We start from the raw sequence: 72089 nt of genomic DNA, 5'->3' as shown, positions 1-72089 counted from the left end.
GTGCCCCAGTGAAGATTACCACTGCATTTATGCTTCCTTGCAGACAGCCTAGGCTTGAAATAAAACTCCTGCACTATTGTACTCCATACAGTTCTGTACAGTAAAGTACACAAATGCATATCAACTTTTCTTAGATGTGCCCACGACAACGTGTGTCAGATCTGTGAACTAACTGATGTGATAGCAAATGCAAATGCACTTTTACATGTTTGAAAGTTTTCAACTTGAAGGTTTGTATGTAACAAACTTGCTACACAGGTTTTCAGTGAATGTATGTAGTGAAGGAACAAGAGAGGAAAGTAAGGAGCTGCCTGTTCTTTCCCTTTTTGCCTGTATTATGGCCACTCTGAATAGGAATTTTATTGGGTGAGATTGAGGCCCGGTGTATGGGAACATGACTGCAAGTGACAGAGGACCAGGATCCCAGGACGTAGGACAAGAGCAGTGGTTGGTTGAAAAGAGCCAAGACTGCAAAATAGGAGGAAACAAGTTTTTACTGGTTTGTGTGAAAGTCTCAGCAAATGTCATCCAGCTTTGTGTGTAGTGATTGAGCTGTGGTTTAGAGGAGCAGTCCCTGTTGCCCAGGATGAGCAAGAGAGGGGAAGGGAGAAGAGACTGAACCATGAAAATCAAACATGAATGTCTAGTATTTTCTATGCATGTCAAGTATGTCTAGTATTGAAGAGATGTAAGTCCTGTCAATTTATCTGCTCCCTCCTGAGAAGAATTAAAGTTGTAAACGAGGGCAGGTCCACACTATGCTAGTACCTTCTTATTCTTCTGTCCAGTGAACATTGATTTCTAATGCCATTTCTTTATAAACAGAGGATGTACTTTGTATGATTGAAGTCTTCTAATTTACTGTTCCATATAAACTTTTGGTGTTGTTCTGTGCCCAGGCACATGGGGCCCTGTGGCCTGGCAGGCTCTGTTCGGGTGCATAGTGCAGTGTATGGGGATCTGTTGTCGTCTTGGTCTTGGGTTATATCTTCAGTCTGGGTTCACATCTGTGGGGTTAACCCTAGTTAGGTTTAATTCTATCATCTTGCTCTTTATCTTCAGTATGTCCCATGTTCTTTATTTCCATGTCTCTTTTGTTCCCTGACTTCTTTGTAACTGAGTAGTTTTTCTGATTCCCTTTTATATCCTTTGTCACTTTATTAACTGTGACTGTTTTTTTAAGTAGTTTTGAGATCCATGGTATGCATCTTTAACTTGCTAGTCTATCATTATTAATTATGATAATTGTAAATATTTTATTCATTTATCATTTCTTTGTCTGTACTGGGTTTTAGTGTGGCATGCAGGATCTTCCTTGTGGTAGGGACTCTCTATTTGAGGAGGGAAAGCTCAGTACTTGCAGCGTGTAAACTCTATTTGAGACATGCAGGCCTGGTTGCTCAGTGGCATGTGGGATCTTAGCTCTCTGGCAAAGGAACAAACCTTTGCCATTTGCAAATACTTTGCATTGTAAAGCAGATCCTTAACCACTGGACCACCAAGGAAGTCCCTATATTTACCTTTTAATACACATTACATGTTTATCCTTTTCGGTACTGTTCATTCCCCTGTAGATCCAGATTTTCACTTGGTTTTAAATTCCTTCTGACTTCAGACCTTTTAAAAAACATTTCTTACCTTGGTCTGTTGGTGGTGATGCAGTCTTGTAGTTGTTGTATGTCTGAGAAAGTATTTTATCTTCTTTTTGATATGTATTTTTCTTGGGTATAGAATTCAGTGTCAATTATATTTATCTCAGCATTTAAAACGTGGTTCCAGTGTCCCCTGGCTAACATTGTTTCATTTGCCTAATCTGCTGTCATCCACATTTTTTGTTCTACTGTGTCTGTTTTTCCTTCTGGTTACATTTCTTTAGTTGATTGTCTTAAACCATGAATTATGATGTGTCTTTGTATACTTGTCATATTTCTTGTCCTTGAATTAACTGAGCTTCTGTGTTGATGGGATACAAGCTTTCATCATACCTGGAAATTTTTCAGCCAGTAGTTATGAGCTCCTTTGCTTTATTATCCTGTCTTTCACTTCCTGTGGGATTCTATTTACATATATTTTAGCACTCTTAAAGTTACTTCAAAGGTCTCTGATGCACAATTAATTTTTTCCCAGTGTTTGCATTTCTATTTTACATGTCTCAATTTAACATAATCAATATTCTTCAGCTTCATGAATATAAGGATTATTGTTGTAGTAAGCATTTTAATGCCCTTCCCTGCTAATTATGTAATATATATTTTACTTGTGTTTTTACTAATTGATTTTTCCCTCATTATGGATATTTTCTTGCTTGTTTACACATCTTGATTTTTTTCTTTTTAAATTTATTTATTTATCTTAATCAGAGGATAATTACCTTACAATATTGAGATGAAACTAGGACAAATACTTTCACAATTTATATGGAAATTTTAAATTGGATTGTGGATGTGTTCACTTTAGCTTTGGATGCTGTATATTTTTTAATTTTTATAAATTATTCCTTTCACTGTTTGCAAACACTGTTAATTTTTTGGAAACAATTGCATTTTTTGAAAGCTTGCTATAAAGTTTTTTGAGCTGAGATGAAACCAGCCTTTAGACCAGGTTTACTGTTCCCCACTAGGAAGGCAATATTGTCTTCAGGGCCCTATCGATCTCATGGGAATTATGAGTAATTTTGGGGGCAGTCCTAAGATGGTGGAGGAATAGGACAAGGAGACCACTTTGTCCTAAAAAAATTCATCAAAAGAATATTTGAACATCGAATAAATTCCACAAAACAACTTCTGAATGCCAGCAGAGGATATCAGGCACCTAGAAAAGCTGCCAATTGTCTTCGAAAGGAGGTAGGAAAAAATGTAAAAGATAAAAAGAGAGACAAAAGAGGTAGGGATGGAGATCTTTCCCAGGAAGGGAGTCTTTAAAAAGATAGAGGTTTCCAAACACCAGGGAACACTCTCACTGGTGAGTCTGTGGTGAGCCTTGGAACCTCAGAGGACAACACAACTGGGAGGACAGAGTACATGCCCAATGGTAACTCTCAGCAGAGAAGCAGTGCAGATGCCTGCGTCCACCACTAGCAAGGAGGGGCTGGGCAGGGAGGTGCGGGCTGCATTGCTTAGAGTAAGGACAAGGCCTGAATGCCCAGAGGGCAATCTGAGGGAACCAACTTGAGATAGCAAACTAGACCCCTGGGAAAGCTACCCCAGTGAAAAGCCCTAAACTAAGACACCTCCAGGCCTGCTCACAGAACAAAAGAGTGAGTAGAGGTAGCGGGATGTGGACCGGCCCATCCCCTTCCAGGGACAGGGGAGCGAGGGCAACCAGAGTTGGAAGGGGGCAATCACGGCCCCAGAGAGGCATCATCTACCAAACTGTAAGCAGGCTTCATTGCTAACCAAGACTTCCTGGGATTCTGGATGGTCAACATCTGCCTGAGAAGGTGAGCCAGTTGTACACTCAGAAAACTGAGCAACAGGAACAGGAGAGGTGATAAGCAGGAGTGACTGCTATGACTCACCAAACAGCTGGTCATCTAAGTGTCTCGGACCAGGGAAGGGCGCAAAACGAAGGCCCAAAAGCGTCTGCGCCTGTGAGGTGTACTCAAGTACCTGGACCTGAGTGGCTTAGACCTGGGAAGTGCATGTAACCCAGGGCCTGCCTCAGACAGTTCCTGGCAGAGCAGCCTAGAGCCTGAGCAGTGTAGACTGGGAAAGTACACATGCTGTGAGTGGGGAAAAACCCAGTGTCCCTGCAACACTGGGAGCACTCCCCACAAATGCCAGTGATATTTGTTTGCAGCGTTCCTCCCTCCCTACAGCACGACTGAACAAGTGAGCCTAAAAAATTGCCCAGCATCACCCCCTTGCGTCAGGGCGGAAATTAGACACTGAAGAGACCAGCAGACAGAAGAAGCTAAAACAGAGGGAACCGCCCTGGAAGTGACTGCTGCAATAGATTAAAACCCTGCAGTTAGCACCAACTATATAAGAAGGGCCTATAGATCTTGAGAAGTATAAGCTGGATGAAGGAAATATCTGAAAGTGAACTGACCCCCACACTGTCCACAACAACACCAGAGAAAGTCCTCAATATATTTTTACTATTTTCATTCCTTAAATTTTTTTTATTTATTTTTAAGTCTTCTACTACTCCTTTAAATTTCATTTTTACAACCTATTATTACTTTGAAAAAAAAGCAAATTATATATATATATATATATATATATATATATATATATATTTTGTGGCTTTTTTTCTTTATTATTGTATTTTTGAGAATCCAACCTGTATTCTAGATTTTTAATCTTTGTTTTTTGGTGTTTGTTAGCAATTTTGTACCTTTAAGAACCGAATCTTCAGTAACCATTTTTACTTGGGAGCGAGATCACTGGCCTGATTGCTCTCTCCCCCTTTGGATCTCCTTTTTCTCCACCAGGTCACCTCAATCTCCTCCCTCCCCCTTCTCTTCTCTACCCAACTCTGTGAATCTGTTTGTGTGTTCTGGACAGTGGAGAACACTTAGGGAACTGATTACTGGCTGGATCTATTTCTCTCCTTTTTATTCCCCCCTTAATCCCCCTGGCCACCTCTGTCTCATTTCTCCCTCTTCTGTTATCTGTGTAGCTCTGAGAACATCTCTGAGGGATCCAGACTGTGGAGAGCACATAATGAAGGAAGTGATTACTGGAAGCTTGCTCTCTCCTTTTTTGTTTTCCCCTCTTCTACTCCTGGTAACCTCTATCTCCCTCCTCCCTCTTCTCTTCTCCATGTAACTCTGTGAACCTCTCTGGGTGTCCCTCACTGTGGAGACATTTTGATCTTTAACCTAGATGTTTTATCATACTGCTGCTGCTGCCGCCAAGTCACTTCAGTTGTATTCGACTCTGTGTGACCCCATGGACTGCAGCCTACCAGGCTCCTCCATCCATGGGATTTTCCAGGCAACAATACTGGAGTGGGGTGCCATTGCCTTATCCGTTTTATCATAGGTGCTGTATAGATGGAGAAGTCTTGAGGCTACTGTAAGAATAACACTGAAAACCAGAGGCAGGAGGCTTAAGTCCAAATCCTGAGAACACCAGAGAACTCCTGATTCCAGGGAACATTAATCGATAGGAGCTCATCAAATGCCTCCACACCTACACTAAAACCAAACATCACCCAAGGGCCAACAAGTTCCAGAGCAAGACATACCACGCAAATTCTCCAGCAACATAGGAACATAGCCCTGAGCTTCAATAGACAGGCTGCCCAAAGTCACTCCAAACCCACTGACATCTCATAACACATTACTGGACACTTCATTGCACTTCAGAGAGAAGAATCCAGCTCCATCCCCCAGAACACCGACACAAGCTTCCCTAACCAGGAAACCTTGACAATCTACCTGTCCAACCCACCCACAGAGAGGAAACACCACAATAAAGGGAACTCCACAAACTGCCAGAATACAAAAAGGGGACCCCAAACACAGCAATATAAACAACAAGAAGAGGCAGAGAAATACCCAGCAGGTAAAGGAACAGAATAAATGTCCACCAAACCAAACAAAAGAGGAAGAGACAGGGAATGTACCTGATAAAGAATTCTGAATAATGATAGTGAAAATTATCCAAAATCTTGAAAACAATAAGGACTTACAGATAAATAGCCTGGAGACAAGGATTGAGAAGATGCAAGAAAGGTTTAACAAGGACCTAGAAGAAGTAAAAAAGAGTCAATATATAATGAATAATGCAATAAATGAGATCAAGAACATTCTGGAGGGAACCAACAGTAGAATAACGGACACAGAAGGTAGGATAAGTGAGGTAGAAGATAGAATGGTAGAAATCAATGAAAGAGAGGAAAAAGAAGAACGAATTAAAAGAAATGAGGACAATCGCAGAGTGATGAAAGAAAAAAAAAAAAATGACAGCTCAGATTACCATACCCAGCAAGGATTTCATTCAAATATTAAGGTGAAATAAAAAGCTTCACAGACAAGCAAAAGCTGAGAGAATTCAGCACCACCAAACCAACTCTCCAACAAATGTTAAAGGATCTTTCTAGACAGGAAGCACAGAAAGTATGTATAAACTGGAACCCAAAACAATAAAGTAAATGGCAATGGGATCATATTTATCAATAATTACCTCAAATGTAAATGGGTTGAATGTCTCAAACAAAAGACAAGGACTGGCTGAATTGATACAAAAACAAGACATATATATATGTTATCTACAAGAGCCCCACCTCGAAACAAGGGACACATACAGACTGAAAATGAAGGGCTGGAAAAAGATATTCCCTGCAAATAGAGACCAAAAGAAAGCAGGAATAGCAATCCTCATTTCAGATAAAACAGACTTTAAAACAAAGTCTGTGAAGAGAGACAAAGAAGAAAACTACATAATGATCAAAATATCAATCCAAGAAGATATAAGAATTATAAAGGCACCCAAAATAGGAGCACCACAATATGTAAGACAAATGCTAACAAGTATGAAAGGGGAAATTAACAATAACACAATAATAGTGGAAGACTTTAATATCCCACTCATACCTGTGGCTAGTTCAACAAAACACTAAATTAACAAGGAAACACAAACTTTAAATGATACAATAGAACTGTTATACCTAATTGATATTTATAGGACATTTCACCCCCAAACAATACCTTTCACCTTTTTCTCAAGTGCACATGGAAGCTTCTCCAAGATAGATCACATCCTGGGCCATAAATCTCGCCTTGGTAAATTAAAAAAAAAAAATGAAATCATTCCAGACATCTTTTCTGACCACAATTCAGTAAGATTTGATCTCAATTACAGGAGGAAAACTATTAAAAATTCCAACATATGGAGGCTGAACAACACGCTGATGAATAACCAACAAATCACAGAAGAAATCAAAAAAGAAATCAAAATATTCATAGAAAAGAATGAAAATGAAAACAAAACAAGCCAAACCCTGTGGGACACTGTAAAAGCAGTGCTAAGGGAAAGGTGCATAGCAATACAGGCATACCTCAATAAACAAGAAAAAAGTCAAATAAATAACCTAACTCTACATCTAAAGCAACTAGAAAAGGAAGAAATGAAGAACCCCAGTGTTAGTAGAAGGAAAGAAATCTTCAAATTTCAGGCAAAAATAATTGCAAAAGAAACGAAAGAGACCATAGCAAAAATCAACAAAGCCAAAAGCTGGTTCTTTGAGAGGATCAATAAAATTGACAAACCCTTAGCCAGCTCATCAAAAAACAAAGGGAGAAGAATCAAATCAATAAAATTAGAAATGAAAATGGAGAGATCACAACAGACAACACAGAAATACAAAGAATCATAAGAGACTACTCTCAGCAACTATATGCCAATAAAATGGACAACTTGGAAGAAATGGACAAATTCTTAGAAAAGTACAACTTTCCAAAACTGAACCAGGAAAAAATATAAAAGCTTAACAGACCCATCACAAGCATGGAAATTGAAACTGTAATCAGAAATCTTCCAGCAAATAAAAGCTCAGGACCAGACAGCTTCATATCTGAATTCTACCAAAAATTTAGAAAAGAGCTAACACGTATCCTACTCAAACTCTTCTAGAAAACTGCACAGGAAGGTACACTTACAAACTCATTCTATGAGGCCACCATCACCTTAGTACCAACTCCTGACAAAGATGCCACACAAAAAAGAAAACTACAGGCCAATATCACTGATGAACATAGATTCAACAATCCTTAATAAAATTCTAGCAATCAGAATCAAACAACACATTAAAAAATCATACATCATGACCAAGTGGGCTTTATCCCAGGGATGCTATGATTCTTCAATATCTGCAAATCAATGTAATACACCACATTAAAAAATTGAAAAATAAAAGCCATATGATTTTCTTAATAGATGCAAAGAAAGCCTTTGACAAAATTCAACATTCATTTATGATAAAAACTCTCCAGAAAGCAGGAATAGAAGGAACATACCTCGACATAATCAAAGCTATGTATGACAATCCCACAGCAAACATTATCCTCAATGGTGAAAAATTGAAAGCATTTCTCCTAAAGTCAGGAACAAGACAAGGGTACTAACTCTCACCACAACTATTCAACATAGTTTTGGAAGTATTGGCCACAGCAATCAGAACAGAAAAAGAAAATATTGGAAAAGAAGAAATAAATCTCTCACCATTTGAAGATGACATGATCCTCTACATAGAAAACCCTAAAGACTCCACCGGAAAATTACTAGAGCTAAACAAAGAATATGGTAAATTTGCAGGATATAAAATCAACACACAGAAATACATTGCATTCCTATACACTACTAATGAGAAAATAGAAAGAGAAATTAAGGAAACAATTCCATTCACCATTGCAACGAAAGATTAAAATACTTAGGACTATATCTACCTAAAGAAACAAAAGACCTATCTATAGAAAACTATAAAACACTGGTGAAAGAAATGAAAGTGGACACTAATAGATGGAGAAATATACCATGTTCATGGATCGGAAAAATCAATATAGTGAAAATGAGTATACTACCCAAAACAATCTATAGATTCAATGCAAAGCCTATCAATAAACCAATGGTATTTTTCACAGAGCTAAAACAAATAATTTCACAATTTGTATGGAAATACAAAAAACCTCGAATAGCCAAAGCAATTTTGAGAAAGAAGAATGGAACTGGAGGAATCAACCTGCCCGACTTCAGGCTCTACTACAAAGCCACACTCATCAAGACAGTATGGTACCGGCACAAAGGCAGAAATATAGGCCAATGGAACAAAATAGAAAGCCCAGAGAAATAATCCATGCACCTATAGACATCTTATCTTTGACAAAGGAGGCAAGAATATACAATGGATTAAAGACAATCTCTTTAACAAGTGGTGCTGGGAAAACTGGTCAACCACTTGTAAAACAATGAAACTAGAACACTTTCTAAACCATACACAAAAATATTGTCAAAATGGATTAAAGATCTAAACGTACAACCAGAAACTATAAAACTCCTAGAGGAGAAAGAACATAGGCAAAACACTCTCTGACATAAATCACAGCAGGATCCTCTATGGCCCACCTCACAGAATATTGGAAATAAAAGCAAAAAGAAAACAAATGAGACCTAATTAAAATTGAAAGATTCTGCACAACAAAGGAAACTATAAGCAAGGTGAAAAGAAAGCCTTCAGAATGGGAGAAAATACTAACAAATGAAGCAACCAACAAATAATTAATCTCAAAAATATACACGCAACTCCTGAAGCTCAATTCCAGAAAAATAAATGATACAATCAAAAAATTGGCCAAAGAACTAAACAGGCATTTCTCCAAAGAAGACATACCTATGGCTAACAGACACATGAAAAGATGCTCAACATCACTCATTATCAGAGAAATGCAAATCAAAACCACAATGAGGTACCATTTCATGCCAGTCAGAATGGCTGCTATCCAAAAGTTGACAAGCAGTAAATGCTGGAGAGCGTGTGGAGAAAAGGGAACCAATTAAACAGCTGGTGGGAATGCACACTAGTACAGCCACTGTGGAGAACACTGTGGAGATTCCTTAAAAAAATTGGAGCTAGAACTGCCATATGACCCAGAAATCCCACTGCTGGGCATACACACCAGGGAAAGCAGAACTGAAAGAGACATGTGTACCCAAATATTCATTGCAGCACTGTTTGTAATGCCAGGACATGGAATCAACTACATGTCCATTAGCAGATGAATGGATAAGAAAGCTGTTGTACATATACACGATGGAGTATTTCTCAGTCATTAAAAAGAATACATTTGAATCAGTTCTAATGAGGTGGATGAAACTGGAGCCATTTATACAGAGTGAAGTAAGCCAGAAAGAAAAACACCAATACAGTATACTAACGCATATGCAAGGAATTTAGAAAGATGGTAACAATAACCCTGTATGCGAGACAGCAAAACAGACACAGATATATAGAACAGTATTTTGGACCCTGTGGGAGAGGGCGAAGGTGGGATGATTTGGGAGAATGGCACTGAAACATGTATAATATCATATATGAAATGAATCGCCAGTCCAGGTTCAATGCATGATACTGAATGCTTGAGGCTGGTGCACTGGGATGACCCAGAGGGATGGTATGGGGAGGGAGGAGGGAGGGGGGTTCAGGATGGGGAACACGTGTATACCTGTGGTGGATTCATGTTCATGTATGGCAAAACCAATACAATATTGTAAAGTAATTAACCTCCAATTAAAATAAATTTATATTTAAAAAGTACATTTAAAAAAGAAATATAAACCCGACTACATATGAAAAGAAAATGACTGAAACATAAAAGTCAAGGAATTTAACCTTCTATCCTCAAAAGGTTGTGAGTTAATGTGAAATGCTTAAAAAAAGGTACAGATAACAGTTTGAATAGCTTTAAACAACTTTCTGTGGTAACCTCTAAATCCCCACGGTTCTAGATGATTTTGACAGAGAATTGGACCCAGAATGGGTTTCTCTTGCTTTGGTTTGAATGTGACACTGGTTATTCAGCCATGTTTGGAAACACCAGGGGGTGATTGGCAGTAAAGTTTACTGCTTTTTTAACCTTTCTCTCATCAAAAAGAGTAATGGATACAGCTGGAATAAACTACTCCATCAAAAGATAATGTAAAAGATAAATTTAGTTAGGCTTGTTATAAACTGAATTGTATCCCCCAAGTTCACAAGTTGAAGACCCACTGCCGGAACCTTATAATGTGACTGCATTTGAAGACAGGGCCTTTAAAGTGGTTGAAATGAAGGCATATGGGTAGGACCTAATGTAATATGACTTGTGTTGTTAGGTGAGAAGGACACAGACAACTTAGACAGAGGGAAGAACATCTGAAGACACAGTGAGAAGGCTTCTATCTGTAAACCAAGAAAAAAAGCCTCAGGAGAAACCAACACTGCCAATACTTTGATTTGGAACTTCCAGCCTACAGAAATGTGAGGGAATAAATTTCTGTTGAATCAAAAAAAAAAAAAAAAAAAAAAAAAAGAAAGAAAGGAAGGAAGGAAGAAAGAAAGGCGTGGTACATATACACAATGGAGCATTACTCAGCCATTAAAAATAATGCATTTGAATCAGTTCTAATGAGGTGGATGAAACTGGAACCTATTATACAGAGTGAAGTAAGCCAGAAGAAGAAACACCAATACAGTATACTAATGCATATACATGGAATTTAGAAAGATATTAACAATAAGCCTGTATGCGAGACAACAAAAGAGACACAGATGTATAGAACAGCCTTTTGGACTCTAGGAGAGGGCAAGGGCGGGATGATTTGGGAGAATGGCATTGAAACATGTATAATATATATGTAACGAATCGCCAGTCCAGGTTTGATGCATGATACAAAATGCTTGGGGCTGGTGCACTGGGATGACCCAGAGGGATGGTACAGGGAGGGAGGAGGGAGGGGGGTTCAGGATGGGGAACACGTATACACCAGTGGCGGATTCACATTGATGTATGGCAAAACAAATATAATATTGTAAAGTAATTAGCCTCCAATTAAAATAAATAAATTTATATTTTAAAAAATGAGTAATTTACATGCTGGTGGGTGGGGGCACAAGTAGACTTGGTGCAATTTGAGACTCAAGGATTGTTCCCTATAATTCAGACAAGTACTATCAACTCTCTGCAGAAAACTGGAAGGGTATCACCTGTACCTTCCTACAGTTCTCTGTTTGTAGCTCTCTCCTGTGAACTCTAATTATATAGAGTCATAAATCTCTCTTCTTGGGGAGACTGTTTGTCTTTGCCTAGGTACACCTTCCATGTATGTGTTGGAAACTATTTCTAGAGTTGGGGCAATTGTACTCTCCTTGCTTGCTGCCTGCCTCAGAAATCCATTCTCTGCTGCCAGATGTTTGATGTAAAACAATGTTATTTCATTTGTCTTTTCTACTTTGAGTTATTGAGACAGGAGGATAAATGTGTCCTTTATTCCTTTATGTCGACTAAAATCGAGGTCCCCCTGCAATCAGAACTCACTGAATGCCTTGTGAATGCTAGGCACTGACTTCTGTGCATGGGTGAAAACTTGACTGGGGATATGTGTTGGGGCTTTAGGGAGCCTCAGTCTTGCTGAGAAACATGCCAATTACAAATAGTATTTGTTATGTGCTATGTTAAGTTGAGTTCAGTCACTCAGTCATGTCCGACTCTTTGCAACCCCATGGACTGCAGCACGCCAGGGCTTGCTGTTCCTCACCAACTCTTGGAGCTTGGACAAACTCATGTCCATCGAGTTGATGATTCCATCCAACCATCTCATCCTCTGTCATCCTCTTCTCCTCCTACCTTCAATCTTTGCCAGTAAAAGGGTTTTTACTAATTAGTCAGTTCTTCACATCAGTTGGCCAAAGTATTGCAGGTTCAATTTCAGCATCCGTCCTTCCAGTGAATATTCAATATTGATTTCCTTTAGGATGACTGGGTGGATCTCCTTGCAGTCCAAAGGAATGTCAAGAGTCTTGCCCAATTTCACAGTTCAGAACCATCAATTCTTCATCGCTCACCATTCTTTATGGTGCAACAGTCACATCCATACATGACAACTGGAAAAATCATAGCTTTGATTATACTGAACTTTTTCAGCAAAGTAATGTCTCTACTTTTAAAAAATTTGTACAGGTTTGTCAGTTTTTCTTCAAACGAGCAAGCATCTTTTAATTTCATGGCTGCAGTCATCATCTGCAGTGATTTTGGAGCCCCCAAACATAAAGTCTCTCACTGTTTCCATTGTTTCCCCATCTATTTGCCATGAAGTGATGGGACCAAATGCCATGATCTTCATTTTCTGAACATGAAGTTTAAACCAGATGTTTCACTCTCCTATTTCACTTTCCTGAAGAGCTTTAGTTCCTCTTCAGTTTCTGCCATAAGGGTGATGTCTTCTGCATATCTGAGGCTATTGATATTTCTCCCAGAAATCTTGATTAGAGCTTGAGCTTCATCCAGTTGGGCATTTCACATGCTGTACTCTGCATATAAGTTAAATAAGCAAGGTGACAATATACAGTCTTTATGTACTCCTTTCCCGATTTGGAACCAGTCTACTGTTCCATGTTCAGTTCTAACTATTGCTTCTGGACCTGCATACAGATTTCTCAGAAGGCAGGTAAGATGGTCTGGTATTCCCATCTCTGTAAGTTTTCCACAGTTTGTTGTGATCCACACAGTCAAGGGCTTTTGCATGGTCAATAAAGCAGAATTAGGTGTTTTTCTAGAATTCTCTTGCTTTCTCTATGATCTAAGAATGTTGGCAATTTGATCTCTGGTTCCTCTGCCTTGTCTAAATCCAGCGTGAACATATGGAATTTCACAGTTTATGTACTGTTGTAGACTTGCTTGGAGAAATTACTTTGGTAGCATGTGAGGTGAGTGCAACTGTGTGGTAGTTGAACATTCTTTGAAATCACCTTTTTTGGGGATTGCAAGGAAAACGACCTTTCCAATCCTGTGGCCACTGCTGAGTTTTCCACATTTGCTGGCATATTGGTGCAGCACTTTAACAGCATCATCTTTTAGGATCTGATATAGCTCTAGTGCAATGCCATCACCTCCACTAGCTTTGCTCTTAGTGATACTTCTGAAGACCCATTTGACTTCATATTTCACGATTGTCTAGCTCTAGATGAGTGATCACACCATCGTGGTTATCTGGGTCATTAATACCTTTTTTTGTGCAGTTCTTCTATGTATTCTTTCAATGTCTTCTAATATATTCTGCTTCTGTTAGTTCCATCCCATGTCTTTTTTATTGTGCCCATCTTTGCCTGAAACATTCCCTTCTTATCTCCAATTCTCTTGAAGAGATCTCTGATCTTTGCCATTCTAATGTTTTCCTCTATTTTTGCACTAATCACTTAGGAAGGCTTTTTTTTTTTTTTTTTAAATCTCTTCTTGCTATTCTTTGGAACTCTGCATTGAGACAAACTCAATGGGTATGTCTTTCTTTTCTGTTTTGCCTTTTTCTTTTATTCTTTTCTAAGTTATTTGTAAGGCCTCCTCAGGCAACCATTTTACCTTTTTGCATTTCTTTTTTTTTTTTTTTTGAGATTATCTTGATGAGGTATGTACAGATCAAAAAACGACAATCATGGCTCCTTGGAAGAAAAGCTACGAAAACCCTGACAGCATACTAGAAAGCATAGACATTACTTTACCAGCAAAGGTCTGTATAGTCAAAGCTATAGTTTTACCAGATATCATGAGTTGATGTGAGAGTTGGACCATAAAGAAAGCTGAGTACCAAAGAATTGATACTTTTAAACTGTGGTGTTGGACAAGACTCTTGAGAGTCCCTTGGACTACAAGGAGATCCAACCAGTCCATGCTAAAGGAAATAAGTTCTGAATATTCATTGGAAGGACTCACGCTAAAGCTGAACCTCCAATACTTTGGCCTATTGATCGGAAGAATGGACTCATTAGAAAAGACCCTGATGCAGGGAGAGATTAAAGGCAGAAGGCAATGGTGAAGACAGAAGATGAAATTGTTGGGTCGCATCACCGACCTGATGAAAATGAGTTTGAGCAAGCTCTGGGAGTTGGTGATGGACAGGGAAACCTGGCATGCTACACCCCATGATATAGCAAAGAGTTGGACATGACTGAGAGACTGAACTGAACTGATGTACAGAGGACATCAGGGAGCAAGCAGAAGTCTTTGGGGTCCAGTCAAGCCTGTGGCCCTGGTGGGAGTGGTGAAAGATTTAGGTGGAAGAGGAGGCTTCCCATCCTCTGGCGCAGGTCCTTGAATCCAAGACAAGGAGCACAAGATTTTGAATATGTTACCAAATATTCCTTTCTAAAAAAAACACAAAACACTTTTTTCTGATGGAGTGAGAAGTTTGACTAAGTCTGTTCTCTAGATTTTACCGAGGGATGTGGAAGGGATCTAGAGTGGGCTGAGTTTGCAAAAATTAGGTGACTAGCTGCTGGAGGGCCAGGCTTATGGTAGACACTGTGCACTAGATGGAAAACCAATCCAGAGAAAAAGTGTTCGTCCTGGAGTGTACATGCCAATGTATCACATTGTTTCATCAGATCACTTCAATGGTGTTTTGGGGCAAACAAAAATGCATGATGGGTTGTTTGCTTTTGTCAATTCCTGTGGGTAGTTAGATGACTAAATGTTTGATTACTTAATTGCATGGTTGGAATTATGCTTGGGAAAGAAAACTAGATGAAATCCACACATATTTCATCATTAAACAACAAGCATAGGAAGGTTATCAAGGCAACTATAGGTAATTTAAACATGAGAGGCCAAATGGGGAAAGATTCATTTAATAGGCTGAGATTGAACTGTACGGTTTGCCATAGTTGTTGCTATGACAAGTAGCAACATACTTGTTGCTACTCTGGAGTTGTGGGAAACTAACAAGAGAGCAAGAGCCTTTATGACTTTGCTTGCAGTGTGATTTCAGGGGAGAAGTAGTTGACAAGGAAAGGCTGACTGGTAAGGCTGAGGAAGAGAGTAATCTGAGCCAGTAATCATTAGCTATTGTATGAGCCCAGAGAACAGAAGCATCAGCTCAGTTAGAATTCTGGGTCAGCGTTCAGAAATAGATGTCATTTGGCTTGAATCAATATTTAGCCTTGGCGATGGCAGCCATAACCTCTAAACAGAAGATTTCCTTCTCCCCAGGTGGCAGAATAATTCATATGTGTTCTAGACTTAGGAACCCAGAAAGCCCTCTCAGGGTCACTTGCTCTTTGCAGGTACTCATGCAATCTAGAAGGTGGAACTATCATCATGATACCCATTTTCCAGATGAGACAACTGAGGTTAAGAGACTTGATCAAGCTCACACAGCTAATCATGTGAAAAGCCAAGCACAAACTCAGTGTAACAGTCCTCAAATTGTGTGTTTTTGCTCCACACCCTCTGGGAGTGGTGGGTGGTGATCTGGAAGCAATGCTTAGGCAGAATCAAGCAATATTCAGGCTTCAACTGAAGAAAGTAAGGAAAACCACTAGAACATTCAGCTATGACATAAATCAAATCCCTTATGATTATATAGTGGAGATGAAAAATAGATTCAAGGGATTAGGTCTCAGAGCCCGAAGAACTATGGATGGAGGGAGGTGGTCACCAAAGCCATCCTCAAGAAAAACAAATGTGAGAAAACAAAGTGGCTGCCTGAGGAGGCCTTAAAAATATCTGAGAAAATAAGAGAAGTGAAAGGCAAAGGAGAAAGGGAAAGATATACTCAATGGAATGCAGACTTCCAGAGAATAGCAAGGAGAAATAAGAAAGTCTTCATAAGTGAACAGTGCAAGAATTAGAGGAAAACAATAAAATTGTAAAGGTTATAGATCTCTTCAAGAAAAGTGGAGATACCAGAGAAACACTTCATGCAAAGATGGGCACAATAAAGGACAGAAAAGTCAAAGACCTAACAGAAGCAGATGAGATTAAGAAGAGTTGGCAAGAATGCACAGAAGAACTATACAAAAATGGTCACAATGAGCAGGATAAGGATGATGCTGGTGTTACTTACATAAAGCCAGATATACTGGAGTATGAAGTCAAGTGGGATTAAGGAAGCATCACTACAAGAAAAGCTAGGGAAATTTGTTGAATTCCAGCTGAGCTGTTTAAAATTCCTAAAGAATGAGGCTGTAAAAGTGCTGCATTCAATATGTCAGCAAATTTGGAAAACTCAGCAGTGGCCACAGTGCTGGAAAAGGTCAGTTTTCATTCCAATCCAAACGAAAGACAATTACAAAAAATGTTCAACCTATCATGCCATTGTGCTCATCTCACTTGCTAGTAAGGCAATACTCAAAATCCTTCAAGCTAATTTTCAATAGTACATGAACTGAGAACTTCCAGATATACAATCTGGTTTGAGGAACCAGAGATAAAATTGCCAACATCCATTGGATCATAGAGAAAGCAAGGGAATCCCAGAAAAACATTTCCATCTGCTTCACTGACTATGCTAAAGCCTTTCACTGTGTGGACCACAACAAACTGTGGAAAATTCTAAAGGAAATTGGAGTTCCATATCACCTTACCTGTCTCCTAACAAGTCTCTATGTAGGCCAAAATGGGCAAAGCATGTGGACCAAACTCTCCTTTCTCGGTCAAACTTTTCGGTCTCTTTGACCATTTCAGAACTCCTTGGGAATTAAAAGTACTAACCTAATCTATCAGATCATAGACTTTCAAGGGACTTGTGATCTATATTGTTACTGTATACTGTGGCTTAGGTCCCAAACTTGGACTGGTAGTCAAGAAAGCACCTAGCCTCGCTAGGAATTGAAAGTTCGGAAGCTAGATGGAGCTGTAGCTCCAAGAACATCTTGAGGTTAAAGGTTACTCAGATTGGGACTGCAATTTTTTCCCCCCCTTTGGCAACGCTGGCTCTTAGTGGACCAGGGGACGCTCTTATACTGGTGTGGTGATGCTTGGAAGGAACATATCAGCTTTATGTTCCTATCATTCTTATTGTGGACAGGAATATACTCAGGGTCGTGCATAGGCACTCAGGTGACGAATGTTTCCCCCAGTCCGACCAGGAAGGAAAAGCTTTTGGTGTAAAATCTGTCTACACCCCCATCTAGAGCAGGGACGGACTCCTCCAGTATAAAAATGGTGGTGGTCGCTTTTTTTCTCTCTTATAGATGGGAGCTAACAATTCCAGCCTCATTCCTTTGAACTGTATCCTGAAAAACTGGGATAGATTTGATCCCCAGGGCTTAAAGAAGACACACCTGGTCTTCCTGTGTGATACTGCATGGCCACGGTATCCATTGGAGGGCAGCGAATGATGGCCAGTTGGAGGGTCTCTTAAGTATAATACTGTTTTACAATTAGACCAGTTCTATAAGGAACAAGGGAAAAATGATCTTAAAGGATAGATTTCTCACTGAGTCGGCTCCACATATCTGCTGTAAGCTGTTAAAATGGGTGTATGGACCAAATCAGTCTTTAGATACTCTGTTACAACTGGCTCAGACAGTCTATTATGGTAGGGAATATGAAGAAAAGAAAAAAAGGCAAAAAAAAGATAAAGGAAAAGACGGAAGCCTTCACAATGGCTGTGAAAAACTTTCTTAAACAGCCTGAGAAAAATGCCCAGAAGGACCTAGGTGAAAAAGCATGGGCTTGCTACTACTGTGGAAAGGAGGGCCACCTCAAGCGGGATTGCCCTCAGGCATCTAAACTGCCCCCAGCTCCATGTCCAGTCTGCAAAGGACCACATTAGAAGAGAGACTGCCCCAGAGGTGTAGGTTTCCGGATCGGACTCTCAAGACAATCAGGGCTGAAGGTGCCTGGGGGTACCCACATGAGCTCCCATCCTAATTACATCTGAGAAACCCCAGGTATTAATAATTGTGGGGGGGCAAATCCGTCGATTTCCTTTTAGATACTGGGGCAACTTACTCTGTGCTTACTGAAACCCTGATCCACTTTCTTCCTGATCTGCTTCCATAATGGGACTGTCTGGAAGAGCCAAAAGGTATTATTTCAGTTATTCTTTATGTTGCAACTGGGATTCTGTGCTATTTTCACACGAGTTTCTGATCGTGCCAGAATCTCCCTCATCCCTTTTGGGGAGGGACATACTGAGCAAGGTCCATGCCTCTGTTTTCATGAATATGGAGCCCTCCCTTTTTCTCCCTTTAGTTGAACAAAATGTAAATTCTAGAGTATGGGCTGATGGAAAATCTGTGGGTCAAGCACAAAATGCTATTCCTGTAGTTGTCAAACTCAAAGACCTGCACTTATTTCCACATAAGAAGCGGTATCCACTGAAACCTGAGGTTAAGGAAGGGTTAAAACCCATCATTGAAAGTTTAAAGGAGCAGGGACTATTAATTCCCTGTAACAGTCCTTGCAATACTCCTATTTTGGGTATAAAGAAATCAAATGGTAAATGGAGACTAGTTCAAGATTTATGTATAATAAATGAGGCTATAGTTACTTTACACACCATGGTGCCTAATCCTTATATTCTATTGTCTGAAATTCCTGAACGAGCCAAATATTTCTCAGTAATTGATTTGAAAGATGCCTTCTATTCAGTGCCTTTGGCGGAAGAAAGTAAATTTCTGTTTGCCTTTCAAGACCCTACACAGCAAGCTTCTCAGTTAACCTGGACAGTTTTGCCCCAGGGGTTTCGTGACAGTACTCACTTATTTGGACAGTTTGTCATGGGATCTACAAAAATTTAATAGCTCTGAAGCGGTGGTGTTACAATATGTAGATAATATTTTGCACTGTGCAGAGACAGAGGAAGCTTGTTTGCGAGCCTCAGAATATTTCTCAAACTTTCTGGCAGGCTGTGGTTACAAGGCATCAAGAGAAAAGGCTCAGCTTTGTCAACAATCGGTTAGATATCTGTGCCTAATCATATCAGAAGGGACTAGGACCATAGGCCCTGAGAGAATCAAAAGTATATTAAATCATCCACTACCTATAACTTTAAGAGAGGATTTTTGGGAATCACAGGTTACTGTTGCATTTGGATTCTGGGTTATGGGAAACTTGCCCAGCCTTTATATAAACTTATAGCTGAAACTCAGCAGGCCCAAACTGACAAACTGGTTTGGTCTCCAGAAACTCAAAAGGCTTTTAAGATTCTTCAGACTTCTCTCCTGCAAGCTCCAGCTCTGAGCTTGCCCACAGGGTCAGAATTTAATTTGTTTGTCACTAAAAGAAAAGGTGTGGCCTTGGGAGTTTTGACACAACCTCCAGGGCCTCACCAGCAACCTATTGCTTATCTAAGCAGAGATTTAGATGTAGTTTCACCTGGGTGGCCCCACTGCCTATGAGTAATTGGGGCAGCGGCTTTATTAGCACCTGGAACTTTAAAAACAATTAATGGATGAAACCTTACTGTACTGACTTCTCATGATGCGAGTGGAATCTTAAATTCTAAGGTTAATATTTGGATGACAGACAGTAGGCTTCTTAAATATCAGTCATTGTTGTTAGAAGGACCCATAACTAAGCTTAAAGTTTGTGGACATTTAAATCCTGCCACTTTCCTTCCTGAGAAGGAAAATGAAACACCTGATCACGATTGTTCCCAATTCCTAACTTTAAACTACGCAGCTCCGGAGAATCTAATGGATACCCCATTAGACAATCCTGACATGGAAATATTTATAGATGGCTATTCTTTTGTTTGGGATGGAAAGCATAAAGCAGGTTACACCGTGGTGACTGCTGAACAGGTTTTGGAAGCAAAATCTCTCCCCCAGGGAACCAGTGCTCAGTTAGCAGAGTTTGTGGCTCTGACCCGAGCTCTAGAGTTAAGCAAAGGACAGCAGGTAAATATACAGATTCTAAGTATGCTTATTTGACTTTATATGCTCATGCTGCAATATGGAAAGAAAGACAGCTTAAAACGGCAACAGGAGAACCTATGAAGCATTTCAGAGAGACCGAGAGACTTTTAACTGCTATGCTGCTGCTACTGCTAAGTCGCGTCAGTTGTGTCCGACTCTGTGCGACCCCATAGATGGCAGCCCACCAGGCTTCCCCGTCCCTGGGATTCTCCAAGCAAGAACACTGGAGTGGGTTGCCATTTCCTTCTCCAATGCATGAAAGTGAAAAGTGAAAGTGAAGTCGCTCAGTCGTGTCCAACTCTAGCGACCCCATGGACTACAGCCTACCAGGCTCCTCTGTCCATAGGATTTTCCAGGCAAAAGTACTGGAGTGGGGTGCCATTGCCCTCTCCGTTTAACTGCTATATATTGTCCTAAAGAAGTAGCTGTTATGCATTGCAAAGGGCACAGCAGGGATAGGAGTAAAGTAGCCTAAGGTGACTGTCAAGCCAGAAAAGCAGCACTTTACGAAACCCCTTCACTCCAGACGCCTTTGATCTGGACAGGTCCTGTGGAACAGGAAAAACCACAATATACTGAGGAAGAATTAGAAAGATATGAGAAACGAGGAGCAAAGATTATTGATAAAGGATGGTTACAGTCCGAGGATGGATGATTAATAATTCCTGAAAATGCACAATGGAAAATTCTTAAGGGTTTACATCAGAGTTTTCATTTGGGTGCAGAGAGTACTTACCAAATGGCTTCTCGTTTGTTTGAAGGTAAAAATGTAAAGAAAACTTTAAAGAATATTATCAAAAGGTGTAGATTTGTCAGAAAAATAACCCAAAGACTAAAAAGCTAGCAAAATCTGGATTACAACGAAGTGGGAAGTATCCTGGAGAGCACTGGGAAATTGATTTCACTCATATGCCAAAAGCTAATGGATATTCTTGCTTACAAGTTTGGGTAGATACTTTTACTGGGTGGATTGAGGCTTTTCCCTGTCGTACTGAACAGGCTAAGGAGGTTATAAAGATTCTAATCCATGAAATTATCCCCAGGTTTGGGCTGCCATGGAGCCTTCAGAGTGACAATGGCTCTGCCTTTAAAGCTGCTGTAACTCAGGGGGTATCTAAAGCTCTAGGAATAGAATATCACTTACACTGTTCCTGGAGAACCCAAACCTCCAGAAAGGTTGAAAAAGCTAATGGCATTATCAAAAGACATTTGCACAAATTAACTCAAGAGACGCAGGACAATTGGATTAAAGTCCTACCCATAGCTTTAATGAGGGCTCAAACTGCCCCCAAAAAGGAGAGACTGTCCCCCTTTGAATGTATTTATGGAAGGCCTTTCTTATGCACAGACATTGTTATAGACCCTGAAGCTTTGGAATTAACTAGTTATGTAACTCAGCTCTCAGCTTTTCAACAAGCATTAACAGAACTCCAGGAGAGGACTCCTGACCCCGCCTCTGAGTCAAGCAAGCCTCTATTTGAGCCAGGAACTGAGGTCCTCATAAAAACATTGGGATCTGGGGGCCCATCACTCGAGCCCCTCTGGGGAGGCCCTTACCAGGTTATTCTTTCTTCTCCCACAGCTGTCAAAGTGCCAGGAGTTGATTCGTGGGTACATCACACTTGAGTTAAGAGGTGGCACCCTGACCAAGACTAAGTGACTTCATTTTATGTGTTTACTTTCTATGCTCTGACTTTGTACTTTTCAGATGGGCCTGATAATCTATGTGAGCCTACTTCTGCTGACTCCAAAAATTCTGAGCCTGCCATTTGATCCTCAAGACAATGCCTTCCTGTCCTGGGTTCACTCCTACACTGCATTCCACAATCTGTCTAACTTCTGGGTCTGTGGAGCACTCCCCTCTTCATCAGTGGAAGGCTTCCCATGGTGAACATCTCCACTTCAAGGAAAAGACTTTCTCCAAGTCTGTGCATACCTTCAACAACAATCACATGCGATACCTCTTCTTCATCTGATGACATCTACCAACCCTAAAATGGACTGGTGCAACACTTTGTACTTTAACTATGGACATAATGTGACTTTTAATTAGACATTGTCTCGGTTCAATGACTATTTTGCTACACATAAGGCAAATAGGTCTAGATCTAATGGTTTTTTACCTGTTGTTTATCAAATATGGAATGAGGTTATATGGCTGACACCTGAAAAAGGACGTTTAATATCTACTGCCCTATAATCTGGGAACAAACAGAGCCATACCCAAAAGATAGCCAACAGCTTAATTACAATTATTGGAAACAACTGGGATTTTTGCCTCAGGAAATTTACAATGTAATCATTTTCGTGTTTTCCAACCCCAGTTCAGGTCCTCCCTTTGTCTGGCCAGGCACTAATTGGAACTGGATACCTCAGTCATGCTGGCTTGCTCCAAATAGGACTTATTGGATATGAGGCTCTAACCTATGGGCATGGGTTCCCCGTGGTTAGATAGGGAGATGCACCCTGGGTCTAGCCTTTACTCATGGCTTTGTATTTTCAGAGCTTCCAGAAAACCTGCTAATTTACCCACCTTAAAACTCGGTGGGCAAAGTCTGTATTTCACTGGTATGATTATTTGGCTGCAGTGTTTGTTCCCTTTTTGGGAACTACAGATGTTATACTATGAGTAGATGCTTTGACTAATTTTACTCAATAGGCATTACAAGATTCTCAAAAGGCTATTTCAGCTCTTAATGCTGAACAAGCACAAATTAGTAAAGTGGCTTTACAAAACAGATTGGCTTTAGATATTCTGACAGCTGTGCAAGGAGGAACATGTGCCATTATTCATACCCAATGCTGTACATGTATACCTGATATGAGCATGAATGTTACTAATTTTACTAAACACATGAACAAGATGATTGGGGCCATGGATACTCCTGAAGCCTCAATTGCCTCACTTTGGGAGATGTTAACTAGTTCCCCATGGTGGACAACTATCTTAATTACAATAATTCTGATTGTTTTGTTTTTGCTGTTTGCTCCCTGCATCTGTAACTGTATAACTGGATTTGTTTCTAGCCGCACGAAAGCTTTTAAGTTACAAATGGTTGCTCAAACTCCTGCTACTGCTGAAGCTTCCTCCAACTACTATTTAGGGCCCCTGGATCAGATATCCTCGATATGAGGATTAAGAGAATATGTTGCCTCACCAATTTAGGGACAACGCCCCTTGTCAGCTTGGAAGCAGTTATGGAATGAGAATGACACCCCTTTTCCCTAGGCAACATCATTCTCCTAAAATAAAAGGGGGGAATGAGAGGGTAACAGGCAGGAAGACCAGGGGTCTCCAAACCCAGGAAATAGCCTGCAAGTGTCAGACATTTTTATCTCTCTTAAGTGGCATGAGGAAAAAACTAGCAATATTTTTTGCTTCTCTATACAAATTTAAAAGGAGGTTTCTCTTAAAATACTGTGTTGCCATAATGACACCTGGTTTCACCTGAAGTTAACTATTCTCAAACCTTGAGTTAACCAATGCCTTTTTCTTATGGAAATGTTTGTCTTAAGCTATGCTAATGTACTATGCATTTACCCCAAACTCTGTCTTCAAGTCGGTTCTGCCTCTTGGCTTAGAACCTACTTGGCAAACCAGTATGTTATACTCAGATATTGTTCCCCAAATCTATGTAAATTAAACTATTTGTATGGTGATCTGCCCTTCTTCAAGATTCAAGTTAATCATTTTATGGCCCAGGATGAACCATTTGGTGCCAAGATTATCCCAAAATGCATCTTATGGGTGAGGGGCCTAGTGCCATTCTGAGTTTTAAGACATTCCTTTCTTTCATTAACAGACTGCTATTGCCTATATAACATCCAGCTGAAGACTAGCAGGGGGTACCCTTTCTGCCTCCTTTGGATGCCTATGTCAGAAGCTTTCTCTATCTCCTTTATACTTTAATAAAACTTTATTACACAAAAGCTCTGAGTGATCAAGCCTTGTCTCTGGCCCCAGATTTAATTCTCCTCCGGGAGCCAAGAATTCCAGCGTCTTTGCATGATTCAACAACAACTTTTCAGTGTGGAACAAAAGGGAACCAGCTCTCCATGAAGTACCTCACCTGTACTACCAAACTCCCCTGGAGGAGAAGCCCAGTGATAAGTTCATCTGAGGTGGGATGAAGGGAGGCTATTTCATTACCCCTTATAATTCCTCTGAATGAGGAGGTGGTGGAGTTGGTGGGTCATCACAAACTCTTCCATGGCCTAGACTATCTCCCAGTCACTTTCTTTGGGGTTGTCTCTCCCCAGCTTCAGTCATGTAGTTCTGGAGGAAATTGACAATCATGTGTGCTGCTGGGTCAGGGCCACAAGACCATGTAAAGCCAATCATAGGACCCCATGGCCCTGCCAGGATGGCTGATCTAGGACTGTACATGTGATCTAAGGTGGGTCATTCAGAGAACACCCTTGAACTCTGATGTCTTCAATCTTTTCTTTCCTTATTAAAGATGCCTTCAGTATATAAAACCCTAGGGCAGGTAGCTTGGACTCTGTCACTTGGTGTAGAAGCCTTAAGGAAGAAAGTTATCAAGCCAAGACCATCAAAGAAGAGGGAATAAAAGAATGAGGGTGTGAAATAGAGAACTGATGACTTCTGATTTCTTGGGTCGAGTCACAGAGATCTTTGTATTTGCTCTGATCCTTGAGTCCTGGATTCCCAGAATCATTTCAGTGAGTCTCCCCTTTCCTTGAAGCCAGTTGTGGGTGGGCTCCTCTCAACAGTGATTCAGACTTTGTTCTAGATTCTTCTCAATCATTGTACACCCTCCAGACACAAACAGAGGCACCCATTTGTTTCAGCACCATTACGAATGAAACCTTTTTTTTTTTCAATATATATATTTATTTAGTTTAATTGGAGGTTAATTACTTTACAGTATTGTATTGGTTTTGCCATACATCAACATGAATCTGCTACAGGTGTACACGTGTGAAACCTTTTATTCTTTATTGAAAATAGGGTGTGCAGACCACCAAATACAGTTCACCAGCAGCTTGGGCAGGAGTACCCGAAGTGTGATTTAGTGTTTGCTCAGAGGGCCTTACTGATTCCTGAACCACTCCAAGCATTTATACTGTCTCTGCCAGGCCAAGCCTGTAATTTCCTCAATCAAAGACTGAGAAATACAGCCTCAGGAAGACGTCATCCAGGATCCAGATCTCTCTAGATATCCTCACTGTGTTCTCTTTAAAGGTGGTATAGCAGTGACCTCTAGAATCCTGGGGGGGTCAGAGACACACACCAGTCAGACTGAGCCCTTAAGTGCAACTCCCACAAATATCTAGACCCAGCACAATTCTTGGTTTTATTTCCCTCTTTTGCTAAGTATCATGGGATTTTCCCATTAGCAGGGGTTATGAGAGTTCATCAACAACCAAAAAGGTCCAAGACATGAGGTTGCCATGAGGAAGGGTGTGGGGGAGTGGAAGACTCGGAGTTGGGGACACAGAGGAATGATAAACAACAAAGTCCTACTGAAGAGCATAAGGAAATATATTAACTATCCAGTCATAAACCACATGAAAAAGAATAAGAAAAAGAATATATATTTCTGTATGTGCATAACTGAGTCACATTGCTGTGCAGCAAAACTTAACACAACACTGAAGATTAGCCACACTTCAATAACATTTTTAGAAAAGAAAAAGAGTGTCCATAGTTCTCCTCTCTCCCTGTTTATTTCATTCTGACTACTGCTCCTTGTTTCCTCTGCAGAGAATGCTGGTTCTCCTCCTGTGTCCCCACAGCCCATACTTTATTAAAAACAAACAAAAAAACCACATTATTTTGTATTGGAGTATAGCTGATTAACAATATTCTGAGTTTCAGGTGGACAGTAAATGGACTCAACCATATGTATCCATGTATCCCAGTCCCCCAAATACCCCTCCCATCCAGGTTGTCATATAACAGTGGAGTTCCCCATGCTACATAGTAACTCATTGTTGGTTATCCATCTTAAATAGAGCAGTGCCCACAACACGTTCTTGAAGACTTAACTTAGGAACTCTGGGAAGCCTCCTTTGGCCCGCACTCATCATCTTTAGCCACTCCAGGCTTGGGTGGGTAACATACTCTGGTTCCCCATCCCCACCGGTCAGCCCATAGCCCTCATCACCCCGAGTAAGTCCCCAGTGCCCCAGTGCAGAGCACCTTGGGATGCCATTTGCATGGAATCCGGTGCAGTTTTGCCTAGAACCAAGAAACCCTCCATATGGCTCCATGAGTTTACAGTTTTAGAATTCTTGAAATTCCCTCCCTTCCTCAAAGTCTTCTTTGAGCCCATCAGCCAGCTCTGAACTCCCCTAGGGAGCTGACATGAAGCCTCCACCCTGTGCTGGGGCTGAGCAGTCACTGTGCACCCTTTATTCACATTAGCATCCAGCCTCCCCACAGAGGGGTCGGGTAGCCTGACTCACAAAGGGGGCACCAGGCCAGAGCTAGGGGAAGATGCATCCAAGAATTTGGGTGACCATGTAATTTGTCATCCAAACCAGGAAAACTGTGAGAAGGGAAGGGAGACTGTTAATCCCTATAGTGGGACAGCAAACTGGGACTGTCCCCAGCCATTCTCCTTGTAACATGGCCTATTTCAGGGACTGCTAGAGCTGACTTTCTGTGTTCTTCCATATGAGGGTTCAAATTGAACTGAAACTCTTTGAGGACTGAGGACCTGAGTGTTCCCCTCTCCTTGTGACTCCCATCATGCCAGCATGGCGTGGTGTCTCCACATTTATTTCAGGATGATCAGTGTCCCAGAGGGCCCTTTACTCTCAAGGGGTTCGTGTTGTTGGAGGCTCTGGAGAGCCCCAGGGCTCAGCAGCATCTGCAATAGTGTGAAATGGCCTGCAGAGGGCGCCCTCCTCCCAGCAGCAGCCCAAGGGTTCCTGCAAGTTCCTATTTGAGAATCCCCCCTCAGGGTTCTCCCCTCACCTTGAGGATGTAGGCTTGAGCTGGGACTGGGTAGTTGATACCATTGATGGTGAAGATAATAGAGGACAGGGTATTGACAACAAAACATGAATCGTAGTGCTGTTAGAGACAGAGGGAGAGATGTTGGCCCTGGAGAACCTTCTTGTGTAGAGGTTGGCCCTGGAGAACCTTCTTGTGTGTGAAGACTGGGAGTGACCCTGGGCCATGACCCTTCACCTCGGAACCCTGTGGTGTGGCACTGATGAGCTTCTGGATGTTACTGACCAGTCTTCTTGGGCCAAGGATCAATGATATCCCGGTATCCACAAGGGCCTCGCAGCCGCCAGAACAAGCAATAACCTTCTTTTTCATGGAGATGCTGAAAGACAGTGTGACAAAGCAGGCATCAAGGTCACTCTGAGTCTCCCCAGAGCTGCCCCCTTCCCTACCGTCTCCTAAACAGCCGTTCATCTTTTGTGCTGACTGTTTTCCTTTGCTCTTGACATGGCACCTTCCTTGACATACTTGAATGCAGTACTTGAATACACCAGGCTCTTTTGCACCTTGACACAAGCTGGTCTTCCTTCCTAGAGGAGCCCCCTCCACTTTGACTAGAAAATTTCTTCTCATCTTCCAGATTCCATCTTAATTGTCATGGTTTCAGGGAAGTCTTTCCCCCATTGTTTATCAGTCTCCTTTTTTGACAGTCTCTGTAGACACTTCCTCATGTCTAGCATGTACCAAAGTCACAATTAATTGTGTGTCTGTCTCATTTCCTGTGCATCTGCCTTCTTAGATGTGAGGGCGAGTTTTATTCTCATGGCCTCCCTAAAGTGTCTGGTGCACAGTGGATGCCCAAGGCTTGTCTGTTTAGTGAGTGAAGGAAGACTGTGAAAATAATGAATGAGGAACATCCAGAGAGCTATATCTGTTGGAGAACAAGTAATGGGTCAATCGCAGAGTGATGATGCAGATTCACGAGAGCAGCAGATTCTCATAGTGGTGGGAGAAGGGCTCCTCTGGGAGAGGGAGTCTGCCAGCACTGCTCCTACAACCATCTCAGACCCTGAGACACTAACCAGGAAATACATGACTAGCCCACAGAAACTCCAAAGGACAGGTCAGCTTTTGTCTCAGGTATCACACAGAATCCTATCAATTATGCCTCTTGTCCTCAGGTCACTCCTGGTTCCCACTGTCCTGATTCTCTGTTATAGCCCCTGCCCCACTATGTGCCCATGAATGTGGGGTGTCTTTTTTATTAGTTGCTTTCACATCTTAAGACTTCAGCAGATCTCTCTACACTGCTCAGTAGTTGCTCCCTTAGGAGAACAGTCTCCCCATTTGCTCAGGACTTTCCCTGTTTTTAAACTGACATTTATCTGTACTGAGAACTTCCTAGGTCCCAGGTAGCCCCAGACAGTTGGTTATCTTATACCTCTGTTCAGGCTGGAGAAATTCTCCCTGGTCCTCTGTTCACTACACTGTAGAGTCCTCTAACCATACTCCATGCCTCATAGGGCAGTGGGTGCAATCTTCTCCCAGCTGCCCATACCTGTCTGGACCCTTTTAGGACCCTGGTCAGAGCACTGGTTTCAGAAGGTCTTGGGGATTATGAACACATGGGTTGTTTGCATATCTATCTGCTTGTGTGTTAGTTTGTATATGTGTCTGTATGTGTGTTTGTATGTGTCTCTGTGAGTGCTTGTGTGTCTCTGACTAGCTATGCATGTTTATATGTGTCTCTGTGTACATTTATATGTGTCTGCTTACATGTTTCCATGTGTCTGTCTGTGTCATTGTGGGTGGTGTATATGTCTGTGTGACTGTGTGTCTGAGAATGTATTTGTGTGTGTCTGCCTGTGTCCATGTATGGCGGAGAAGCCTGGTGGGCTGCAGTCCATGGGGTCGCTAGAGTCAGACACAATTGCGTGACTTCACTTTCACTTTTCACTTTCATGCATTGGAGAAAGAAATGGCAACCCACTCCAGTGTTCTTGCCTGGAGAATCCCAGGGATGGAGAAGCCTGGTGGGCTACTGTCTATGGGGTCGCACAGAGTCAGACACGACTGAAGTGACTTAGCAGCAGCAGCAGCAGCAGCAGCAGCAGCCTGTGTCCATGTACAGTAGCAGGAGCATCACTTGGGCTGACCCTCAGAGGGAGAGGTTACCGGTCCATGTGTACACTCCAGTAGCCCACATGGATCAATGGTACCCAGTTGAGCACTCCCTGGTAGTAGCATTTATCCACCCCACCAAACATCACCACACTGCCTTTTTCCCTGCATGTGTCGAGAGAAGAGAGGGGAGGATCCTTGGAGGACAGTAACAACAGCGTTGTCTGAGAGCTGTGCTGGTCCACCCATCAAGGCCCTAATAAGGTCCCCATGTACAGATGCAGAAATCGAGTCTAGGAGCGATTGAGATCCAGACCGAGTTCGGTTACTGGCTAAAGAGTGGGATAGGAGGTTAGAAGCTGAGTCACCTGGCTAGGCTCCACCCACTCTGTCTTCTGAAGATGCCCTACATCCTGCTACCTGAGTGCTCAGACACACTCAGAGGATACCATGCTGAAGCATAATGACTTTCTCCTTGTCCAGCTTCTCATTTTTCAGGAAAATCAAAGCCTGGGAGTTCTAACGGTGTGGGTTCAGGTCACCCAGAGCTGGATTTGCTGGCCTGTGACCTCTATGATTCAAAGGGCCCCACACTCAGAAGTGACCCCACCTCTGCTCTGCTTGTCTTGAAATGCCTAATATTTCTTGAACAAGAGGTCCTACATGTTTGTTTTGTGTCCCACACTTTCATTTTCACTGGCACCTGCAAATGGGTATCTGGTCCTGGGCTCCCAGTGGAATGCTAATGAGGAAGGAAAGATGTCCACCATCCTTCTCCTTGCTTCCTGATAAAATTCATAAGCAAACTGTATTGCCTTTTCCTCCAACTTGTTTCCTGTTGCCTTCCATTAGTCTTCCTCCTCACTCAACCCCCTAGACCAAGTTCCTGGTTTTAAGCCCAGGAACAGGGTTGTGTTGCAATAAAACATTATTTATAAAGGCCAGTGGTGAAGCCAGGTACAGCTCTGGGGCTATATTTATCCTGGGTTAGATTATCTCTCAGGATTCTTCTTTATCAAGTGTTCTATAATTTTCATTCAACTGAAAGCATCTTAAAGCTAATTTGTAGAAAGGGATGGTCCATCTTAGACTTATTGCTCAAGTAGAAGGCAAAAACAGGCTCATAAATGGCACCTTGATCCTTCAGGTTGTCAAAGATGGGAATGGCTCCAAAGACGGATATGTTGGTGTAGTTCAAGCCCAAGATGCCATCAGAAGGTGCACACTCACACCTGTATTCCACAACGCTTAGACCAAACAGCTGGTCAGTACTTACAAGGTCCGCAATTTGTGGGAGAAAAGTGTTCCCACTTGCAGATATGTGAAGTGGGGCTAAGACTGGGCTGGGGTGCATTGCCATCAAATGCTCAGAGAAGAATTGAGGCTGGGCTGTGTCTTTGGTGGACATCAGACGGTTAGACCAAGCTGGGAGGGGAATCTGGGTTCCATTTGTGAGAGGCTGTGAATTTTAAAACCTCTGCCCCTCTGAAAAACACTACCGGAGTCAGAAAAATTGGCCTTGTGGCTTCTGTCCAGGTGGTGCAACCGAGTCAGGCCAGGACCCATTGGTGCCCCCTTGTGGACAATATGAGTCGAGAGTAAGGTAGCCTTCTCTGGCATCAGTTCAGTTCAGTTCAGTCGCTCAGTCGTGTCAGACTTGTGGCGACCCCATGAATGGAAGCACGCCAGGCTTCCGTGTCCATCACCATCTCCCGAAGTTCACTCAAACTCACGTCCATAGACTTGGTGATGCCATTCAGCCATCTCATTCTCTGTCATCCCTTTTTCCTCCTGCCCCCAATGCCTCCCAGCATCAGAGTCTTTTCCAATGAGTCAAATCTTCGCATGAGGTGGCCAAAGTACTGGAGTTTCAGCTATAGCATCATTCCTTCCAAAGAAATCCCAGGACTGATCTCCTTTAGAATGGACTGGTTGGATCTCCTTGCAGTCCAAGGGACTCTCAAGAGTATTCTCCAACACCACAGTTCAAAAGCATCAATTCTTCTGCACTGAGCTTTCTTCACAGTCCAACTCTCGCATCCATACATGACCACTGGAAAAATCAAAGCCTTGACTAGACAGACCTTTGTTGGCAAAGTAATGTCTCTGCTTTTCAATATGCTATCTAGGTTGGTCATAACTTTTATTCCAAGGAGTAAGTGTCTTTAATTTCATGGCTGCAATCACCATCTGCAGTGATTTTGGAGCTCAAAAAAATAAAGTCTGACACTGTTTTCACTGTTCCCCCATCTATTTCCCATGAAGTGATGGGACCAGATGCCATGGTCTTCATTTTCTGAATGTTGTACTTTCAGCCAACTTTTTCACTCTTCTTTCACTTTCACTCTTTTGTTCCTCTTCACTTTCTGGTGTTATCTGCATATCTGAGGTTATTGATATTTCTCCCGGCAATCTTGATTCCAGCTTGTGCTTCTTCCAGCCCAGCATTTCTCATGATGTACTCTGCATATAAGTTAAATAAGAAGGGTGACAATATACAGCCTTGATGTACTCCTTTCCTATTTGGACCCAGTCTGTTGTTCCATGTCCAGTTCTAACTCTTGCTTCCTGACTTGCGTATAGGTTTTTCAAGAGGCAGGTTAGGTGGTCTAGTATTCCCATCTCTTTCAGAAGTTTCCACAGTTTATTGTGATCCACACAGTCAAAGGCTTTGGCATAGTCAATAAACCAGAAATAGATGTTTTTCTGGAACTCTCTTGCTTTTTCCATGATCCAGCAGATGTTGCCAATTTGATCTCTGGTTACTCTGCCTTTTCTAAAATCAGCTTGAACATCTGGAAGTTCACGGTTCACATATTGCTGAAGCCTGGCTTGGAGAAATTTGAGCATTACTTTACTAGTGTGTGAGATAAGTGCAATTGTGCCATAGTTTGAGCATTCTGTGGCATTGGCTTTCTTTGGGTTTGGAATGAAAACTCACCTTTTCCCATCCTGTGGCCACTTCTGAGTTTTCCAAATTGCTGGCATATTGAGTGTACACTTTCACAGCATCATGTTTCAGGATTTGAAATAGCTCAACTGGAATTCCATTACCTCCACTAGCTTTGTTTGTAGTGATGCTGTCTAAGGCCCACTTGACTTCATACTCCAGGATGTCTGGCTCTAGGTGAGTGATCATATATCTACTACTGCTGCCAGGAATCCCTTAGAAGAAATGGAGTAGCCATCATGGTCAACAAAAGAGTCTGAAATTTAGTACTTGGATGCAATCTAAAAAATGACAGAATGATCTCTGTTCATTTCCAAGGCAAACCATTCTATATCACAGTAATCCAAGTCTATGCCCCCAACCAGTAATGCTGAAGAAGCTGAAGATCAACGGTTCTATGAAGACCTACAAGACCTTTTAGACCTAACACCCAAAAAAGATGTCCTTTTCATTATAGGGGATTGGAATGCAAAAGTAGGAAGTCAAGATACACCTGGAGTAACAGGCAAATTTGGCCTTGGAATACAGAATGAAGCAGGGCAAAGGCTAATAGAATTTTGCCAAGAGAACACACTGGTCATAGCAAACACCCTCCTCCAACAACAAAAGAGAAGACTCTACACATGGACATCACCAGATGGTCAACACCAAAATAAGATTGATTATATTCTTTGCAGCCAAAGATGGAGAAGCTCTATACGGTCAGCAAAAACAAGACCAGGATCTGACTGTAGCTCAGATCATGAGCTCCTTATTGCCAAATTCAGACTTAAATTTAAGAAAGTAGGGAAAACCACTAGACCATTCAGGTATGACCTAAATCAAATCCGTTATGATTATACAGTGGAAGTGACAAATAGATTTAAGGGACTAGATCTGATAGAGTGCCAGATGAACTATGGACTGAGGTTCGTGACATTGTACAGGAGACTGGGATCAAGAACATCCCCATGGAAAAGAAATGCAAAAAAAGCAAAATGGCTGTCTTGGGAGGACTTACAAATAACTGTGAAGAGAAGAGAAGCAAAAAGCAAAGGGGAAAATGAAAGATATAAGCATCTGAATGCAGAGTTCCAAAGAATAGCAAGAAGAGATGAGAAAGCCTTCCTCAGTGATCAATGCAAAGAAATAGAGGAAAACAACAGAATGGGAAAGACTAGAGATCTCTTCAAGAAAATTAGAGATACCAAGGGAACATTTCATGCAAAGATGGGCTCGATAAAGGACAGAAATGGTATGGACTTAACAGAAGCAGAAGATATTAAGAAGAAGTGGCAAGAATACACAGAAGAACTGTACAAAAAAGATCTTTGCAACCAAGATAATCAAGATGGTATGATTCTCTGGCATCACTACGACATAATGACAGGAATGGACTGAATTCTCTGTAAGGTACTGTGGATTCTGCATCTGTCCAGGAAGACAGAAACCAAAAACACAATCTTGCTTTCAGGGATCTATGAAACTACTGCCTGGGAAATTCACTTTTGGGGATATGTGTGTATTTGTGTGAGTGTGTATGAGAGAGAGAGAGAGAGCGGAACTACTCAAGTACTCTGGGGAGGCAGGCCATACACTTTATTAGACTCTCAAAAGCACCCTAGAGTAAGAAATCATTTACCAGGCCCCTTGACATCTCTGGCCTCCAGTTTCCCACTATGGATACCTGAAGCCCTTGATGCCCTCATGGTACCCAGATCAGTTTTATCCTGTCACTAAAACCTACAACAACTTCAGTTCTGAAAAGCCAACCCCACTCCACCATTACCACATGTGTGCCCTCAGCAAGGCCCTTACTGTCTGCACCTCAGTTTCCTCATATGTCTCATGAGCTAATCAGACCACCTGCTGTGTGGGGTTGTTGCAGGATTAAACCAATTATTACCTGAAAGTGCATGGAACAGTCTGTGAATATAAAAGTGGATGCGTTTTTCCCCTCTTCTCGCTCCCAACAAAATGAACCTTGAAATGCTCGTTGGCAGAGGAGCTGCAAGTCCACACCTCAAGCCACTCTCTGGGTTAGCTAATCCATTTTCTTGTGTGTCACCACTGGCACTGCCTCCCCAGGGACAGGATCCTTTGGGTAAGATGGCCAATATCTATGGGAGTTAGGCTAGGAAGGGTCCTGCCTGATGGTTCTGCATCTGTTTTGCAAGCAGAGGTCACTCCACAGCCAGTCCTGACTCAGCTTCTCTTTACACGTTACCTGAATGGTGTCATAAGCAAGAAATTCCTTCATGCTCCCAGATCCATAGGCGATCCTGAAGGTTTTGGTGTAGGCCAGAAGGTGGAAGACTTGTAATGTCTGAACCTAACTTGTGTAGCTGCAGACACAAGAGATGAGTGTCATCATGTGCCAAGGTTGGAAACAGGCCGGCAGGGCAAGAAGGATGGTCCAGGTACGGGGTGTCTACTCACAACAAGCTGGACTGGGGCAAAAGAGGGAGGGCACCCACAAGTCAGATGAGCCTGTGTCAAAGACAACCTGGAATTCCTGAGGGGGTGTTCCAATGGTGATGTTACCCACATAGAGCATCTACAGGGAGAAGGAAGGAGTGGGTTAGTGAAGAACTGGCTACCCTCTATTCCCACACTGCTGCCTCCCTCTGGGTGTCACATATCTCTTTAGATCATTTTCCAACCACTGTGAAGCTCACAGCCTTTGATCACAGAGGTGCTTGCATTTGATTTTTTTTTTTCCTATGCTACATTGTATGCAGGATGTTGACTCTATGACCAGGCTTTGAAGTGGTACCTCCTGCATTGGAAGTGCAGAGGCATAACCACTGGACTTCCAGGACCGTTGGACATCCAGGGAAATCCTGGTGCCTTCATTTGAGAAACTCTGTAGTCTCCTCAAACCCAGCCTTAGCACTCCTTTCTCCATGAGGTCCTTCTGGATCAACCCCACCTGCTGCTGAGTCACTTCAGTCGTGTCTGACTCTGTGCGACCCCATAGACAGCAGCCCAGCAGGCTGCCCCGTTTCTGGGATTCTCCAGGGAAGAACACTGGAGTGGGTTGCCATTTTCCCACCTACTCTCTCTAAACTCAGACCACATCCAATCGACACCACACAAGTGACCCTTTCATTTGACATGTATTTACTCTGTGCCTATCTCTCAGGCTGGCATGGGCATTCTTGAAGACAAAATAAGCCCTTTTTCTAACCTAAAAACACTAACCACTGTGTTAGATTCTGATGGTCTTACACAGAATACGGGTTCAGTAACTTTACAGCTGTGGTTCTTGCATCTGTGCAAACTGAATTCCTCTGCCTGGTTTTTCACAATTGCTTTGCAGTTGCTTCTACCTTCTGATCAGAGATGGTTCATTCTTCATCTATAACTAGTTCACTCCCTTAGTTCAGGAAGAACTGCTGTTGCTGCTCCTAAGTCACTTCAGTTGTGACTGATTCTGTGCAACACCATAGACAGCAGCCCACCAGGCTCCACCGTCCATGGGATTCTCCAGGCAAGAACACTGGAGTGGGATGCAATTTCCTTCTCCAATTCAGGAAAGTGAAAAGTGAAAGTGAAGTCGCTCAGTCCTGTCCGACTCTTAGTGACCCCATGGACTGCAGCCTACTAGGCCTCTCCGTCCTTGGGTTTTTCCAGACAAGAGTACTGTAGTGTGTTGTCATTGCCTTCTGCTTAGAAGGAACAATCTCCCTCAAACTAATGACACATCTTTGACACAGAAATGGATGTTTACCTGCCACCTGGTAATTTCTGGGCCCAATCACCAAGACAAGAGTTGAGGATGAGAGTGCCTTCTCCTCTGCGTGGGGCCCCTTTTGCCCACTGTTTCTGCCTCCTGCAGAAGCCCCAGCCCCAACATCCCAAGTGGCATATCCAGATGAGCCCCCATGCTAAGATGGAGCATCAGAGGGTGCTGTGGAGCATCATCCTCCCAAAACACTCACATCCATTATGTTCCTCAGGGGGTGAATAATTATATTTGAGCCACGAGAAGAAATCTGAGACAGTCTGTAAGCATGTTCCTCGAGGAAATTGTTCAGCATTTTTTTTCACTGAAGGTATTTCTCATGGTTTTCACTTTCCTTAGGGGTATTCTTTCACCGAACATTTGACAAAGAAAACAAAGAAGATGCTCCATTTAGCTGTCAGTGTTAAGCTATAACTGTCATTGTAATGGCACTGTGTATTTTCTCATCATTTTTATTAGTCACCTTATTATAAGAATTTTATGCATATTCCATGGCAAAGACATAGGTTTGAATAAAGATTCTATTCTATAATGTTGGGTGACCATGTGGGGTCTCAGTCTCCCTTTTGGTAAAATGGTGGAATGTAACAATTCAAACCCTCCAAATAGAATATCTTGGGGATAAGTGAAGTGATGGATGTAAGGTACCTGATAAATAGGAAGTCTCAACAATGACAGCCATTACATTGCTGTTGCCATCCCACTGTATCCTTCTCATAGAAGCTCAGGGAAGGAGGTAGAAGGGGGATCTTTTTTTTTAATTTTATTTTATTCAACTTTACAATATTGTATTGGTTTTGCCATATATCAAAATGAATCTGCCACAGGTATACATGTGTTCCCCATCCTGAACCCTCCTCCCTCCTCCCTCCCCATACCATCCCTCTGGGCCATCCCAGTGCACCAGCCCCAAGCATCCAGTATCATGCATCGAACCTGGACTGGTGACTCATTTCATATATGATATTATACATATTTCAATGCCATTCTCCCAAATTATCCCACCCTCTCCCTGTCCCACAGATTCTTATCCTCTTTTACAGGGGAGGAATTTAAAATGCAAGAGGCTTGTGAATTGGCAGTGGTCACACTGCTTGTCAGATATACAGCAGTGTATAAGCAGTTCTCCCAAAATATCTCCAAGCTGAAAGACAAGAGAGAGTTGAAAGAAGAATCCAGGAGACAGGGAACAAGTTCAGGAAATGTAGAAAATTAAAAGAAAAGTTAAAAGAAAACACCACAGAGAAAAATACACTCACAGAGACTTCCAAAGGGATGGAGAGATAAATGATAGTGATACAGAGGTGCAGACATAGACATATACACACTGAATTAGAGAGGGAACAAAGAGGACATGCTAAATAAAAGGTAGAAAAGTGCTATTCCACAGGACCACACCTACATCTGCATTGACGGTGCACTGAACAATTGCAAAAAGTTCCAATTTCAATAGGTCATGACATGATTGGACCCCAGAGTTGTGCAACTATGCAAATCTACACCAAGAACCTTGGATCTCACAGTTCCTATAGCAGGGTACTTATCAATAACTAAGGTTTAAACTTTAAGATTGTCAGGGAAATATTCCATTCCACTCTAACCCTGATGAGTAGAAGAATAATCAGGTGAAAAGAAAAATCACAGAAAGGAAGATGATGTGGCTTACAGTGCTCATACTTACATGACTCTGCAATCTGAGAAGGCCGCCAGCCCGAGGAGCACAAGCCACTTCATGCTTCTTTCCTGGCTCTGAGTACTCAGGGAATTTTAGATTCTTAGCATGTAGTGGTGACCGGGAGCCCCTAGTTATACATGGTCTGACATGCCCTAGTTTAGCCCTTTAGGCCAATAATAGGTCTGAAAAAAACACAAAGGTCTCCATAAAATCTTAACCTTCATCAGTGTCCTTGGTGAGTGGACTTTGAAGCTTCTCAGAATACAGAGAATTGAACTGTAATCTCTTCCTTGAAGCTTGGCTGGAAAATCAAACTGATCTGCATGGACATCTAAGAAGATGGAGAACCTTGCCTATTTGGAGAAAAAAACTGCTAAAAACATCAAAAAAATGTATACTAAGGGCCATGCTCAACATTCATGGTTTCATGTCATCTTCCTAGATACTTCATGAGATATGCATTGCTGTCTTCATTGGAGAGGAAATTGCTAGGAGGATAAGTTGTCAAATGACAAAATGGAGAACTCAGGGACAGCCCAGGGACATACAACTGGCTTTAGGTAGGAGGTCTAATGGCAGACATCAGGGGCACTTATGATGCCAGGCTGCATTAAAGATTTAGGGCAGAGCAGTGCCTGGAGAATCCCAGGGATGGGGAAGCCTGGTGGGCTGCCGTCTATGGGGTTGCACAGAGTCGGACATGACTGAGGTGACTTAGCAGTAGCAGTACTTCAATTGCATGGTTTCAGTATTGGAAGAAATGTCATATGCATCCACAAGATATTTTATAGCATCCAACAGATGTACAAGGAAGAATTGTGTTTTAGGTTCTGGGTTAAAGGCTTCAAAGTCAAAGTTGATGAAGACAAAAGTAGTCTTTATCCTAAGAGTGCTAGCAGTCTAGTTCTCACAAATTCATGGCCCCAGAAGGCAAGAGATATGATACCAGGACTAGGTGGCCATGTTTAACCCTAGGCCGCACAGGCCTTACCACTGGGAGCAACCTTTCCTCCACTTCACCCATGCGGGAAAGGAAGGCAGTTGGCCATGTTTTCAAGAGAATCGGAACTTAGGGTATTTATGTACAATCTACTGATTTTAATGTTAGCAACTATTTTTTTTCCAAAAAAAAACAGTGGGAACGAAATCTTTACAGTGATGTGCTGGAATTAGCCTTCAGTCTCTGGAGGTTTTTATTTCTTGCCTAGAGTTGGGAGGGCAGTGGGGACAGAGAGGAATTAAATTTATGTCGGTTGATTTAAAAAAAAGACTGAATGCATACTGAACATGTGTGTTTCCTTTCTATTTATAAAGAAAGATCATCAGGGACATACAACCCAACACAATTTAACTGCTGAAGATAAATGGATATATTTCTTATATAATTTCTGTTAGGGTCTATGTCATGAAAAATTTTGTCTGCCAAACCAAACATACAAGAAAATAATTTTGAAAAGTCTTCCCAATCAAAGAAGACAAAACTACTGTGGCAGCCATAGTAAAGACAATCGTGTTTAATGACTCATCCAAGACTCCCAGGGCCTATTCCTGCTTAAGATCTATCCATGCCTGTCCCTTGAATACAACAGGGGCCTCTCCTGTTGCCAGGTGTGTTTAGATGGGGCACTGTAACTTAATCCTAATTTTTGCAAGTTGTTTAAATTCAGTTCTCCTGGTTAAATCCCAACAGGGGGAATATGACATCACTGACAAAGGACACACATATATGCCTTTTGAACTATGGTGTTGGAGAAGATGTTTGAGAGTCCCTTGGACTGCAAGGAGATCAAAGTCATCCATCCTAAAAAAAATCAGTTCTGAATATTCACTCGGAGGACTGATGCTGAAGCTGAAGCTCCAATTATTTGCTCACCTGATGGGAAGAATGGGCTCATTGGAAAAGACCGTGATGTAGGAAATATTGAAGGCAGGAAGAGAAGGGGAAGACAGGATGAGATGGTTGGATGGCATCAGCAAGTCGATGGGCATAAGCTTGAGTAAGCTCTGGGAGTTGATGATGCTTAGGGAAGCCTGGCATGCTGCAGTCCATGGTGTTGCAGAGAATGACACAACTGAAAGGACTGAACTGAACTGAAAAAATTGAGAACAAAGAGACTGATAAATCTAATTGCATCAAGCTGGTGAATAGCTGCCCATAACAACACATTACTTAAGTGGCTTTAAAATTCAGCATTATGGCTACATTCAGAGTGGAATATCTTCTAAGGAAAAACAAAAATACTGCCCATCCAAAAGAAAATCAAAAGAAAAACAGGATAGAAATCTGAAACTGTATTCAACAACTTATTGTTCCTCATAATTTCTGTTATTGTGACAGAATCATATGCATGTTAACTGGTAAAAGCAAGACAATAATCAATACTGATGTTCTGAAGTAATCCTTTCAGTGGATAGAAAAAGAGGTTCACACATAACATAAAGAAGTTTAATTCAAACCCTGCTGTCTTAAATCTTGAACTGAAAGCATAAGTTTGTACCAACTAATTATATTTATTTTTATTTCATTTTTTAAGGAAAATCTGTACTTCCTACTCTGACCAATGTAAAGCCTACAAGCAATGACAGCTTGATAACAGTGACTATTCTGAGGTCTAATATGTAGCTTCTAAATACATTTCCCAGCAGACAATGCATGGATTCTTAAAGAGATGGCTGATTTCAGGACTGGGTAAAGAAATGCACAAAATAATCTTGGGAATCATGAAGGACCAGAAAGCTAAGGCACTTCAAAGCCCAATGGGGACTGGAAAGAAAGTTTAGGAATCCAAATGAAAATGCCAAACATCTACCAGTGTGTTGGGCAGAATGATGCTTCTGCTTCTCAAAACACTGTTTATGTTTGTCATACCTTTCTTGCCAAGAAGCAAACATCCTATGATTTCATGGCTGCAGGCACCATCCACAGTGGTTTTAGAGGCTAAGATGAAGAAATATGTCACTGCTTCCACCTTTTCTCCTTCTATTTTCCATGAAGGATGGGGCTGGATCCCATGATCTTAGTTTTTTAATATTTAATTTTAAGCTGGCCGAATGTGTCCAAATGTTAATAGGCAACATCTAATTTGTTACTGTGATAGATTGCTAGGGCACCAACTCACCATTCTGAGCACTGAGAAAGGAAAATAATCATGAATATTTATGCTATTTTTGTTTCTATTAAGCATATGTTATGTAACTACAAACAGTTCCAGGAAAACAAGCTAGACTGTCCCTTCTGGGAGTGATGAGAGAGTGATGGAGAGCAGCTATAATAGAGATGAAGCCTCACTCACTGGCCTGCAGCTCACCTACTGCTGTGGAGGTCTGGTTCCTAACAGACCAAGGACTGATATTGGTCCTGACCTACTGTGCTGGTATTGTGGACTCCTGCTCTAAACCCAATAGTGGGACATTCTGTAAGACAAACCACCCTGCTTTCGCCCAGTTTCTGAACAAATAAAAGGCATTAAAAATCGGAGAGGAACGGCTATTTATTCTTAAAGAAGAACAACCAAGTGCAACATATGACTACATTCTTTCAAGAAACTGTGAAAATTGCCTTTTGAGAATCAGGGATATTTGTACATGGACTGGATATAAGATGTTAATTTTATTGGGAACAAACGAGCATTTTTTTCACATCCTATCATTTTACCCCAAATACTCATTATGTATATTTTGTGAAATGTTCATCTTGTCCCTAAAACACTTTAGGAAAAAATGAATAAGGAGTAAAAGAGAGAATGAAATGAGGGTCTGTCTTGATTTAAAAAGAGAACTGCATAGCTGCTATGGATGAATTGTGTCCACCCTTGTCTCCCAGTAGAGCCTTTGAAAGGTACATAAGTTGACATGGGGTTTTGATGGTGGTCCCTAATGATGGGAGAATCCTCTCCCTCTTTTTCTCTCTTATTCTCCCTCTTCGTCCTTCTCTTCCCCACCACAAATGAGAACATAGCAAGAAGAGAAAGACCTGATGCAAGTCAAGAATGTCTTCACTGGGAACTCAATTGGCCACCACCTTGATGTTGCACAGTCTCCGGTTTATGGAAACCTGTGAGAATAAGAAGTTAGTTTTGTAGTTATTGATGCCGAATGATGAAATATAGATTTCATGACCCTCTTCTTTCTTATATTTGTTATGTGAAATCGTTTTGTAGTAAGAAGTTTATAGAATGAAGATTTTGTCTTAGTGATACCCTGAGGGGCCCAAGATAGCAGATTCAGGCAGGTCCCTGATGAGCGAGTGTTTGGAGAACCACATGCTCCTTACTCCGACTCTTCTCTTGTCATCTGAAAACCATCCCCCCATAACCGACAACCTTACCTCCAACCCTATCTGTATCTCCACCCCCCTGCTAAGCTACTGACTCATCTATTTGGAGATCTAGATGATTCAGGACAGGGTCTGGAAGGAGAAGGAATACAGACATTTTTAGAAAGAATGATCTGGGCAGACCCCTCCTTGGTTTTCCCTTCTTTATTGCCATCTGCAGGTGAGGGATAGGACCTGGGTAGAGAGGAAGCCACAAGTGAGACTGCATGGATATTTGCCAGAGAAGGGAGGAGGAATTCACAACCCAATAACCAGGAGGTGGGCAGCTTGCACAGGACCCAGGAGGGAAGGAAGAAGCACTGGGAAAAGAATTGCCTAACTGAGGGCCAGGCATACTTGAGTCTTCCTGTAAAACTTGGAGGTTGCATCCTTCCTGCTTTAATTTTTGCTCCAGATGTGGAGGGGATAGAGCTGTACTCACTGCTAATGAGTCACAGGGAGAGGGACAGCCCCCCCAAGGAGCCCTTTGATTCCACTCTAACTGTGGGTATCATCACAAGCCAGAGAGCAAATGGCAGGTCATCCAAAAGATGACCTACTTTAAATACTATTTAAAATGCTACAAAATTTGTCTAAGAGTTCTGGCATATCTTGTTCCCAGTGTTGCCTAATTTGAGTTCTGCTGAGGATTCTACAAGCTTCCTCATTGGTAACTTCTGACTTATAACTACCTGATCTGATCCCACCGAACCCATATGATGGTAAGTTCCAGTGGGCAAGGCCTCTAAGGTCCTCGGTGTCACAGCAGCTGTGTGCCAAGTGGTTTACCACTCCAAGTCCTGAGCCAAGAACCCATGAATATCACCAGACAGTTACATCCCCCTGCCTACCAGAGGCAGCCTCTGCATCCCCAGTGACACCCACCTCTGAGCCACTTGTCCACTGATTGGCACTAAGCTTCAGTTTGGGACAAGTATTCTGGAGCAAGTCCAGTCTCCCTCATCCAAGAGGTGGGAAACTGAACCCTGGGGTGTTTGATTCACCTTAAGGCTGCAGGTAAGTTAGTGAAGACTTAGGACCCAGGAACTCAGGTTCCCAGGCTAGGAGACTTCCAGGAATGGGAAGATGAGAGAAAGCTCAATTGCATCCACTGATGGGTAGATTTCAGATGTCTGCAAACACCAGAGTGGAATTTCCATTCCATTTGCCCCTAAAGTCTAGTTCCAATTTTATCAGCAGATCTACCTCCATGTAGCAGCACTAAAGCAATATTCAGGGTTGTTTATTTTGGGTTCCAGGCACAGTGGGGGTACCCCAGCTGTAGTGACCCCAAGAGGCAGTCCTGCAGGTGGTTACAACTCACTCTGAACTCAGAATTCAAAGAGCTCTCTATCCTCATTCACACAACACAGACCTTGGGTGATTGGATAACATGCACCTGCATTAAAGCGAGAAGCATTCCTTTCTCAGCCTTCTGGTAACTTAGATAAGTGTCTTATGTTACCTCAGGGAACCCCTGTGTGAGCGAGGATGCGGTTTGAGACTAGCCTGGATGAAATGGATGTGTTCCCACTTTGATTCTCAAAATAGACCTTGGAGCTTCAAAGGCCTTGAGAGGGTTACAATCACACTTATGTTTTTTTCAGGACTTTGCTTTATGAATCTGGTTGGAGAAAAAGGACAGAAACACAGGATAAGGCTGGACATCTCTGGGTCCCAGCTGATTGTGAGTTGAGTTCCATTCACCAGGCTTCAGAGTCAGGTGCTGATGTTATTCACAAGCCACCTTTGAAGAAGGAATAGATTAAAGAGTTTTTGGGCAGAAAGTAGTGTGGTCAAAGGACCGTGGGAATCACATGGGGCAAGATGAAACAAGAGTCATTACTTGTTTCTTTGCTCTATCAGTTCCTTGGTGTTTCTACTCATGAGAACAAGTACATGGAAATAAAGCCATTGGTGGTGCCCTTGGCACCTGATGCTCCTGGTGATAACCAGTTTGTGGACACATCCCTGAGTCCAGAGCATATTCAGCCTCGTGATAGCCCCAGGTTCTCTCGTGATAGCCTTCTTGGGAAGGCTGACATGCCTCATTGCTGCTAACTCACAAGTGAAGCATGGGATGAGGTCATGGTGGTTGACCTGTAGGCTAAGTCCCAAGTATGGAAGGAAGGTTGGCAGTAGAAGCGTAGCTATTTATTAAGCTTTGTTACCTTGGTACTTAGCAGGGTCTACTTCCCACAACTACAATGATTTTCTCCCACCATTTGCATGGCTAGGTCCTTCTCAACATTTACCATCATCTCAAGTGTGTCTCTCTCAGGCTTGCTTTCCCTCACCACTGCACTCTCTCAAGCACAGACCCTGATCCAAAAAGTGCCTATAGACACTTCCCTCCATCAAAACAATAATTATAGTTACTAAAGTGGAAAGGTGGGAGAGGGATAAATTGAGAGTTTGAGATTAATATATGTATATTACTTTATTTAATAGGTAATCAACAAATACTGCCGAGGTCCAGCCCCGGCTGATCCAGGGTATTCGAAGGAGAGATGGCTAGGAGACCTATTCAAATGTTAATTAGAGATAATAAAGAGTAATAGAATGAGGATAGCTCAGTAGGAAAATTCAGTGGAGAAAAGAGGCTGAGTAGCTTGGTTTACGCGGGAGACCAATAAAACTTCAAGACAAGAAGTTTGCACCACTTACGTAGGCCGCAGGCGTCCTTCCGTTCTCCCGAAGGAGAGGAGACACTGAGGCCTCCCCGGTCGGATCTTAGAAGCCCAGGCATAATTAGCAAGCATGGTGGGTTCTGCGCTCCAGATGGAGACTCAGCTAGAATTTGGGAGAGAGAGTGACATGGGGAGACCAAGTTTCAGTGAACAAGGCCCGCACTTTATTTTCCAAAGTAGTTTTTATACCTTAAGGTATGCATAGAGGATAATGGGGGAAGGGGTGGAGTCATGCAAGGACAGCAGTTCCTGGTTCTAATCTAAGCCAGGCTTTCAAACTTATCATATGCAAAAGTTCAGGTGATTGACATCATCTTCTGGCCCGGAGGCCTGTTAACATTTTAAGAAACTTATTTTTCTCTAAAGGTGATTATTCCAAAGTCAGGCACCAGCCTCCAAAAAAGCATTGGACAAAGCTGCATTTTACATTTCTATACACCCATTATATCAATCAATACACTGCCAAGGACACAGTAGGTAAGGAGTGTGGAGACTTAGCAGCAAACATTGGCCCAACAAGTGAAAAACCCTTCACCAATACAATTTCTAATCAATCTTTTAACTACTCAAAGGAATCTGTGTTTAGGCAGTTTAGAACATCTCCTGCCTCTCACAGTTGGGAGGCTCTGAACAATCACATGTGGCCGGAAAAACCTATTCAGGCAGGCTAGAGGATTTCCAAAGGAGTTTGTAGGTTAAACACTGTCACACCCAGGAATTATTAACTGGAGCTGTAAGCTAACTCTTTTTTTCAGAGAGAGGTAGTGGGAGACAGCCCCCCGTAAAGTCAGAGGTGTAGGTGAAAGCACAAAGCAGAAAGTAGGCAGACTCTGGTTTTGGGGGTAGATGCTCGAGAATTTCCAGGGGGACTCCTGAGGCTCAATCCCGCCTTTGCGTATGCCGAGCCTCCTTCCTCATGACCTTTGTCATGGGCGGAGTGCCTCACGCTGGCTCCCGGCAGTGATAGAATTCCAGTTGAGCTATTACAGATCCTCACTCAATATGCAATATGCCGGCTCCCAGCAAAATACCTACTGTACAGCACAGGAATTCTGCTCAATAGTCTTTAATAACCTGTATGGGAAAAGAATCTAAGGAAGAATGGATATATGTGTATGTATAAGGGAATTAATTTCCCATACAACTAATATTAATACAATACTGTAAATTAACTATACTCCTATGTAAATTAAAAGCTGAATTTTGAAAAATGCTGATGTCTAGAGAATCATGGAGATCTTTAAACTCACAGGATTCCAGATATGATGCTGGAGATGGCAGAGTGGGGGCAGAAATTGAGACATTATCTGAGATTTCATTTTCCTGAGCTTTGGTGTCTTTGCTTCTAGTGTCACCTTTGATTTGTCTTTGGAGGATCTAATACAAAGGCTCTGAGACACCAGTTCAGAGTTAGTTGAAGGATGAGAGGGAGGTGCTAGTGGGAGAGTGAAATCCCAGCTCCCTAGTCTTGGGTTGGGGCACGTTTGAGGCATATATTATGTCCAAAGTTCCCTATGAAAACAGGTTGTAGCTTCCCTCTCCACGACTTGCATGATATCAGACACAGACTGTTTCATCCATTTTCATGTCCTGCTTCCCCTGATACCTAATTTATATCTCTTTAAGAATAGTTTTAATATAAATTGATTTGCTTTAATTGGAGGCTAGTTACTTTACAATATGGTAATAGTTTTGCCATACATTGACATGAATCTGCCACAGGTGTACATGTGTTCCTCATCCTTAACCCCCCTCCCTCCCCCCTCCCCATCAAATCCCTCTGGGTCATCCCAATACACCATCCCCAAGCACCCTATCTCATATGTCAAACCTGGACTGACAATGCCATTCCCCGAAATCATCCCACCCTCACCCTCTCCCACAGAGTCCAAAGAACTGTTCTATACATCTGTATCTCTTTTGCTGTCTTGCATATGGGGTTATCGTTACCATCTTTCTAAATTCCATATATATGTGTTAGTATACTATATTGGTGTTTTTCTTTCTCGCTTACTTCATTCTGTATAATAAGCTGCAGTTTCACCCCACCTCATTAGAGCTGATTCAAATGTATTCTTTTTAATGGTTGAGTAATATTCCATTGTGTATATGTACCACTGCTTTCTTATCCATTCGTCTGCTGATGGACAGCTAGGTTACTTCCAGGTCCTGGCTATTATATACAGTGCTGTGATGAACATTGGGATACAGGTGCTCTTTCAATTCTGGTTACCTTGGTGTGTATGCCCAGCAGAGGGATTGCTGGGTCATATGGCAATTCTAGTTCCAGATTTTTAAGGAATCTCCACACTGTTCTCCAGAGTGGTGGTACTAGTTTGCATTCCCACCAACAGTGTAAGAGGATTCCCTTTTCTCCACACCCTCTCCAGTATTTATTGTTTGTAGACTTCTGGATAGCAGCCATTCTGACTGGCGTGACATGGTACCTCATTGTGGTTCTGACAACGCCGAAATCAGATTGATTATATTCGTTGCAGCCAAAGATGGAGAAGCTCTATACAGTCAGCAAAAACAAGACCAGTAGCTGACTGTGGCTCAGACCATGAACTCCTTATTGCCAAATTCAAACTTAAATTGAAGAAAGTAGGGAAAACCACTAGACCATTCAGGTATGACCTAAATCAAATCCTTTATGATTATACAGAGGAAGTGAGAAATAGATTTAAGGGCATAGATCTGATAGATAGGGTGCCTGCTGAGCTATGGAATGAGGTTCGTGACATTGTACAGGAGACAGGGATCAAGACCATCCCCATGGAAAAGAAATGCAAAAAAGCAAAATGGCTGTCTGGGAAGGCCTTACAAATAGCTGTGAAAAGAAGAGAAGTGAAAAGCAAAGGAGAAAAGGAAAGATACAAACATCTGAATGCAGAGTTCCAAAGAATAGCAAGAAGAGATAAGAAAGCCTTCTTCAGCAATCAATGCAAAGAAATAGAGGAAAACAACAGAATGGGAAAGACTAGAGATCTCTTCAAGAAAATCAGAGATACCAAAGGAATATTTCATGCAAAGATGGGCTTGATAAAGGACAGAAATGGTATGGACACAACAGAAGCAGAAGATATTAAGAGATGGCAAGAATACACAGAAGAACTGTACAAAAAGATCTTTATGACCCAGATAATCACGATGGTGTGATCGCTGACCTAGAGCCAGACATCCTGGAATGTGAAATCCAGTGGGCCTTAGAAAGCATCACTATGAAAAAAGCTAGTGGAGGTGATAGAATTCCAGTTGAGCTATTCCAAATCCTGAAAGATGATGCTGTGAAATTGCTGCACTCAGTATGCCAGCAAATTTGGAAAACTCAGCAGTGGCCACAGGACTGGAAAAGGTCAGTTTTCATTCCAATCCCAAAGAAAGGCAATGCCAAAGAATGCTCAAACTACCACACTATTGCACTCATCTCACACGCTAGTAAAGTAATGCTCACAATTCTCCAAGCCAGGCCTCAGCAATATTTGAACTGTGAAATTCCAGATGTTCAAGCTGGTTTTAGAAAAGGCAGAGGAACCAGAGATCAAATTGCAAACATCCGCTGGATCATCAGAAAAACAAGAGAATTCCAGAAAAACATTTATTTCTGCTTTATTGACTATGCCAAAGCCTTTGACTGTGTGGATCACAATAAACTGTGGAAAATTCTTCAAGAGATGGAGTTACCAGACTACCTGATCTGCCTCTTAAGAAATTTGTGTGCAGGTCAGGAAGCAACAGTTAGAACTGGACATGGAATAACAGACTGGTTCCAAATAGGAAAAGGAGTTCGTCAAGGCTGTATATTGTCACCCTGTTTATTTAACTTATATGCAGAGTACATCATGAGAAACGCTGGGCTGGAACAAGCACAAGCTGGAATCAAGATTGCCGGGAGAAATATCAATAACCTCAGATATGCAGATGACACCACCCTTATAGCAGAAAGTGAAGAGGAACTAAAACGCCTCTTAATGAAGGTGAAAGTGGAGAGTGAAAAAACTGCCTTAAAGCTCAACATTCAGAAAACAAAGATCATGGCATCCGGTCCCATCACTTCATGGGAAATAGATGGGGAAACAGTGGAAACAGTGTCAGACTTTACTTTTCTGGGCTCCAAAATCACTGCAGATGGTGATTGCAGCCATGAAATTAGAAGACGCTTACTCCTTGGAAGGAAAGTTATGGCCAACCTAGATAGCATATTCAAAAGCAGAGACATTACTTTGCCAACAAAGGTTTGTCTAGTCAAGGCTATGGTTTTTCCTGTGGTCATGTATGGATGTGAGAGTTGGAATGTGAGGAGGCTGAGCGCCAAAGAATTGATGCTTTTGAACTGGTGTTGGAGAAGACTCTTGAGAGTCCCTTGGACTGCAAGGAGATCCAACCAGTCCATTCTAAAGGAGATCAGTCCTGGGTGTTCTTTGGAAGGAATGATGCTAAAGCTGAAACTCCAGTACTTTGGCCACCTCATGTGAAGAGTTGACTCATTGGAAAAGACTCTGATGCTGGGAGGAACTGGGGGCAGGAGGAGAAGGGGACGACAGAGGATGAGATGGCTGGATGGCATCGCTGACTCGATGGACGTGAGTTTGAGTGAACTCTGGGAGCTGGTGATGGACAGGGAGGCCTGGCGTGCTGCGATTCATGGGGTCGCAAAGAGTCAGACACGACTGAGCGACTGATGATCTGATCTGATAATGAGCGATGTTGAGCAACTTTTCTTGTGTTTGTTAGCCATGTGTATGTCTTCTTCGGAGAAATGTTTGTTTAGTTCTTTGGCCCATTTTTTGATTGGTTCATTTATTTTTCTGAAATTGAGCTGCAGGTGTTGCTTGCTTAGTTTTGAGATTAATTCTTTGTCCGTTGCTTCATTTGTTATTATTTTCTCCCAATCTGAAGGCTGTCTTTTCACGTTGCTTATCATTTCCTTTATTGTGCAAAAGCTTTTGAGTTTAATTAGGTCCCATTTGTTTATTTCTGCTTTTATTTAGAATACTCTGGGAGTTGGGTCATAGAGAAGCCTGCTGTGATTTATGTTGGAGAGTGTTTTCCTCTAGGAGTTTTAGAGTTTCTGGTCTTATGTTTAGATATTTAATCAATTTTGAGTTTATTTTTGTGTATGGTGTTAGAAAGCGTTCTAGTCTCATTCTTTTACAAATGGTTGACCAGTTTTTCCAGCAACACTTGTTAAAGAGATTGTCTTTTCTCCATTGTGTATTTTTGCTTCCTTTGTCAAAGATAAGGTGTCCATAGGTGTGTGGATTTATCTCTGGGCTTTCTATTTTGTTTCACTAATCTACGTTTCTGTCTTTGTGCTAGTACAAGTACAATACTGTTTTGATGAATGCAGCTTTTTATTAGAGCCTGAAGTCAGGCAGGTTGATTCCTCCAGTTCCATTCTTCTTTCTCAAGATTGCTTTGGCTATTCGAGGTATTTTGTATTTCCATACCAATTGTGAAATTATTTTTTCTATTTCTGTGAAAAATACCGTTGGTAGCTTGCTAGGGATTGCATTGAATCTATAGATTGTTTTGGGTAGTATACACATTTTCACTATATTGAATTTTCTGATCCATGAACACGGTATATTTCTCCATCTATTAGTGTCCTCTTTGATTTCTTTCACCTGTGTTTTATAGTTTTCTATAGATAAGTCTTTTGTTTCTTTAGGTAGATATATTCCTACATATTTTATTCTTTTCATTGCAATGGTGAATGGAAGTGTTTCCTTAATTTCTTTTTTTATTTTCTCATTATTAGTGTATAGGAATGAAAGGGATTTCAGTGTGTTGATTTATATCCTGCAATTTTACTATATGCAGTGATTAGCTCTAGTAATTTTCTGGTGGAATCTTTAGGGTTTTCTATGTATAGGATCATGTCATCTGCAAATATCGAGAGTTTTATTTCTTCTTTTCCAGTCTGGATTCCTTTTATTTCTTTTTCTGCTCTTATTGATGTGGCCAAAACTTAAAAAACTATGTTGAATACTAAAGATGGGAGTGGACACCTTTGTCTTATTCCTGACTTTAGGGGAAATGCTTTCAATTTTTCACCTTTGAGGATAATGTTTGCTGTGGGTTTGTCATATATAGCTTTTATTATTTTGGGGTGGGTTCCTTCTATTCCTGCTTTCTGGAGGGTTTTATCATAAATGGATGTTGAATTTTTTAACAGGCTTTCTCTGCATCTATTGTGATAATCATATGGTTCTTATCTTTCAATTTGTTAATGTGGTATATTATGTTGATTGATTTATGGATATTGAAGAATCCTTGCATCTCTCAGATAAAGCCCACTTGGTCATGATGTATGAGCTTTTTAATATGTTGTTGGACTCTGTTTGCTAGAATTTTGTTAAGGATTTTTGCATCTATGTTCATCAGTGATACTGGTCTATATGTGGCATCTTTGTCTGGTTTTGGTATTTGGGTGATGGTGGCCTCATAGAATGAGTTTGGCAGTTTGTCTTCATCTGCAATTTTCTGGAAGAGTTTGAGTAGGATAGGTGTTAGCTCTTCTCTATTTTTTTTTAATTTTAATTTTATTTTATTATTTTATTATTTTTTTAGTTGTCTTTTTTTTCTTTTTTCTTTTTTTTTATTTTTAAACTTTACATAATTGTATTAGTTTTGCCAAATATCAAAATGAATCCACCACAGGTATACATGTGTTCCCCATCCTGAACCCTCCTCCCTCCTTCCTCCCCATTCCATACCTCTGGGTCGTCCCAGTGCACCAGCCCCAAGCATCCAATATCGTGCATCGAACCTGGACTGGCAACTCGTTTCATACATGATATTCTACATGTTTCAATGCCACTCTCCCAAATCTTCCCACCCTCTCCCTCTCCCACAGAGTCCATAAGACTGTTCTATACAGTAGTGTCTCTTTTGCTGTCTCGTACACAGGGTTATCATTACCATCTTTCTAAATTCCATATATATGTGTTAGTATACTGTATTGGTGTTTTTCTTTCTGGCTTACTTCACTCTATATAATAGGCTCCAGTTCCATCCACCTCATTAGAACTGATTCAAATGTATTCTTTTTAATGGCTGAGTAATACTCCATTGTGTATATGTACCACAGCTTTCTTATCCATTCATCTTCTGATGGACATCTAGGTTGCTTCCATGTCCTGGCTATTATAAACTGCTGTGATGAACATTGGGGTACACGTGTCTCTTTCCCTTCTGGTTTCCTCAGTGTGTATGCCCAGCAGTGGGATTGCTGGATCATAAGGCAGTTCTAGTTCCAGTTTTTTAAGGAATCTCCACACTGTTCTCCATAGTGGCTGTACTAGTTTGCATCCCCACCAACAGTGTAAGAGGGTTCCCTTTTCTCCACACCCTCTCCAGCATTTATTGCTTGTAGACTTTTGGATCGCAGCCATTCTGACTGGTGTGAAATTATACCTCATTGTGGTTTTGATTTGCATTTCTCTGATAATGAGTGATGTTGAGCATCTTTTCATGTGTTTGTTAGCCATCTGTATGTCTTTTTTGGAGAACTGTCTATTTAGTTCTTTGGCCCATTTTTTGATTGGGTCATTTATTTTTCTGGAGTTGAGCTGTAGGAGTTGCTTGTATATTTTTGAGATTAGCTGTTTGTCAGTTGCTTCATTTGCTATTATTTTCTCCCATTCTGAAGGCTGTCTTTTTACCTTGCTAATAGTTTCCTTTGATGTGCAGAAGCTTTTAAGGTTAATTAGGTCCCATTTGTTTATTTTTGCTTTTATTTCCAATATTCTGGGAGGTCGGTCATAGAGGATCCTGCTGTGATGTATGTCAGAGAGTGTTTTGCCTATGTTCTCCTCTAGGAGTTTTATAGTTTCTGGTCTTATGTTTAGATCTTTAATTCATTTTGAGTTTATTTTTGTGTATGGTGTTAGAAAGTGTTCTAGTTTCATTCTTTTACAAGTGGTTGACCAGAATTCCCAGCACCACTTGTTAAAGAGATTGTCTTTAATCCATTGTATATTCTTGCCTCCTTTGTCAAAGATAAGGTGTCCATATGTGCATGAATTTATCTCTGGGCTTTCTATTTTGTTCCATTGATCTATGTTTCTGTCTTTGTGCCAGTACCATACTGTCTTGATAACTGTGGCTTTGTAGTAGAGCATGAAGTCAGGTAGGTTGATTCCTCCAGTTCCATTCTTCTCTCTCAAGATCACTTTGGCTATTTGAGGTTTTTTGTATTTCCATACAAATTGTGAAATTATTTGTTCTAGCTCTGTGAAGAATGCTGTTGGTATCTTGATAGGGATTGCATTGAATCTATAAATTGCCTTGGGTAGTATACTCATTTTCACTATATTGATTCTTCCAATCCATGAACATGGTATATTTATCCATCTATTAGTATCCTCTTTGATTTCTTTCACCAGTGTTTTATAGTTTTCTATATATAGGTCTTTAGTTTCTTTAGGTAGATGTATTCCTAAGTATTTTATTCTTTCCGTTGCAATGGTGAATGGAATTGTTTCCTTAATTTCTCATTCTGTTTTCTCATTATTAGTGTATAGGAATGCAAGGGATTTCTGGGTGTTGATTTTATATCCTGCAACTTTACTATAGTCATTGATTAGTTCTAGTAATTTTCTGGTGGAGTCTTTAGGGTTTTCTATGTAGAGGATCATGTCATCTGCAAATAGTGAGAGTTTTACTTCTTCTTTTCCAATTTGGATTCCTTTTACTTCTTTTTCTGCTCTGATTGCTGTGGCCAAAACTTCCAAAACTATGTTGAATAGTAATGGTGAAAGTGGGCACCCTTGTCTTGTTCCTGACTTTAGAGGAAATGCTTTCAATTTTTCACCATTGAGGATAATGTTTGCTGTGGGTTTGTAATATATAGCTTTTATTATGTTGAGGTATGTTCCTTCTATTCCTGCTTTCTGGAGAGTTTTTATCATAAATGAATGTTGAATTTTGTCAAAGGCTTTCTCTACATCTATTGAGATAATCATATGGTTTTTATTTTTCAATTTGTTAATGTGGTGTATTACATTGATTGATTTGTGGATATTGAAGAATCCTTGCATCCCTGGGATAAAGCCCACTTGGTCATGGTGTATGATCTTTTTAATGTGTTGTTGGATTCTGATTGCTAGAATTTTGTTAAGGATTTTTGCATCTATGTTCATCAGTGATATTGGCCTGTAGTTTTCTTTTTTTGTGGGATCTTTGTCAGGTTTTGGTATTAGGGTGATGGTGGCCTCATAGAATGAGTTTGGAAGTTTACCTTCCTCTGCAATTTTCTGGAAGAGTTTGAGCAGGATAGGTGTTACCTCTTCTCTAAATTGTTGGTAGAATTCAGCTGTGAAGCCATCTAGTCATGGGCTTTTGTTTGTTGGAAAATTTCTGATAACTGTTTCAATTTCTATGATAGTGATGGGTCTGTTAAGATTTTCTATTTCTTCCTGGTTCAGTTTTGGAAAGTTTATTTTTTTAAGAATTTGTCCATTTCTTTTCAGTTGTCCATTTTATTGGCATATAGTTGCTGAGAGTAATCTCTTATGATCCTTTGTATTTCTCTGTTGTCTTTTGTGATCTCTCCATTTTCATTTCTAATTTTGTTGATTTGATTCTTCTCCCTTTGTTTCTTGATGAGTCTGGCAAATGGTTTGTCAACTTTATTTATCCTCTCAAAGAACCAGCTTTTGGCTTTGTTGATTTTTCTTTTGGTCTCGTTTGTTTCTTCTGCATTTATTTATGCCCTAATTTTTAAGTTTTCTTTCCTTCTACTAACCCTGGGGTTCTTAATTTCTTCCTTTTCTAGTTGCTTTATGTGTAGTGTTAGGTTATTTATTTGACTTTTTTCTTTTTTCTTGAGGTAAGCTGTATTGCTATGAACCTTCCCCTTAACACTGCTTTTACAGTGTTCCATAGTTTTGGGGTTGTTGTGTTTTCATTTTTATTCATTTCTATGCATATTTTGATTTCCTTTTTTTATTTCTTCTGTGGATTGTTGGTTATTCAGCAGCTTGTTGTTCATTCTCCATATGTTGGAATTTTTAATAGATTTTGTCCTGTAATTGAGATCTAATCTTATTGCATTCTGGCCAGAAAAGATGCTTGGAATTATTTCAGTTATTTTGAATTTACCAAGGTAAGATTTATGCCACAGGATGTGGTCTATCCTAGAGAAGTTTCCACGTGCACCTGTGAAAAAGGTGAATTTCATTGTTTTGGCGTAAATGTCCTGTAGATATCAATTAGGTCTAACTGGTATATTGTATCATTTAAAGTTTGTGTTTCCTGGTTATTTACCTGTTTAGTTGATTTATCTATGGGTGTGAGTGGGATATTAACGTTTCCCACAATTCTTGTGTTATTGTTAATTTATATATATATATATATGTATGTATATATATATATATATATATATATAAATTTTGGCTGCACTAAGACTTCATTGCTGCTCAGAACTTCTCTATTTGCAGCGAACTGGGGCTACTCTGTAATTGCAGTACACTGGCTTTTCAATACTGTGTTTCTCTTGACGCAGATCACGGGGTCTAGGGCACTCAGTCTCAGTAGTTGTGGCCCGCTGGTTTTGTTGCCCTGGGGCTTTTGAAATCTTCCCAAGCCATGTCTCAAATGCGTATCTTAAGCACTGGATCAAAAGGGAAAACACTCTGGAAGGAATTTGAAATACGTCACTTTTACATGAAACTGACACCATGGCCTATTTTTAAGGAGACCAATAGAAGATTGTCCGCTACTTCAAGTAACCTCCTGAGAACAGGACTGATTTAGGTTCCCCTCCCAAGTGTTCCTACAGCATCTTGAAGCTGTCCCCACCATGTTGCTTTGTTCTTGCTTGAGTTTATGAAACCCACAGTAGACCACAGCTTTCAGAGGGCAGGCTGACACTTGACTCACTTGGAAGTATATGTCAGTAGATCTTGTCTTATTATACGAGACTCTAATGTCAAGACAAGGCTAACACAAAGATCACTTATTCTGAGTGTTAGGTTACAGGTTCAACTACTGTAATTGAACCTTAAATAACATTGTCTTAAATACAATACAATTTCAATTGTCTTTAATATAATCTTAGTGCAGGTCTCTCCACAGAAATGGGGACCCACTTCTTTCTTGTTATATCTTCCACCTGTGCTACTTACCTCTGGTCTAACATGGCTGCTCCAGCTCCTGTCATTACATCTGCATTCCAGCTAGTGGGACAGAAAATAATACTTCCATTTGGAAGTGACATATCACCTCTACTCAAATTTCACTGGCCGAAGTATCTTCCATGGTCGTGGAAAACCTAGGGGTGGTGGGTCCACAGAAGGGCAGGGGAATGTGATCCTACTACAGAACATTCATGATGAGTAACAAGGGCCACCACCCTTCATTCATGTCCCTCTAATGAATTCTTCTTTGGTTCTCCCCAGACAGCTTTCAGCCTGTTTTGGTCTGCAGATATAGATATGGATGAGGTTATAGGCGAGGAAATGGCCAAGGCTCTAAAAATATGGAGAAAACAAGAAAGGAAAGAAGATAAGAAAGTATAAAAATGCAAAATCTATATAAAAGTATGATTATAATAATAATTTTGCAGTTATAAAATTTAGATATACCTGTGGTTGATGAATCAATTTATAAGATAAAAAATAAGAGAAATGTAAAATATAAATATATTCACTAAACCCAACAAAATAATAAGCTTATATCATATTAAACACATAGTATTATCAGGATTAGTTTGGATGTGCATTGCAAAAAACTAAAACAACCATAACTTTAGCAAGATAAACTTGATTTTTCTCTCCCACTGGAACAAAGCTGGAGGTGAGCCAGTGAGAGATTGGGTGGTATCTATCTCCAACGTTACATGATTGTCCAACACAACTGCAGGAGTTCCAGCCATCACAACTAAAATCCAGGGAACAGTTAGGAAGAAGGTAAGGAAGGGAAGAGACTCATCTCTCAGCTAAATCAGCTCCTTTAAAGCAGTTTTCCAAGAAATCCCTCTTACAGGTCTGCTTGCATCTCAGCCACCAGTCATGACCAAGAGCACGGACGGGTAGGAAATGCAGTCCTGTAGTACTAGGCTTATGGCTATATAACACATTATTTTCAGTTTTGAAAAATAAGCAGAGAATAGACCATTTTGCAGGCAGCCAGCAGTGTCTGCCTTAAAGAACAAACCTTTTCTGTATATATTAGTCTGAACAGCTGGGCACAGTGTGGGAGCCAGGAGGAAGGAGCTTCAATGAGAGACAGCTGGATGGATCTGAACTGTGCTCAGAAAAAAAAAAAAAAGACAGTCTGGTCAGTAGAGATCTTCTTAGGACTAAAATGAGGATTATATATACCACATGACTCAATTTGGTTTGAAAACTGCTTTTTCAACTCAGGTCCCAAATCTCTCTCACTTCAGTTTCTAAATACCTTGTTTTTGTTACCTCACATTCTGACCTACCTGTCTCACCTTCCGTACTTCTGTTCACATCACTTCTCCACCTAATCCACCAGCATTACAATATCCAGTACTGAGGAGTTAGCAACATTTTATAGAAGTATGTAGAAACACAATGACTATTTATACTTTAATATTAGTTTCTCCTGATCAAGGTCTTTTGAAGGACTGATATGGCTAGAATTATACAGATCTCACATTTGAGGCCTTTTAAAAAAACATTTCTTCTTACATTTGTCTGTTGGTGGTGATGCAGTCTCATAGTTGTTGTACATCTTAGAAAGTATTTTATCTTGTTTTTGATATGTATTTTTCTTGGGTATAAAATTCTGAGTCAATTATATTTCTCAGCATTTTAAGATGTGGTGCCAGTGTCCTCTGACTAACATTGTTTCATATGCCTAATCTGCTGTCGTTCCCATTTTTTGTTCTACTATGTCTGTTTTTCCTTCTGGTTACATTTCTTTGGTTGATTGTTTTAAACAATGAATTTTCATGTACCTTTGAACAGTTGTCCTATTTCTTGTCCTTGAATTAATTGAACTTCTGTGTTAATGGGTTTAAAGCGTTCATCATATCTGGAAAATTTTCAGCAAGTCATTATGAAATTCTTTTCTCTATTATCCTTCTTTCATTTCCTGTGGAATTCCATTCTCATATATTTCAGTGGTATTAAAGTTGTTTCAAATTTCTGTGAGGCACAATTAAATTTTTTCCCACAGTCTTTTCATTTCTATTTTCCATGTCTGTATTTAACACACTCAATATTCTTCATCTTCATGACTATAAAGATTATTATTCCAGGAAGCATTTTAATGTCCTCCCCTGCTAATTATGTGATGTATATTTTAACTGTGTTTTTACTAATTGATTTTCCCTCATTATACATATTTCCTTGCTTCTTTACACATTGGAAATTTTTTTCTTTTTAAATTTATGTATTTATCCTAAGTAGAGGATAATTACTTTACAATATTTGGATTGATCTAGGACAAATATTTTCACAATTAATATGGAAATTTTAAATTGGATATTGGATTGGAAAGATGGTAATGATAATCTTGTATGCAAGACAGCAAAGGAAACACAGATGTATGGACATGGCAAATTTTACCCTTTGGATGCTGGATATTCTTAATTTTTATAAATTATTCCTGGCACTGTTTGCAAACACTTTTAATTTATTTGAAACAATTGTATTTTTTGAAGGCTTGCTGTCCAGGTTTTTTGGCTGATATAACACCAGCCTAGACCAGATTTACTATTCCCCATTAGTAAGGCAATATTGTCTTCAGGGCCATACTGATGTCATGGGAATTATGAGTAATTTCCATGCTGGTGGGTATGGACACCAATAGACTTGGAGCAATTTGAAACTCAAGGATTGTTCCTTATAATCCTGACCAGTACTATCAACTCTCTGCTGAAAACTGGAAGGGTATCACCTGTACACTCACACAGTTCTCTGTGTGTAGCTCTCTCCTGTGAACTCTAACTATCTAGAGTCTCAAATCTCTCTTCTTGAGGAGACCTTTGTCTCTGCCTAGATAGCCCTTCCATGTAGGTGTTGGAAACTATTTCTAGAGTTGGGGCAATTGTAGAACTCACCTTGCTTGCTCCCTGCTTCAGGAATCCATTCTCTGCTGCCTGAAATTTGATGTAAAAAACTGCTCTTTTATTTATCTCATCTACTTTCATGTTGTTTGAGATAGGAGGATAAATGTGTCATTTACTCCTTTATGTTGACCAAAATGGAGGTTCCCCTGCAATCAGAACTCACTGAATGCCTTGTGAATGCTAGGCAGTGACTTCTGTGCATGGGTGCAGGCTAACTAGGGATATGGGGCTTTGGGGAGCCCCGTCTTGCTGGAGAAACATGACAGTTACAAATAGCATTTACTATGGGGTATGTTCACTTCAGTCGCTCAGTCATGTCCGACTCTTTGCAACCCCATGGACTGCAGCACGCCAGGCTTCTCTGTCCTTCACCAACTCCTGGATCTTGCTCAAACTCATGTCATCGAGTCAGTGATGCCATCCAACCATCTCATCCTCTGTCATCCTCTTCTCCTCCTGCCTTCAACCTTTCCCAGTAATAGGGTCTTTTCCAATGAGTAAGTTCTTCACATCAGTTGGCCAAATTATTGGAGTTTCAGCTTCAGCATCAGTCCTTCCAATGAATATTAATGATTGATTTCCTTTAGCATGGATTGTTGGATCTCTTTGTAGTCCAAGGGACTCACAAGAGTCTTATCCAACACCAGAGTTCAAAACCTTCAATTCTTCATTACTCACCATTCTTTATGCTCCAAATGTGCCATCCATACATGAAAACTGGAAAAATCATAGCTTTGATTATACTGAACTTTTTCAGGAAAGTAATGTCTCTGCTTTAAAAAATGCTGCTAGACTTGTCATAGCTTTTCTTCAAACAACCAAGCATCTTTTAATTTCATGGATGCAGTCATCATTTGCAGTGATTTTGGAGCCCCCCAAAATAAAGTATCTCACTGTTTCCATTGTTTCCCCATCTATTTGCCATGAAGTGATGGGACAAAATGCCATGATCTTCATTTTCTGAATGTGGAGTTTAAGCTAGATGTTTCACTCTCCTTTTTCATTTTCATCACGAGGCTCTTTAGTTTCTCTTCAAGTTCTGCCATGAGAGTGGTGACTTCTGCATATCTGAGGTTATTGATATTTCTACCAGCAAACGTGATTCCAGCTTGTGCTTTATCCGGTTGGGCATTTCACATGATGTACTCAGCATATAATTTAAATAAGCAGGGTGACAATATACAGCCTTTATGTACTCCTTTCCTGATTTGGAACCACTCTGTTGTTGCATGTTGAGTTCTGACTGTTGCTTCTTGACCTGCACACAGATTTCTCAAAAGGCAGGTAAGATGGTCTGGTATTCCAATCTCCATAAGTTTTCTACAGTTTGTTGTGATCCACACAGTCAAAGGCTTTTGCATGGTCAATAAAGCAGAAGTAGGTATAGTTCTGGAATTTTCTTGCTTTCTCTATGATCCAACTAAGGATGTCAATTTGATGTCTTGTTCTTCTGCCTTTCCTAAATCCAGCTTAAACATGTGGAAATTCACAGTTCATGTATTGTTGAAGACTTGATTGGAGAAATTACTTTGGTAGCATGTGAGATGAGTGCAACTGTTTGGTAGTTGAACATTCTTTGAAATTGCCTCTCTTTGGAATTGCAAGGAAATCGACCTTTCCAGTCCTGTGGCCACTGCTGAATTTTCAAATTTGCTAGCCTATTAAGTGCAGCATTTTAACATCATCATATTTTAGGCTTTGAAATAGCTCAACTGCAATTCCATCACATCCACTAGCTTTACTCGTAGCGATGCTTCTTAAGGCCCTATTGACTTCACATTTCAGGATGTCCAGCTCTAAGGGAGTGATCACACCATCGTGGTTTTCTGGGTCAATTATATCCTTTTTGTATAGTTCTTCTAATATTCTCTCAACCTCTTCTTAATATATTCTGCTTCTCTTAAGTCTATGCCATTTCTGTCTTTTATTTGGTCCATCTTTGCATGAAATGATCGTTCCATACCTCTAATTTTCTTGAGCAGATCTCTGGTTTTTCCCATTCTATTTTTTCCTCTATATCTTTGCACTGATCACTTAGCAAGGCTTTTTAAAAATCTCTTCTTGCTATGCTTGGAAATCTGCATTCAGATTGGTATGTGTTTCTTTTATCTTTTGCCTTTTGTGTCTCTTCTTTTCTAAGTTATTTTTAAGGTATCCTCAGACAACCATTTTGCCTTTTTGCATTTCATTTTTTTGGGGATGGTCTTGATTAGGTATGTACAGATCAAAAAAAGAAGATAACTGCATCCAGTTCCAATATTTCATGGCAGATACTTGGAGAAACAATGAAAGCAGTGACATACTTTATTTCCCTGGGCTCCAAAATCACTGTAGATAGTGACTACAGCTGTGAAAAAAAAAAAAAAAGACACTTGGTCCTTGGAAGAAAAGCTATGAAAAACCTTGACAGTATACTAAAAAGCAGACACATTACTTTACCAGCAAAGGTCTGTATAGTCAAAGCTATGGTTTTTCCAGAAGTCTTGAGCAGATGTGAGAGTTGGACCATAAAGAAAGCTGAGTACCAAAGAATTGATGCTTTTGAACTGTGTGTTGGGCAAGACTCTTGAGAGTCCCTTGGACTGCAAGGAGATCCAACCAGTCCATCCTAAAGGAAATCAGTCCTGAATATTCATTGGAAGGACTGATGCTGAAGCTGAACCTCCATCACTTTGGACAATTGATGGGTAGAAATGACTAATTATAAAAGACCCCAATACAGGGAAAGATTAAAGGCAGGAGACAAAGTTGAAGACAGAAGACAAAATTGTTGGGTGGCATCATCAACTTGATGAACATGCGTTTGAGCAAGCTCTGGGAGTAGGTGATAGACAGGGAAACTTGGCAAGCTGCACTCCATGATATAGCAAAGAGTTGGACTTGACTGAGAGATTGAACTGAACTGATGTACAGAGGACAATCAGGGAGCAGGCAGAATTCTTTAAGGAAGGAGGAAAGAACAGTTCCTGGATAGCTGACAATTTTGGGTCAGCAGGCCATTTCAAGCTGGAGAAGCTCTAGGGAAGCAATTCTATGCCAGGTGGAGAGAATGGTAAGAGAAAGGCAGGGTGGCAGTGCTGGGATTTCCCAGATGACTAGATCCCACTTCTATTAAACTTTATCAATGGTCAATATTGTTAGGTGATTGGAAACATGAGTTTTGTTTTTAAGTGATAGAGCAATATTCAGTGGAAGGGCTGATGATGAAGATGAAGCTCCAACACTTAGGCCAATGATGTCAAGACCAAGCTCTTTGGAAGAGACCTTGATGCTGGGAAAGATTTTGGGCAGAAGGAGAGGGAATAAAAGGATGAGATTGTGAGATGGCATCACCTACTTAAAGGACATGAATTTGAGGAAACTACACGAAATAGTGAAAGACAGGGAAGCCTGTTTTGTTGTCGAACATGTAATCACAAAAAGTCAGACATGACTTAGCAACTGAATGATACCAGTGAGGACACAGGGTCCAGTGAGGGCTCTGGTCCTGGTTGGAGTAGAGAAAGCCTTAGCTGGATGGGGAGGCTTCCCATCCTGTGGTGCAGGTCCTTGAATCCAAGGCAAGGAGCACAAAATTTTGACTATGTTACCAAGTATTGTTTTCTAAAAAACAAAATTTTTTTATGCAGGAAAGAGAGCTTTGACTGAGTTTGTTCTCTAGATTTTACTGAGGGATGTTGAAGGGATCTGGAGTGGGGTGAGTCTGAAAAAACCAGGTGACCAGCTGCTGCAGGACGAAGCTTGTGGTAGACATTCTGCACTAGGTGGAAAACGAAACCAGAAAAAGTGTCCCTTCTGGCGTGTACATGCCAATCTATCACATTGTTTCAGCAAATCACTTCCATGTTGTTTTGAGGCAAGCAAGAAATGGATGGGTGGTTTGCTTTTGTAAATTCCTGTGAGTAGTTAGATGACTAAATGTTTGGGTACTTCATTGCATGGTTGGAATCATTCTTGAGAAAGAAAACCAGATCAAATCCATACATATTTGGTTGTTAAACAGCAAGCATAGGAAGGTTTCTAAGGCAACTGTATGCAATTTAAACATGAAGGGCCAAATGGGGACAGTTTCATTTAACAGGCTGAGATTGGACTCTACAGGTTGCCATAGCTGTTGCTATGACAAGTAGCCCTAACAGCTACTGCTTGCTACGCTGGAGATGTGGGAAACCGAAAAGAGACGAAAAGTCTTAGATCTCTCCTTGCAGTGTGATTTCAGGCTAGAAGTAGTTGACAGGGAAAGGCTGACTGGTAAGGCTGGGAAGGGAGCAATCGGAGCCTGTAATCATTAGCTCTTTTGGGGGCCCAGAAAACAGAAGCTTTGGCACAGTCAGAGTTCTAGGTCAGGGTTCAGAGATAGATGTCATTTGGCTTGAATCCATATTTAGCCTTGGGGATGGCAGCCATAACCTCTAAATAGAAGATTTCCTTCTCTCCACGTGGCAGAATAATTCATATTTGTTCCAGACTCAGGAACCCAATAAGCCATCTCAGGGCCACCTGTTCTTAGCAGGCACACATGCATCTAGAGGTGGAATTATCATCATTGTGCCCATTGACCTGATGAGAATACTGAGGTTAAGGGACTTTATCAAGGTCACACAGCTAAGCACATGAAAAGCCACAAACCCAGGGTAAGAGTCCTCAAATGGTGTGTTTTTGCTCCACATCCAGTGGGAGTGGTGGGTGGTTATGTGGCAACGATGCTTGTGCAGAAGCAAGCAGTATTCAGGCTTAAATTGAAGTAAGTAAGGAAAAGCAGTAGAACATTCAGCTATGACCTAAATCAAATCCCTGATAATTTGATAGTGGACATGAAAAATAGATTCAAGGGATTAGGTCTGGAAGCCGGAAGAACCATGGATGGAGGTTTGTAACATTGTACAAGAAGTGGTCACCAAAATCATCCCCAAAAAGTGAGAAGGAAAAGGGGTTTCCTGATGAGGCCTTAAAAACAGCTGAGAAAATAAGAGAAGTGAAAGGCAAAGGAGAAAGGGAAAGATATACCTTATGGAATAGCAAGAGGATATAAGAAAGTCTTCATAAGTGAACACTGAAAGAATTAGAGTAAAATAATAGAACTGTAAAGTGTATAGATTGCTTCAGGAAAATTGGAGCTACCAGAGGAACACTTCATGCAAGGATGGGCACAATAAAGGACAGAAAAGTCAAAGACCTAACAGAAGCAGATGAGATTAAGAAGAGGTGGCAAGAATGCACAGAAGAACTGTACAAAAACGGTCATAAAGACCCAGATAGTGATGATGCTTGGGTCACTCATGTAAAGCTCGATATAGTGGAGTATGAAGTCAAGTGGGCCTTAGGAAGCATCACTATGAACAATGATAGGACAGGTGATGGAATTCCAGCTGAGCTACTTAAAAATCCTAAAGAATGAGGCTGTAAAAGTGCTGCATTCAATATGTCATCAAATTTGGAAAACTCATCAGTGGCCACAGTGCTGGCAAAGGTCAGTTTTCATTCCAATCAAAAAGAAAGGCAAATCTAAGGAATGTTCAACCTATCATGCAATTGCACTCATCTCACTTGCTAGCAAGGTAATTCTCAAAATCCTTCAAGCTAAGCTTCAACACTACATACACTGAAAACTTCCAGATGTACAAACTGGTTTGAGGAACCAGAGATCAAATTGCCAACATCCATTGGATCATAGAGAAAGCAAGGGAATCCCAGAAAACATTTCCATCTGCTTCACTGACTATTATAAAGCCTTTCACTGTGTGGACCACAACAAACTGTGGAAAATTCTTAAGGAAATGGGAGTACCAGATCACCTTACATGTCTCCTGAAAAGTCGGTATGTAGCTCAAAAAGCGGCACTTAGAATCAAACACAAAACACCTGAAAGATTTACAAGGGGGAAAGAAGCATGACAAGGTGTACATTCTCACTCAGGTTATTTGATTTCTATATAGGATAAATCATTCGATATGCTGGAATGCATAAATCCCAAGCTGGAATAAAGATTGCTGGGAGAAATATCAACATCGACAGATATGAAGATGACACTGCCCTAATAGCAGAAAGCAAAGAATAACTAAAGAACCTCTTGGTGAGGAGAGGAGATGCAAAAACTGGTTTAAAACTCAACATTCAAACAACTATTCACAAAAATATACTCAACATTCATGGCAACTGATCCCACCACATCATGGCATATAAATGAGGGAAAAGTGGAAGCAGTGGCAGATTTTATTTTCTTGGGCTCCAAAATCACTATGGACCTTGACAGCAGCCACAAAATTAAAAGACATTTGCTCCTTGGAAGGAAGAAAGGCTATGTAAAAACTGCAGAGTGTATTAAAAAGCAGAGACTCACTTTGCTGCAGAGGTCTCTATTGTCAAAGCTATGATTTTTCCAGTAATCATGTACAGATGTGCAATCTGGACCATAAGAAAGGGTGAATGCCAAAGAATTGAGGTTTTGAACTGTGGTGCTTGAGAAGATTCGTGAGAGTGCCTTATACAACAAGAAGATCAAACCAGTCAATCTGAAAGCAAATCAACCTCTGACACCTACTGTCTCAGCTGAGGCATCTACTGAGGGCCTCCAGGTGGAAAGAACAGATGCTTCCACTTCAAATGTGCCTAACCATAGCAGCTCCAAGCAAATATTTTGTAGCTCCACCCCTGGAGGAAGCTCAGAAAGGCCGAAGGCTCTGTGTAACCTGAGTCCCCCGATACATGCGTTGCATTCTCCCCAGCAGCATTGGAGGCCAAGGAAGGGGCATTCTGGACCCTGGAGGAGGGGGATGGCTCAGGGATCCACTGTGGCCACCAATTACCAAGTGGGACTGTAAAGGAAGAGCAGGCGTATGTGGCAGAGAGCTGGTGACTGGGTTGTGGGAACAAGAGGGAACCAGCTCTGCATGAAGTACCTCATCTAAACTCCCCTGGAGGTGAAGCCCTCCAGTGATAAGATCATCTGAGATGGGATGAAGAGAGTCTGTTTCATTACCCCTTATAATTCCTCCAAATGAGGAGGTGGTGGAGTTGGTGGGTCATCACAAACTCTTCCATGGCCTAGACCATCCCTCAGTCACTATCCTTGGGGCTGCCTCTCCCCAGCTTCAGTCATGTAGCTCTGGAGGAAATTGACAATTATGTGTGCTGCTGAGTCAGGACCAAAGACCATGTAAAGCCAGTCATAGGACCCCATGTCTCTGCCAGGATGGCTGATCTAGGGGTGTACATGAGATCTGCGGAGAGTCATTCAGAGAACACCTTTGAACTCTGATGTCTGCAATCTTCTTTCCTTACTGGGTGATGCTTTCAGGATTTAAAACCTTAGGGCAGGTAGCTTGGATTCCCTCACTAGGTGTAGAAGCCTTAAGGAAAAAAGTTGCCAGGCTAAGACCATCAAAGTAAACTGAAGGGAAAGAGCGAAGGTGAGAGAATTGATGACTTCTTCTTTCTTGGGTCTAGTCACTGAGATCTTTGTTTTTGCTCTGATTCTTGTATCCTGGACGCCCAGAATCATTTCAATGAGTCTCCGTTTTTCTTGAAGCCACTTGGAGTAAGGCTCCTCTCAATTTTGATTCAGACTTGGTTCTAGATCCTTCACTCCCAGACACAAACAGAGGCAACCATTTGTTTCAGCACCATTAAGAGTGAAACCCTTTATTCTTTACTGAGAATAGGGTGTACAGACCACCAAATACAGTTCACCAGCATCCTGGGCAGGAGTGCCCAAAGTGTGAGTGAATGTGTGTTAGGAGCGATTTACTGATTCCTGAACCACTCCAAGCATTTACACTGCACGGGCCAGGCCAATCCTGTCATTTGCTTGATCAAAAACTGAGAAATACAGCCTAAGGAAGACAGCACCCAGGATCCAGGTCTCTGTAGATGAACTGAATCGGTGCTCTTTAAAGTTGGTATAGCAGCGGCCTCTATCATCCTGGGGGAGTCAGACACTTGCACCAGTCAGCATGAGCCCTTACCGGTGACTTCCCCCAATATCCAGACCCAGCAAAATTCTTTGTTTTATTTCCCTCTTTTGGTAAGTATCAAGGGGTTTTCTCAGCAGCAGGGGATATGAGAGTTAATCCAAAAGCAAAGAGCGCCAAGACATGAGGTTGTCATGAGGAAGGGTGTGGTGAGTGGAGGACTGGGAGTTGGGGAAACAGAGGAATGAAAAACAACAAAGTCCTACTGTAGAGCATAAGGAACTATATTCAATATTCAGTGACAAACCACATGAAAAAGAATAAGAAAAATATATTTTTATGTGTATAACTGAGTCACATTGTTGTGCAGCAGAACTTAATGCAACACTGAAGATTAGCCACACTTCAATATAATTTTTTAGAAAAGAATAAGTGTGTCCATAGTTCCCCTCACTCCCTGTTTCTTTTCTTTTGACTCCTGCTCCTTGTTTTCTCTGCAGAGAATGCTGGTTCTCCTCCTGCATCCCCACAATCCATACTTTATTTAAAAAGTTTTTTTGTATTGGAGTATAGCTGATTAACAATATTCTGAGTTTCAGGTGGACAGTAACAGGACTCAACCATGTGTATCCAGGTATCCTGGTCCCAAGGACACACCTCCCAACCAGGCTGTCATAAAACTGAGGGGAGTTCCCTGTGCTACAAAATAACTCATTGTTGGTTATCCATGTTAAATAGAGCAGAGCCCGCAACAGTTCTTGAAGACTTACTCAGGAACTCTGAGAAGCCTCCTTCCACCCGCACTCATCCTCTTTGGACACTCCAGGCTTGGGTGGGTAACTTACTCTGGTTCCCCATCCCCACTGATCAGTCTGTAGCCCTCATCACCCCGAGTAAGTCCCCAGTGACCCAGTGCAGACCACCTTGAGATGCCATTTGCATAGAATCCAGTGCAGTTTTGCTTAGAACCAAGCAACCCTCCCTATGGCTCAATGATTTTGTGGTTTTAGAATTCCTGAAATTCCCTCTCTTCCTCAAAGCCTTCTTTGAGCCCTTCAGCCTGCTCTGAACTGTCGTGGGGAGCTAACATGAAGCCTCCACCCTGTGCCGGGGCTGAGCAGTCACTGTGCACCCTTTATTCAACTTAGGATCCAACCTCCACACAGAGGGGACAGGTACCCCAATTCACAAAGGAGGCACCTGGCCAGAGCAATGGGGAGATGCAGCCAAGAGCAAGGCTGACCATGCAATTTATCATCCAAACCACGAGAAGTTTGAGAAGGGAAGGGGCACTGTTAACTTATGCTGGGACATCACACTGGGACTGTCCCCAGCCATTCTTCTTGTAACATGGCCTATTTCAGGGACTGCTAGAGCTGGCTTTCATGTTCATGCACCTATGTGTTCAGATTGAATTGAAGCTCTTTGAGGACTGACGACCTTAGTGTTCCCCTCTCCTTGTGACTCCCACCATGCCATATGGTGTAGCATCTCCACATTTATTTCAGGAAGATCAGTGTCCCACACAGCCCTTACTTTTCAAGTTATTGGTTTTGTGGGAGGTACTGGCCCAGCCACAGGGCTCAGCAGCATCTGCAATGGTGTGACATGGCCTCCAGAGGGCGCCCTCCTCCCAGCAGCAGCCCAAGGGTTCCTGCAAGTTCCAGTTTGAGAACCAACCCTCAGTATTGTCCCCTCACCTTGAGGATGTAGGCTCGAGCTGGCACTGGGTAGTTGATGCCATTGATGGTGAAGATAATAGAGGGCAGGGTATTGACCGCAGAACATGAAATGTAGTACTGTTAGAGAGAGAGGGTGAGAGGTTGGCCCTGGAGTTCCTTGTTGTGTGTGGAGACTGGGAGTGACCCTGGGGCATGACCCTTCACCTTGGAACCCCGTGGTGTGGCACCCATAAGCTTCTGTATGTTATTGACCAGTTTTCTTGGTCCTGCGGTATCTGATGTCCCAGTGTCCACAAGGGCCTTGCAGCCATCGGAGCAAGCAATAGCCTTTCTTTTCATGGAGATGCTGAGAGACAATGGAAGAAAGCGGGCATCAAGGTCACTGTGAGTCTCTCCAGAGTTGTCCCCTTCTCTACTGTCTCATAAATAGCCCTTTGTCTTTTGCCCTCTTTTCCTTTAATCTTGACACAGCACCTTTCTTGACATCCTCGAATGCAGTACTTGAACACACCAGGATCTTTTGTACCTTGAGACAAGCTGGTCTTCCTTCCTAGAAGACTCCACTCCCCTTTGACTAGCAAATTTCTTCTCCTCTTCCAGATTCCACTTTAATTGTATTATTTTCGTGAAGTCTTTCCCTCGATGTTTATTAGTCTCATATCTTGGTCACTCTCTGTAGACCCCTCCTCATGTTTGCTACTGCTGCTGCTAACTGACTTCAGTCATGTCCAACTCTATGGGACCTCATAGAGGGCAGCCCACCAGGCTCAGCTGTCCCTGGGATTTTCCAGGCAAAGTACTGGAGTGCGTTGCCATTGCCTTCTCCTCCTCATGTCTAGCATGTACCAAAGTCACAATTCACTATGTGGGCGCGTCACTTCATGTACATCTGCCTTCTTAGACGTGAGAGTGAGTTTTATTCTCCTTGGCTCCCTAAAGTGCCTGGCACACAGTGGATGCCCAATGCTTGTCTGTTCATTGAGTGAATGAAGACTGAGAAACAATAAGAAACCTCCAGAGAGCTGTATCTGGTGGGGAACAAATAACCGGTCACACACAGAGTGAAGATAGATTCCCAGGGGCAGCAGATTCTCATAGTAGGGGGAGAGAGGGGCTCCTCTGGGAGATGGTGTCTCCCAGCACTGCTCCTACAAGCAGCTCAAACCCTGAGACCCTGGCAAGGAAATACATGACTAGGCCACAGAAACTCCAAAGGATAGGTCAGCTTTTGTCTGAGGGTATCACACAGAATCCTATCAATTATGCCTCTTGTCCTCAGCTCACTCCTGCATCCCACCTTCCTGATTCTCAGTAATAGCCCCGGTCCCACTGTGTGCCCAACAATGCGGGGTGTCTTTTTATTAGTTGTTTTCACATCTTAAGACTGCAGCCCACCTCTCTCCACTGATGGGTAGCTGCTCACTAAGAAGACCAGGTTTCCCCATTTTCTCACTGTCCCTGTTTTTAAACTGACATTTATCTGTACTGAGAACTTCCTGTGTCCTAGGTAGCCCTGGACAGTTGGTCATCTTATCATAACTCTGTTCAGGCTGGTGAAATTCTCCCTGATCCTCTATTCAACACACTGTAGAGTCCTTTAACCATGCTCCCCACCTCAAAGGGCAGGGGGTTCAGCCCTCTCCTAGCTGCACAGACCTCTCTGGACCCTTTTAGGACCCTGGTCAGAGCCTTGCTCAGAAGGCCTGGGGATTAGGAACCCATGGGTTGTTTTTGTATCTATGTTCTTGTGTGTTTGTTTGTATGTGTGTTTCTATGTGTCTCTGTGTGTGCTTGTGTGTCTCTGACTAGCTATGCATGCTTTTATGTGTCTCTGTGTATGTTTATATGTGTCTGCTTGTGTGTTTCCATATGTCTGTGTGTCTGTCTGTGTTGTTGAAGGTGATGTATATGTCTTTGTGACTGTGTGTCTGAGAATGCATTTGTGTGTCTGCCTGTGTCCATGTACAGTAGTGGGAGCATCACTTGGGCTGACCCTCAGATGGAGAGGCTTACCGGTCCATGTGTACACTCCAGTCACCTGCTTTGATCAATGATACCCAGTTGAGCTCTCCCTCATAGTAGCGGTGGTCCACCCCACCAAACATCACCACACTGCCCTCCTGTTTGTCTCTGTAGAGAGAAGTGAGGGGGGGAATCCTTGGAGGACAGTAACAGCAGCACTGTCTGAGAGCTGTGCTTGTCCACCCATCAAGGCTCTAATAAGGTCCCCACGTAGAGATGCAGAAATAGTGTCTAGGAGCGATTGAGATCCAGACTGAGGTCTGTAAGTGGTTAGTGAATGGCACAGAGGAGGTTAGAAGCTGAATCTCTTGGTTGGGCTCCACCCACTATGTCTTCTGAAGAAGCCCTGGGCCTCCAGGGACCTGAGTGCTCAAACACCCTCAGAGGACACGGTGCTGAAGTGTTTTGGTTTCCCCTTGTCCACCTTGTCATTTTTCAGGAAAATCAAGGCCTGGGATTTCTAAGGGTGTGGGTTCAGTTCACCCAGATTTGGCTCCACTGGCCTGTGACCTCTACTGTCCAAAGGGCCGCACACTCAGAAGGGACCCCATCTCTGCTCTCCCTGTCTTGAAATGCCTAATATTTCTTGAACAATGGGTCCCAAACTTTTGTGTCCCACACTTTCACTTCTCACTTGCTCCTACAAATTGGGTAGCTGGTCCTGGGCTCCCAGTGGAATTCTATCGAAGAAGTAAAGATATCCACCATCCTTCTCCTTCCTTCCTTATCAAATTCATAAGCAAATAATACCTTTTCCTTCAACTTGTTTCCTGTTTCCTTCCATTAGCCTTCCTCCGCACTCACTCCCCTGGACCATGTTACTGGTCTTGAGCCCAGGAGTAGGGTTGTGTTCCAATAAAATTTTATTTATTAAAGCCATGGTGAAGCCAGTTGGGGCCTGGGGCCATAGTTATCCTGGGTTAGATTATCTTTCAGGATATTTCTTTATCAAGTGTTCTATAATTTTCATGCACCTGAAAGCATCTTACAGCTAATTTGGAGAAAGAGATTGTCCATCTCAGACTTACTTGCTCAAGTAGAAGGCAAAAACAGGCTCAGAAATGGCAACTTCATTCTTCAGCTTGTAAAAGATGGGGATGGCTCCAGAGAAGGATATGTTGCGGTAGCTCAAGCCCAAGATGCCATCAAAACTTACACCCTCAAAACCAGATTCTTCCATGCAAATACCGAATAGCTGGTCAGTACTTACAAGGTCCCCAATCTGTGGGAGAGAAGAGTGTGCCCACCTACAGATATGTAAAGTGAGGCTAAGACCGGGCTGGGGTGCATTGTCATTAGATCCTCAAAGAAGAATTGAGGCTGGCCTCTGTCTTCGGTGTCCCACAGATGGTAGATCAAGTTGGGAGGGGAATTTGGGTTCCATTTTAGAGAGGTTGTGAATTTTAAAACATCTGCCCCTCTGAAAAACACCACCTAGGTAAGTCAAATTGGCCTGGTGGCTTCTGTCCAGGTGGGGCAACCAAGAGTCAGGCCATGTCTCATTGGTACCACCTTAGAGACAAAACAATCAGGAGCAAGATAGCCTTCTCTTTGGCATCACTGTGACCTAATGACAGGAATGGACTGCATTCTCTGTAATGTACTGTGGATTCTGCATCTGTCCAGGAAGGCAGAAGCCAAAAACACAATCTTGCTTGCACGATTCTGTGAAATTACTGCCTGGA

General features: G+C 41.6%; 1 protein-coding gene and 1 pseudogene across 3 annotated transcripts in view; both read right to left on the bottom strand.

The window, feature by feature from the left end:
* Window positions 1–25422: 25422 nt before the first annotated feature.
* On the bottom strand, window positions 25423–37794 carry LOC129653650 (pregnancy-associated glycoprotein 1-like; annotated as a pseudogene).
* Window positions 37795–66561: 28767 nt separating this feature from the next.
* The window catches only part of LOC129653649 (pregnancy-associated glycoprotein 1-like), a 10486-nt gene continuing 4958 nt past the window's right edge, over window positions 66562–72089 (bottom strand). The window contains exons 5-9 of one of the 3 annotated variants that reach the window (XM_055583384.1): window positions 71433–71626; window positions 70396–70512; window positions 68587–68728; window positions 68401–68499; window positions 66562–66711 (exon numbers count right to left, since the gene is read on the bottom strand). In XM_055583384.1, the coding sequence (XP_055439359.1) occupies window positions 66562–66711; window positions 68401–68499; window positions 68587–68728; window positions 70396–70512; window positions 71433–71626 (702 nt within the window). The remainder of the gene's footprint in view (window positions 66712–68400; window positions 68500–68586; window positions 68729–70395; window positions 70513–71432; window positions 71627–72089) is intronic. The other 2 variants (XM_055583385.1, XM_055583386.1) reach the window with 2 other exon arrangements.

Source organism: Bubalus kerabau, chromosome 5 (genome assembly GCF_029407905.1).
Source record: "Bubalus kerabau isolate K-KA32 ecotype Philippines breed swamp buffalo chromosome 5, PCC_UOA_SB_1v2, whole genome shotgun sequence".
Taxonomy (NCBI): Eukaryota; Metazoa; Chordata; class Mammalia; order Artiodactyla; family Bovidae; genus Bubalus; species Bubalus kerabau.
Note: the sequence above shows the minus strand (reverse complement) of the source record. Positions and strands in the feature narration are given on the sequence as shown.